The sequence below is a fragment of the Schistocerca nitens genome, chromosome 9 (genome assembly GCF_023898315.1).
Source record: "Schistocerca nitens isolate TAMUIC-IGC-003100 chromosome 9, iqSchNite1.1, whole genome shotgun sequence".
Lineage (NCBI taxonomy): Eukaryota > Metazoa > Arthropoda > Insecta > Orthoptera > Acrididae > Schistocerca > Schistocerca nitens.
Window position 1 is genome coordinate 537,141,288 of NC_064622.1, and position 72,089 is coordinate 537,213,376.

Sequence of the window (72,089 nt, forward strand, 5' to 3'; positions counted from 1 at the left end):
TGTGAGAGTGCGAGGGATACAGTAAAGAAGAAATAGTGCATCGGGAACGAGATACTCGTCCCCAAAAGAAAATCCTGTCATTGCCGTAGAAACGTTCCCAGATTGGGAAAGAGAAGACATGGAACCCATGTATTACAATGCGACGCAATTTCTGTGTTAATTCATCAATGTGAGGGTGCGAGGGATACAGTAAAGAAGTAATAGTGCATCAAGAATGAGATACTCATTCCCAAAAGAATATCCTGTTGTTACCATAGAACCGTTCCCAGATTGGGAAAGAGAAGGCATGGAACACAATGTATTTCATTGCGACGCAATTTCTGTGTTAATTCCTCAATGTGAGAGTGCGAGGTATAGAGTAAAGAAGAAATAGTGCATCGGGAACGTGATACTCGTCCATAAAAGAAAATGTTGTCGTTGCCGTGGAAACGTTCCCAGATTGGGAAAGAGAAGGCATGAAACACAATGTATTTCATTGTGACCAAATTTCTGTGTTAATTCCTCAATGTCAGGGTGCGAGGGATACAGTAAAGAAGAAATAATGCATCGGAAAAGAGATCCTTGACCCCAAAACAAAATCCTGTCGTTGCCGTAGAACCGTTCCTAGATTGGGAAAGAGAAGGCATGGAACACAACGTATATCATTGCAATGCGATTTATGTGCTAAATCGACAATGTGAGAGTGTGAGGGATACAGTAAAGAAGAAATAGTTAATCGGGAATGAGATACTCGTCCCCAAAAGAAATTCCTGTCGTTACCGTAGAAACGTTCAGAGATTGGGAAAGAGAAGGCATGGGAAACAATGTATTTCATTGCGACGCCATTTCTGTGTTCATTCGTCATTGTGAGAGTGCGAGGGATACAGCAAAGAAGAAATAGTGCATGGGGAACGAGATACTAGTCCCCAAAAGAAAATCCTGTCGTTGCCGTAGAAACGTTCCCAGATTTGGAAAGAGAAGGCATGGAACACAATGTATTTCAATGCGACTCAATTTCTGTGATAATTCCTCAATGTGAGGGTGCGAGGGATACAATAAAGAAGAAATAGTGCATAGGGAACGAGATACTCGTCCCCAAAACAAAATAATGTCTTTGCTGTATAAACGTTCCCTGGTTGGGAAAGAGAAGGCATGGAACAGAATGAATTTTATTGTGACGACATTTCTGTGTTAATTCGTCAATATGAAAGTGAGAGGGATACAGTAAATAAAAATGGTGCATCGGGAACGAGATACTCGTCCCCAAAGGAAAATACTGTCGTTGCCGTAGAAACGTTCCTAGATTGGGAAAGAGAAGGCATGGAACACAACGTATTTCTGTGCGACGCAATTCCGGTGTTAATTCGTCAATGTGAGAGTGCGAGGGATACAGTAAAGAAGAAATAGTGCATGAGGAAAGAGATACTAGTCCCCAAAAGAAAATCCTGTCGTTGCCGTAGAAACGTTCCCAGATTTGGAAAGAGAAGGCATGGAACACAATGTATGTCATTGCAACGCAATTTCTGTGTTGATGCCTCAATGTGAGAGTGCAAGGGATACAGTAAAGAAGAAATAGTGCATCGGGTACGAGATACTCGTCCCCAAAGGAAAATGCTGTCGTTGCCATAGATCTGTTCCCAGATTGGGAAAGGGAAGGCATGGAACACAATGTATATCATCGCGACGCAATTTCTGTGATAATTCCTCAATGTGAGTGTGCGAGGTATAGAGTAAAGAAGAAATTGTGCACCGGGAACGAGATACTCGTCCATAAAAGAAAATCCTGTCGTTGCCGTAGAAACGTTCCCAAATTTGGAAAGAGAAGGCGTGGAACACAATGCCTTTCATTTTGACGCGATTTCTGTGACAATTCCTCAACGTGAGGAAGCGAGGAATACAGTAAAGAAGAAATAAGCATGAGAAAAGAGTTCCTCTACCCGAAAACAAAATCCTGTCGTTGCCGTAGTAACTGTCCTAGGTTGGAAAAGGGACGGCATGGAATACAATGTATTTCATTGCGACGCAATTTCTGTGTTCATTCGACAATGTGAGAGTGCGAGGGATACAGTAAAGAAGAAATAGTTAATCGGGAACGAGATACTTGTCCCCAAAAGAAATTCCTGTCGTTGCCGCAGAAACGTTCCCAGATTGGGAAAGCGAATGCGTGGAACACAATGTATTTCATTGCGACGCAATTTCTGTGTTAATTCGTCAATGTGAGAGTGCGAGGGCTACAATAAAGAAGAAATAGTGCATCGGGAACAAGATACTCGCCCCCAAAACAAATTCCTGTCTTTGCCGTAGAAACGTTCCCTGATTGGGAAAGAGAAGGCATGGAACAAAATGAATTTTATTGCGACGAAATTTCTGTGTTAATTCGTTAATATGAGAGGGAGAGGCATACAGTAAAGAAAAAATGGTGCATCGGCAACGAGGTACTCGTCCCCAAAGGAAAATCCTGTCGTTGCCGTAGAAACGTTCCTAGATTGGGAAAGAGAAGGCATGGCACACAATGTATTTCTTTGCGACGCGATTCCTGTGTTAATTCGTCAATATGAGAGTGCGAGGGATACAGTAAACAAGAAATAGTGCATCGGGAAAGAGATACTAGTCCCCAAAAGAAAATCCTGTCGTTGCCGTAGAAAAGTTCCCAGATTTGGAAAGAGAAGGCATGGAACACAATGTATTTCATTGCGACGCAATTTCTGTGATAATTCCTCAATGTGAGGGAGCGAGGGATACAGTAAAGAAGAAATAGTGCATCGGAAAGAAGATACTCGATTCCAAAACAAAATCCTATCGTTGCCGTAGAAACGGTCCTAGAATGGGAAAGAGAAGACATGGAACACAATGTATTTCAATGCGACGCACTTTCTTTGCTAATCCCTCAATGTGAGGGTGCGAGGGATACCATAAAGAAGGAATAGTGCATCGATAAGGAGATCATCGACCCCAAAAGAAAATCCTCTCGTTGCCGTAGAAACGTTCTTAGATTGGGAAAGAGAAGGCTTGGAACCTAATGTATTTCATTGCGACGCAATTTCTGTGTTCATTCGACAATGTGACAGTGCGAGGGATACAGTAAGGAAGAAATAGTCAATCGGGAACGAGGTACTCGTCACCAAAAGAAAATCTTTTCGTTCCCGTAGATACGTTCCCAGATTGGAAAGAGAAGGCATGGAACACAAAGTATTTCATTGCGACGCAATTTCTGTGTTAATTCGTCAATGTGAGGGTGCGAGGGATACAGTAAAAAAGAAATAGTGCGTCGGAAAGGTGATGCTCGACACCAAAACAAAATCCTGACGTTGGCATAGAAACGTTCCCAGATTGGAAAAGAGAAGGCATGGAACACAATGTATTTCATTGCGACGCAATTTCTGTGTTAATTTCTCAATGTGAGGGTGCGATGGATACAGTAAAGTAGAAATAGTGCATCGGGAACGAGATATTCGACCCCAAAGGAAAATGCTGCAATTGCTGTAGAAACGTTCCCAGATTGGGAAAGAGAAGGCATGGAACACAATGTATATAATGTCGGCGAAATTTCTGTTTTAATTCGTCAATACGAGAGTGCGAGGGATACAGTAAAGTGCATCAAGAACGATATACTCATTCCCAAAAGAATTTCATGTCGTTGCCATAGAACCGTTCCCAGATTGGGAAAGAGAAGGCATGGAACACAATTTATTTCATTGCGACCCAATTTCTGTGTTCATTCGTCAATGTGAGAGTGCGAGGGATACAATAAAGAAGAAATAGTGCATCGGGACCGAGATACTCGTCCCCAAAACAAAATCCTGTCTTTGCCGTAGAAAAGTTCCCTGATTGGGAAAGAGAAGGCATGGAACAGAATGAATTTTATTGCGACGCAAATTCTGTGTTAATTCGTCAATATGAGAGTGAGAGGGATACAGTAAAGAAGAAATGGTGCATCGGGAACGAGATACTCGTCCCCAAAGGAAAATCCTGACGTTGCCGTAGAAACGTTCCTAGATTGGGAAAGAGAAGGCATGGAACCCATGTATTACAATGCGAAGCAATTTCTGTGTTAATTCCTCAATGTGAGGGTGCGCGGGATTCAGTAAAGATGTAATACTGCATCAAGAACGAGACACTCATTCCGAAAAGAATATCCTGTCGTTGCCATAGAACCGTTCCCAGATTGGGAAAGAGAAGTCATGGAACACAATGTATTTCAATGCGACGCACTTTCTGTGTTAATCCCTCAATGTGAGGGTGCGAGGGATACCATAAAGTAGAAATAGTGCATCGGTAAGGAGATCATCGACCATAAATGAAATTCCTGAAGTTGCCGTAGAAACGTTCCTAGATTGGGAAAGAGAAGGCATGGAACACAATGTATTTCATTGCGCCGCTATTTCTGTGTTAATTCGTCAATGAGAGAGTGCGAGGGATACAGTAATGAGGAAATAGTGCATCGGGAACATTATGATCGTCCCCAAAAAAAATCCTTTCGCTGCCATAGAAACGTTCCCAGATTGGGCAAGAGAAGGCATGGAACACAATGTATGTCATTGCAACGCAATTTCTGTGTTGATTCCTCAATGTGAGAGTGCAAGAGATACAATAAAGAAGAAATAGTGCATGGGAAAGGAGATCCTCGACCCCAAAACAAAATCCTGACATTGCCGCAGAAACGTACCTAGATTGGGAAGGAGAAGGCATGGAACACAATGTATTTTATTGCGACGCAATTTCTGTGTTAAATCCTCAATGTGAGAGTGCGAGGGATACAGTAAAGAAGAAATACTGCATCGGGAACGAGATACTCGTCGCCAAAGGAAAATCCTGTCATTGCCATAGATTTGTTCCCAGATTTTGAAAGAGAATGCATGGAACACAATGTATATCATTGCGACGCAATTTCTGTGTTAATTCCTCAATGTGAGAGTGCGAGGTATAGAGTAAAGAAGAAATTGTGCACCGGGAACGAGATACTTGTCCACAAAAGAAAATCCTGTCGTTGCCGTAGAAACATTCCCAAATTGGGAAAGAGAAGGCGTGGAACACAATGTCTTTAATTGCGACGCGATTTCTGTGCCAATTCCTCAATGTGAGGATGCGAGGAATACAGTAAAGAAGAAATAAGAATTGGAGAAGAGATCTTCGACCCGAAAACAGAATCCTGTCGTTGCCGTAGAAACGTTCCTATGTTGGAAAGGGAAGGCATGGAATACAATGTAATTCATTGCGACGCAATTTCTGTGATCATTCGACAATGTGAGAGTGCGAGGGATACAGTAAAGAAGAAATAGTTAATCGGGAACGAGAAACTCGTCCCCAAAAGAAAATCCTGTCTTTGCCGTAGATACGTTCCCAGATTGGGAAAGAGAAGGCATGGAACACAACGTATTTCATTGCGACACAATTTCTGTGTTAATTCGTCAATGTGAGGGTGCGAGGGATACAGTAAAAAAGAAATAGTGCTTCGGAAAGGTGATGGTCGACACCAAAACAAAATCATGTCGTTGCCGTAGAAACGTTCCTAGATTCGGAAAGAGAAGGCATGGAACAGAATGAATTTTATTGCGACGCAATTTCTGTGTTAATTCGTCAATATGAGAGTGAGAGGGATACAGTAAAAAAAAATGGTGCATCGGGAACGAGATACTCGTCCCCAAAAGAAAATCCTTTCGTTGCCGTAGAAACGTTCCTAGATTGTGAAAGAGAAGGCATGGAACACAATTTATTTCTTTGCGACGAAATTCCTCTGTTCATTCGTCAATGTGAGAGTGCGAGGGATACAGTAAAGATGAAATAGTGCATCGGGAACGAGAAGCTCGTCCCCAAAAGAAAATCCTGTCGTTGCCATAGAAACGTTCCCAAATTGGGAAAGAGAAGGCATGGAACACAATGTATTACATTGCGACGCAATTTCTGTGATAATACGTCAATGTGAGGGTGCGAAGGATACATTAAAGATGAAATAGTGCATCGGAAAGGAGATCCTCGATTCCAAAACAAAATCCTGTCGTTGTAGTAGAAACGGTCCTAGAATGGGAAAGAGAAGACATGGAACCCATGTATTACAATGCGACGCAATTTCTGTATTAATCCCTCAATGTGATGCTGCGAGGGATACCATAAAGAACAAATAGTACATCGGATAGGAGATCCTCAACCCCAAAAACAAAATCCTGACGTTGCCGTTGAAACGCTCCTATATTGGGAAAGAAAAGGCATGGAACACAATGTATTTCATTGCGACGCAATTTCTGTGCTAATTGGTCAATGAGGGAGTGCGAGGGATACACTTATGAAGAAATAGTGCATCGGGAACGAGATACTCGACCCCAAAAGAAAATCCTTTCGTTGCCGTAGAAACGTTCCCAGATTGGGCAAGAGAAGGCATGGAACACAATCTATGTCATTGCAACGCAATATCTGTGTTAATTCCTCAATGTAAGGGTGCAAGGGATACAGTAAAGAAGAAATAGTGCGTGGAAAAGGAGATCCTCGACCCCAAAACAAAATCCTGACGTTGCCGTAGAAACGTACCTTGATTGGGAAGGAATGGGCATGAAACACAATGTATTTTATTGCGACGCAATTTCTGTGTTAATTTCTCAATGTGAGGGTGCGTGGGATACAGTAAAGTAGAAATAGTGCATCGGGAACGAGATATTTGTCCCCAAAAGAAAATACTGTTATTGCTGTAGTATCGTTCCCAGATTCGGAAAGAGAAGGCATGGAATACAATGTATTTCATTGCGACGCAATTTCTGTGATCATTCGACAATGTGAGAGTGCGAGGGATACAGTAAAGAAGAAATAGTTAATCGGGAACGAGAAACTCGTCCCCAAAAGAAAATCCTGTCGTTGCCGTAGATACGTTCCCAGATTGGGAAAGAGAAGGCATGGAACACAACGTATTTCATTGCGACACAATTTCTGTGTTAATTCGTCAATGTGAGGGTGCGAGGGATACAGTAAAAAAGAAATAGTGCTTCGGAAAGGTGATGGTCGACACCAAAACAAAATCATGTCGTTGCCGTAGAAACGTTCCTAGATTCGGAAAGAGAAGGCATGGAACAGAATGAATTTTATTGCGACGCTATTTCTGTGTTAATTCGTCAATATGAGAGTGAGAGGGATACAGTAAAAAAAAATGGTGCATCGGGAACGAGAAACTCGTCCCCAAAAGAAAATCCTGACGTTGCCGTTGAAACGCTCCTAGATTGGGAAAGAAAAGGCATGGAACACAATTTTTGCGACGAAATTCCTCTGTTCATTCGACAATGTGAGAGAACGAGGGATACAGTAACGAAGAAATAGGGCATCGGGAACGAGATAGTCGTCCCCAAAAGAAAATCCTGTTGTTGCCGTAGAAACGACCCCAGATTCGGAAAGAGAAGGCATGGAACACAATCTATTTCATTGCAAAGCTATTTCTGTGTTAATTCCTCAATGTGAGAGTGCGAGGGATACAGTAAAGAAGAAATAGTGCATCGGGAACGAGATACTCGTCCCCAAAAGAAAATCCAGTCGATGCTGTAGAAACGTTCCAAGATTGGGAAAGAGAAAGCATGGAAGACAATGTATTTGATTGCGACGCAAATACAGTGTTCATTCGTCAATGTGAGGGTGCGAGGGATACAGTAATGAAGAAATAGTGCATCGGAAAGGAGGTCCTCGACCCCAAAACAAAATCCCGTCGTTGCCCTAGAAACGTTCCTGGATTGGGAAAGAGAAAGCATGAAGACAATCTATTATATGGCGACGCAATTTCTGTTTTAATTCGTCAATATGAGAGTGCAAGGGATACAGTAATGAAGAAGTAGTGCATCGGAAAGGAGGTCCTCGACCCCAAAACAAAATCCCGTCGTTGCCGTAGAGACGTTCCTGGTTTGGGAAAGAGAAAACATGGAAGACAATCTATTTTATGGCGACGCAATTTCTGTTTTAATTCGTCAATATGATAGTGCGAGGGATACAGTAAGGATGAATTAGTTCATCGGGATCGAGATACTCGTCCCCAAATGAATATCCAGTCGTCGCCTTAGAAGCGTTCCCAGTTTGGGAAAGAGAAGGCAAGGAACACAATGTATTTCATTTCGAAGCAATTTCTGTGTTTATACGTCGATTTGAGATTGCGAGGGATACAGTAAATAGGAAATAGTGCATCGGGAACGAGATACACGTCCCGAAAACTATATCCCGTTGTTGCCATAGAAACGTTCCTAGATTGGGAAAGAGAAGGCATGGAACACAATGTATTTAATGGCGGCGGAATTTCTGTTTTAATTCGACAATGTGAGAGTGCAAGGGATACAGTAATGATTATATAGTTCATCGGGAACGAGAGACTCGTCCCCAAATGAAAATGGTTTCGCTGCCGTAGAAACGTACCCAGATTGGGAAAGAGAAAGCAAGGAACACAATGTATTTCATTGCGACGCAATTTCTGTGTTAATTCGTCAATGTGAGAGTGCGAGGGATACAATAAAGAAGAACTAGTGCATCGGGAACGAGATACTCGTCCCCAAAACGGAATCTTGTCTTTGCCATAGAAATGCTTCCTGATTGGGAATGATAAGGCATCGAACACAATGTATTTCATTGCGACGCAATTTCTGTGTTAATACGTCGATGTGAGTGTGCGAGGGATACAGTAAAGAAGAAATAGTGCATCGGGAACGAGATACTCGTCCCCAAAAGAAAATCCTGTCGTTGCTGTAGAAACGTTCTCAGATCGGGAAAGAGAAGTCATGGAACTCAATGTATTTCATTGGGATGCAATTTCTGTTTCAATTCGTCAATGTGAGAGTGCGAGTGATACAGTAAAGAAGAAATAGTGCATCGGGAACGAGATACAAGTCCCCAATATAAAATTTTTCGTTGCTGTAGAAACGTTCCCAGATTGGGAAAGAGAAGTCATGGAATACAATGTATTTCATTTCGACGCAAATTCTGTGTTAATTCGTCAATGTGATAGTGCAAGGCCTACAGTAAAGAAGAAATAGTGCATCGGGAACGAGATACTCGTCCCCAAAAGAAAATCCTTTCGTTGCCGTACAAACGTTCCCAGATTGGAAAAGAGAAGGCATGGAAGACAATGTATTTTATAGCGAAGCAATTTCTGTTTTAATTCGACAATATGAGAGTGTGAGGGATACAGTAAGGAAGAAATAGTTCATCGGGATCGAGATACTCGTCCCCAAAGGAAAATCCTGTCGTTGCCGTAGAAACGTTCCCAGATTAGAAAAGAGAAGGTATGGAACACAATGTATTTCATGGCGCCGCAATTTCTGTGTTAAATCGTCAATGTGAGAGTGCGAGTGATACAGTAAAGAAGATAGAGTGCATCGGGAACGAGATACTCGTCCCAAAAACAAAATCCTGTCGTTGATATATTAACATTCCCAGATTGGGGAAAAGACGTCATGGAACACAATGTATTTCATTGCGACGCAATTTCTGTCTTAATTCGTCAATGTGAGATTGCGAGATATACAGTAAGGAAGAAATAGTGCATCGGGATCGAGATACTCGTCCCCAAAAGAAGATCGTTTCGTTGCCGCACAAACGTTCCCAGATTGGGAAAGAGGAGGCAGGGAAACCAATGTATTTCATTGCGAAGCAATTTCTGTGTTAATTTGTCAATTTGAGCGTGCGAGGGATACAGTAAAGAGGAAATAGTGCATCGGGAACGACATACTCGTCCCCATAAGAAAATCATGTCGTTGATATAGAAAGGTTCCCAGATTAGGAAAGAGAGGGCATGGAACACAATGTATTTCATTGCGACGCAATTTCTTCGTTAATTCGTCAATGTTGGAGTGCGAGGGATACAGTAAAGAAGATATGGTGCATCGGGAACGAGACACTCGTCCCGAAAACTAAATCCCGTTGTTGCCGTATAAACGTTCCTAGATTGGGAAAGAGAAGCCATGGAACACAATGTATTTAATGGCGGCGCAATTTCTGTTTTAATTCATCAATGTGAGAGTGCAAGGGATACAGTACAGAGGATATAGTTCATTGGGAACGAGATACTCGTCCCCAAAACAGAATTTTGTCTCTGCCAAATAAACGTTCCCTGATTGGGAATGATAAGGCATCGAACACAATGTATTTCATTGCGACGCAATTTCTGTGTTAATTCCTCAATGTGAGAGTGCTAGGGATACAGTAAAGAACAAATAGTGCATCGGGAACGAGATACTCGTCCCCAAAAGAAAATCCAGTCGATGCTGTAGAAACGTTCCAAGATTGGGAAAGAGGAAGCATTGAAGACAATGTATTTGATTGCGACGCAAATACAGTGTTCATTCGTCAATGTGAGGGTGCGAGGGATACAGTAATGAAGAAATAGTGCATCGGAAAGGAGGTCCTCGACCCCAAAACAAAATCCCGTCGTTGCCGTAGAAACGTACCTGGATTGGGAAAGAGAAAGCATGGAAGACAATCTATTTTATGGCGACGCAATTTCTGTTTTAATTCGTCAATATGAGAGTGCGAGGGATACAGTAATGAAGAAATAGTGCATCGGAAAGGAGGTTCTCGACCCCAAAACAAAATCCCGTCGTTGCCGTAGAAACGTTCCTGGATTGGGAAAGAGAAAGCATGGAAGACAATCTATTTTATGGCGACGCAATTTCTGTTTTAATTTGACAATGTGAGAGTGCGAGGGATACAATCAAGAAGAACTAGTGCATCGGGAACGAGATACTCGTCCCCCAAACAGAATCTTGTCTTTGCCATAGAAATGCTCCCTGATTGGGAATGATAAGTCATCGAACACAATGTATTTCATTGCGACGCAATTTCTGTGTTAATACGTCGATGTGAGAGTGCGAGGGATACAGTAAAGAAGAAATAGTGCATCGGGAACGAGATACTCGTCCCCAAATGAATATCCAGTCGTCGCCTTAGAAGCGTTCCTAGTTTGGGAAAGAGAAGGCATGGAACACAATGTATTTCATTTCGACGCAATTTCTGTGTTTATACATCGATGTGAGATTGCGAGGGATACAGTAAATAGGAAATACTGCATCGGGAAGGAGATACTCGTCCCGAAAACTAAATCCCGTTGTTGCCATAGAAACGTTCCTAGATTGGGAAAGAGAAGGCATGGAACACAATGTATTTAATGGCTGCGGAATTTCTGTTTTAATTCGACAATGTGAGAGTGCAAGGGATACAGTAATGATTATATAGTTCATCGGGAACGAGAGACTCGTCCCCAAATGAAAATGGTTTCGCTGCCTTAGAAACGTACCCAGATTGGGAAAGAGAAAGCAAGGAACACAATGTATTTCATTGCGACGCAATTTCTGTGTTAATTCGTCAATGTGAGAGTGCGAGGGATACAATAAAGAAAAACTAGTGCATCGGGAACGAGATACTCGTCCCCAAAACAGAATCTTGTCTTTGCCATAGAAATGCTCCCTGATTGGGAATGATAAGGCATCGAACACAATGTATTTCATTGCGACGCAATTTCCGTGTTAATACGTCGATGTGAGAGTGCGAGGGATACAGTAAAGAAGAAATGGTGCATCGGGAACGAGATACTCGTCCCCAAAAGAAAATCCTGTCGTTGCTGTAGAAACGTTCTCAGATCGGGAAAGAGAAGGCATGGAACTTAATGTATTTCATTGGGATGCAATTTCTGTTTCAATTCGTCAATGTGAGAGTGCGAGTGATACAGTAAAGAAGAAATAGTGCATCGGGAACGAGAGACAAGTCCCCAATATAAAATTTTTCGTTGCTGTAGAAACGTTCCCAGATTGGGAAAGAGAAGTCAAGGAATACAATGTATTTCATTTCGACGCAAATTCTGTGTTAATTCGTCAATGTGATAGTGCAAGGGATACAGTAAAGAAGAAATAGTTCATCGGGATCGAGATACTCGTCCCCAAAGGAAAATCCTGTCGTTGCCGTAGAAACTTTCCCAGATTAGAAAAGAGAAGGTATGGAACATAATGTATCTCATGGCGACGAATTTCTGTGTTAATTCGTCAATGTGAGAGTGCGAGGGATACAGTAAAGAAGATAGAGTGCATCGGGAACGAGATACTCGTCCCAAAAACAAAATCCTGTCGTTGATATATTAACATTCCCAGATTGGGGAAGAGACGTCATGGAACACAATGTATTTCATTGCGACGCAATTTCTGTCTTAATTCGTCAATGTGAGATTGCGGGATATACAGTAAGGAAGAAATAGTGCATCGGGATCCAGATACTCGTCCCCAAAAGAAGATCGTTTCGTTGCCGCACAAACGTTCCCAGATTGGGAAAGAGGAGGCAGGGAAACCAATGTATTTCATTGCGAAGCAATTTCTGTGTTAATTTGTCAATTTGAGGGTGCGAGGGATACAGTAAAGAGGAAATAGTGCATCGGGAACGACATACTCGTCCCCATAAGAAAATCATGTCGTTGATATTGAAAGGTTCCCAGATTAGGAAAGAGAGGGCATGGAACACAATGTCTTTCATTGCGACGCAATTTCTTCGTTAATTCGTCAATGTGAGAGTGCGAGGGATACAGTAAAGAAGAAATAGTGCATCGGGAACGAGATACTCGTCCCGAAAACTAAATCCCGTTGTTGCCGTATAAACGTTCCTAGATTGGGAAAGAGAAGCCATGGAACACAATGTATTTAATGGCGGCGCAATTTCTGTTTTAATTCGTCAATATGAGAGTGCAAGGGATACAGTACAGAGGATTTAGTTCATCGGGAACGAGATACTCGTCCCCAAAACAGAATTTTGTCTCTGCCAAATAAACGTTCCCTGATTGGGAATGATAAGGCATCGAACACAATGTATTTCATTGCGACGTAATTTCTGTGTTAATACGTCGATGTGAGAGTGCGAGGGATACAGTAAAGAAGAAATAGTGCATCGGAAACGAGATACTCGTCCCCAAATGAATATCCAGTCGTCGCCTTAGAAGCGTTCCTAGTTTGGGAAAGAGAAGGCAAGGAACACAATGTATTTCATTTCGACGCAATTTCTGTGTTTATACGTCGATGTGAGATTGCGAGGGATACAGTAAATAGGAAATAGTGCATCGGGAACGAGATACTCGTCCCGAAAACTAAATCCCGTTGTTGCCATAGAAACGTTCCTAGATTGGGAAAAAGAAGGCATGGAACACAATGTATTTAATGGCGGCGGAATTTCTGTTTTAATTCGACAATGTGAGAGTGCAAGGGATACAGTAATGATTATATAGTTCATTGGGAACGAGAGACTCGTCCCCAAATGAAAATGGTTTCGCTGCCTTAGAAACGTACCCAGATTGGGAAAGAGAAAGCAAGGAACACAATGTATTTCATTGCGACGCAATTTCTGTGTTAATTCGTCCATGTGAGAGTACGAGTTATACAATAAAGAAGAACTAGTGCATCGGGAACGAGATACTCGTCCCCAAAACAGAATCTTGTCTTTGCCATAGAAATGCTCCCTGATTGGGAATGATAAGGCATCGAACACAATGTATTTCATTGCGACGGAATTTCTGTGTTAATACGTCGATGTGAGAGTGCGAGGGATACAGTAAAGAAGAAATAGTGCATCGGGAACGAGATACTCGTCCCCAAAAAAAATCCTGTCGTTGCTGTAGAAACGTTCTCAGATCGGGAAAGAGAAGTCATGGAACTCAATGTATTTCATTGGGATGCAATTTCTGTTTCAATTCGTCAATGTGAGAGTGCGAGTGATACAGTAAAGAAGAAATAGTGCATCGGGAACGAGATACAAGTCCCCAGTATAAAATTTTTCGTTGCTGTAGAAACGTTCCCAGATTGGGAAAGAGAAGTCATGGAATACAATGTATTTCATTTCGACGCAAATTCTGTGTTAATTCGTCAAGGTGATAGTGCAAGGGATACAGTAAAGAAGAAATAGTGCATCGGGAACTAGATACTCGTCCCCAAAAGAAAATCCTTTTTTTGCAGTACAAACGTTCCCAGATTGGAAAAGGGAAGGCATGGAAGACAATGTATTTTATGGCGACGCAATTTCTGTTTTAATTCGACAATATGAGAGTGCGAGGGATACAGTAAGGAAGAAATAGTTCATCGGGTTCGAGATACTCGTCCCCAAAGGAAAATCCTGTCGTTGCCGTAGAAACGTTCCCAGATTAGAAAAGAGAAGGTATGGAACACAATGTATTTCATGGCGACGCAATTTCTGTGTTAATTCGTCAATGTGAGATTGCGAGGGATACAGTAAAGAAGAAATAGTTAATCGGGAACGAGATACTCATCCCCAAAAGAAAAATCTGTCGTTGCTGGAGAAACGTTCCCAGATTGGAAAAGAGACGGCAAGGAATACAATGTATTTCATTGTGACGCAATTTCTGTGTTAAATCGTCAATGTGAGAGTGCGAATGATACAGTAAAGAAGAAATAGTGCCTCGGAAAGTATATCATCGATCCGAAAACAAAATCCTGTCTTTACTGTGGAAACGTTCATAGATTGGGAAAGAGAAGGCATGGAACCGAATGTATTTCTTTGCGATGCAATTTTTGTGGTAATTCCTCAATGTGAGGGTGCGAGGGATACATTAAAGAAGAAATAGTGCATCGGAAAGGAGATACTCGTCCCAAAAAAAAAATCCTGTCGTTGCCGTAGAAACGTTCCCAGATTGGGAAAGAGAATGCATGGAACACAATGTATTTCATTGCGACGCAATTTCTGTGTTAATTCGTCAATGTGAGAGTGCGAGGGATACAGTAAAGAAGAAAAAGTGCATCCGGATGGAGATACTCGTCCCCAAAAGAAAATCCTGTCGTTGCCGTAGAAACGTTCCCAGATCGGGAAAGAGAAGGCATGGAACACAATGTATTTCATTGCGACGCAATTCCTGTGTTAATTCGTCAATGTGAGAGTGCGAGGGATACAGTAAAGAAGAAATAGTTTATCGGGAACGAGATACTAGTCCCCAAAGGAAAATCCTGTCGTAGCTACAGAAACGTTCCCAGATTGGGAAAGAGAAGGCATGGAACACAATGTATATTATTGGGATGCAATTTCTGTTTCAATTCGTCAATGTGAGAGTGCGAGGGATACAGTAATGAAGAAATAGTTCATCGGAAAGGGGATCATGGACCCCAAAACCAATCTCCTTTCCGCAGCACCACTTCTTCGTTACTGTATCCCTCGCTCCCTCACATTGACGAATTGAAACAGAAATTGCGTCGCAATGAAGTAGATTGTGTTCCATGCGAACTCTTTCCCGATCTGGAAACGTTTCTACGGCAACGAAAGGATCTTCTTTTGGTGACGAGTATCTTGATCCCGATGCAATATTTCATCCTTACCGTGTCTCTCGCACTCTCCCATTGACGAATAAAAACAGAAATTGCGTCGCTATGAAATACATTGTGTTCCATGACTTCTCTTTCCGAATTTTTGGAATGTTTCTACGGCAACGACAGGTTTTTTTTTTTTGGGGCGAGGATCTCGTTCCCGATGAACTATTTGTTCTTTATGTATCCCTCGCACTCTCACATTGACGAATTAACACAGAAATTGCGCCGCAATGAAATACATTGTGTTCCATGCCTTCTTTTTTCCAATCTGCGAACGTTTCTACAGCAATGACCAGATTTTGTTTTGGCGACGAGTATCTCGTTCCCGATGAACTATTTCTTCTTTACTGTATCCTCGCACTGTCACATTGACGAATTAAAACAGAAATTGCGTCGCCATAAAATACATTGTGTTCCAAGCCTTCTCTTTCCCAATCTGGGAACGTTTCCACGGCAACGATGGGATTTGGTTTTGGGGTCCATGATCTCCTTTCCGATGTACTATTTTTTCATTACTGTATCACTCGGACCCTCACATTGAGAAATTAACACAGAAATCGCGTCGCAATGAAATACATTATGTTCCATGCGTCCTCTTTCCCAGTCTGGGAATGTTTCTAAGGCAACGACAGCATTTAGATTTCTGGTCGAGCATCTCCTTTCCGATGCACCATTTCTTCGTTACTGTATCCCTCGCACATTCACATTGACGAATTAACACAGAAATCGCGTCGCAATGAAATACATTGTGTTCGATGCCTTCTCTTTCCCAATCTGGGAACGTTTCTACGGCATCGACAGGATTTTCTTTTGGGGACGAGTATCTCGTTCCGGATGAACTATTTCTTTTTTACTGTAACCCTCGCACTCTCACATTGACAAATTAACACAGAAATTGCGTCGCAATGAAATACATTGTGTTCGATGCCTTCTCTTTCCCAATCTGGGAACGCTTCTACGACAACGAAAAGATTTTTTTTTGGGGACGAGTATCTCGTTCCCGATGCACTATTTCTTTTTATTCCTGTATCTCTCGCACTGTCACATTGACGAATTGAAACAGAAAATGCGTCCCAATGAAATACATTATGTTCCATGCCTTCTCTTTCCCAATCTGGGAACGTTTCTGCGGCAACGAAAGGATATTCTTTTGGGGACGAGTATCTCGATCCCGATGCACTATTTCTTCCTTACTGTATTTCTCGCACTCTCACATTGACGAATAGAAACAGAAATAGCGTCCCAATGAAATACATTGTGTTCCATGCCTTCTCTTTCCCAATCTGAGAACGTTTCTACTGCAACGACAGGATTTAGATTTTGGGTCGAGCATCTCCTTTCCGATGCACCATTTCTTCGTTACTGTATCCCTCGCACCCTCACATTGACGAATTGAAACAGAAATTGCATCGCAATGAAATACATTGTGTTCCATGCCTTCTCTTTCCCGATCTGGAAACGTTTCGACGGCAACGAAAGGATCTTCTTTTGGTGACGAGTATCTTGATCCCGATGCAATATTTCTTCCTTACTGTATCTCTCGCACTCTCACATTGATGAATAAAAACAGAAATTGCGTCGCAATGAAATACATTGTGTTCCATGCCTTCTCTTTCCCAACCTGGGAATGTTTCTACGGCAACGACAGTATTTTCTTTTTGGGTCAAGTGTCTCGTTCCCGATGAATCATTCCTTTTTTCACTGTATCCCTCGCACTTCCACATTGACGAATGAACACAGAATTTGCGTCGCAATGAAATACATTGTGTTCCATGACTTCTCTTTCCCAAATTTTGGAACGTTTCTTCGGCAACGACAGGATTTTTTTTTTTTGGGGACGAGTATCTCGTTCCCGATGAACTAATTCTTCTTTATGTATCCCTCGCACTCTCACATTGACGAATTAACACAGAAATTGCGCCGCAATGAAATACATTGTGTTCCATGCCTTCTTTTTTCCAATCTGCGAACGTTTCTACAGCAATGACCAGATTTTGTTTTGGCGACGAGTATCTCGTTCCCGATGAACTATTTCTTCTTTACTATATCCCTCGCGCCCTCACATTGACGAATTAACACAGAAATTGCGTCGCAATGAAATACATTGTGTTCCATGCGTCCTCTTTCCCAGTCTGGGAACGTTTCTACGGCAACGACAGCATTTAGTTTTCGGGTCGAGCATCTCTTTCCCAATCTGGGAACGTTTCTATAGCAACGACAGGATTTTCCTTTGGGGACGAGTATCTGATTCCCGATTCACTATTTTTTCTTTACGGAATCCCTCGCACTCTCACATTGACGAATTAACACAGGAATTGCGTCGCAATGAAATACATTGTGTTCCATACCTTCTCTTTCCCAATCTAAGAACTTTGCAACGGCAACGTCGGAATTTTGTTTTCGGGTCGAGGATCTCCTTTCCGATGCACTATTTCTTCTTTGCTGTAACCCTCGAAACCTCACATTGAGGAATTATCACAGAAATTTGGTCGCAATGGAATACATTTTGTTCCATGCCTTCTCTTTCCCAATCTGGGAACGTTTCTACGGCAACGACTGGATTTTCTTTTGGGGACGAGTATCTCGTTCCCGATGAACTATTTCCTCTTTAGTGTATCCCTCGCACTCTCACATTGACGAATTAACACAGAAATTGCGTCGTACTGAAATACATTGTGCTCCATGACTTCTCCTCCCCAATCTGGGAAAATTTCTACGGGAACGACAGGATTTTCTTTTGGGGACGAGGATCTCGTTCCCGATTAACTATTTCTTGTTTACTGTATCCCTCGCACTCTCACATTGACGAATTAACGCAGGAATTGCGTCGCAATAAAATACATTGTGTTCCATGCCTTCTCTTTCCCGATCTGGGAACGTTTCTACGGCAACGACAGTATTTTCTTTTGGGGACGAGTATCTCGTTCCCGATGAACTATCCCTTTTTTTACTGTATGCGTCGCACTTTCACATTGACGAATGGAAACAGTAATTGCGACGCAATGAAATACATTGTGTTCCGTGCCTTTTCTTTCCGAATGTGGGAACGTTTCTACAGCAATGACCGGATTTTCTCTTTTTGACGAGTATCTCGTTCCCGATGAACTGTTTCTTCTTTACTGTATCCTCGCACTCTCACATTGACTAATTAAAACAGAAATTGCGTCGCCATAAAATACACAGTGTTCCAAGCCATCTCCTTCCCAATCTGTGAACGGTTCCACGGCAACGACGGGATTGGTTTTGGGGTCCATGATCCCCTTTCTGATGAACTATTTTTCGTTACTGTATTCGTAGCACCCTCACATTGAGGAATTAACACAGAAATCGCGACGCATATGAAATACATTGTGTTCGACGCCTTCTCTTTCCCAATCTGGGAACGTTTCTACGGCATCGACAGGATTTTCTTTGGGGACGAGTATCTCGTTCCTGATGAACTATTTCTTTTTTACTGTATCCCTCGCACTCTCACATTGACGAATTAACACTGAAATTACGTCGCAAAGAAATACATTGTGTTCCTTGCCTTCTCTTTCCCAATCTGGGAACGTTTCTACGGGAACGACAGGATTTTTTTTTGGGGACGGGTATCTCGTTCCCGATGAACTATTTCTTCTTTACTGTATCGATCGCACTCTCACAATGACGAATTAACAGAGAAAACGCGTGGCAATGAAATACATGGTGTTCCATGCCTTCTCTTACCGAATCTGCGAACGTTTCTATGGCAACTACAGGATTTTTTTTGGGAACGAGTATCTCTTTCCCGATGCACTATTTCTTCTTTACTGAATCCCTTGCACTACCACATTGACGTATTAACACAGAATTTGCGTCGAAATGATATACATGGTATTCCATACGTTCTCTTTCCCAATCTGGGAACGCTTGTACGACAACGAAAAGATTTTTTTTTGGGGACGAGTATTTCGTTCCCGATGCACTATTTCTTTTTTATTCCTGTATCTCTCGCACTGTCACATTGACGAATTGAAACAGAAAATGCGTCCCAATGAAATACATTGTGTTCCATGCCTTCTCTTTCCCAATCTGGGATCGTTTCTGCGGCAACGAAAGGATATTCTTTTGGGGACGAATATCTCGATCGCGATGCACTGTTACTTCCTTACTGTATCTCTCGCACTCTCGCATTGACGAATAGAAACAGAAATAGCGTCCGAATGAAATACATTGTGTTCCATGCCTTCTCTTTCCCAATCTGAGAACGTTTCTACAGCAACGACAGGATTTAGATTTTGCGTCGAGCATCTCCTTTCCGATGCACCATTTCTTCGTTACTGTATCCCTCGCACCCTCACATTGACGAATTGAAACAGAAATTGCGTCGCAATGAAACACATTGTGTTCCATGCCTTCTCTTTCCCGATCTGGAAACGTTTCTACGGCAACGAAAGGATCTTCTTTTGGTGACGAGTATCTTGATCCCGATGCAATATTTCTTCCGTACTGTATCTCTCGCACTCTCACATTGACGAAAAAAACAGAAATTGCGTCGCAATGAAATACATTGTGTTCCATGCCTTCTCTTTCCCAACCTGGGAATGTTTCTACGGCAACGACAGGATTTTCTTTTTGGGTCAAGTATCTCGTTCCCGATGAATCATTCCTTTTTTTACTGTATCCCTCGCACTTCCACATTAACGAATGAACACAGCATTTGCGTCGCAATGAAATACATTGTGTTCCATGACTTCTCTTTCCGAATTTTTGGAACGTTTCTACGGCAACGACAGGATTTTTTTTTTGGGGACGAGTATCTCGTTCCCGATGAACTTTTTCTTCTTTATGTATCCCTCGCACTCTCATATTGACGAATTAAGACAGAAATTGCGCCGCAATGAAATACATTGTGTTCCATGCCTTCTTTTCTCCAATCTGCGAACGTTTCTAGAGCAATGACCAGATTTTGTTTTGGTGACGAGTATCTCGTTCCCGATGAACTATTTCTTCTTTACTATATCCTCGCACTCTCACATTGACGAATTAAAACAGAAATTGCGTCGCCATAAAATACATTGTGTTCCAAGCCTTCTCTTTCCCAATCTGGGAACGTTTCCACGGCAACGATGGGATTTGGTTTTGGGGTCATGATCTCCATTCCGATGTACTATTTTTTCATTACTGTATCACTGGCACCCTCACATTGAGAAATTAACATAGAAATCGCGTCGCAATGAAATACATTGTGTTCCATCCCTTCTCTTTCCCAATCGGGGTACGTTTCTATGGCAACGACAGGATTTTCTTTTGGGGACGAGTATCTCGTTCCGGATGAACTATTTCTTTTTTACTGTATCCCTCGCACTCTCACATTGACGAATTAACACAGAAATTGCGTCGCAATGAAATACATTGTGTTCATTGCTTTCTCTTTCCCAATCTGGGAACGTTTCTACGGGAACGACAGGATTTTATTTTGGGAACGGGTATCTCGTTCCCGATGAACTATTTCTTTTTTACTGTATCCCTCGCACTTCCACATTGACGAATGAACACAGCGTTTGCGTCGCAATGAAATACATTGTGTTCCATGACTTCTCTTTCCGAATTTTTGGAACGTTTCTACGGCAACGACAGGAATTTTTTTTTGGGGACGAGTATCTCGTTCCCGATGAACTATTTCTTCTTTATGTATCCCTCGCACTCTCACATTGACGAATTAACACAGAAATTGCGTCGCCATGAAATACATTGTGTTCCATACCTTCTCTTTTCTAATCTGGGAACGTTTCTACGGCAACGACAGGATTTTCCTTTGGGGACGAGTATCTCGATCCCGATGAACTATTTCTTCCTTACTGTATTCCTCACACTCTCATATTGTCGAATTAAAACAGAAATTGCGTCGCCATAAAATACATTGTCTTCCATGCCTTCTCTTTTCCAATCTGGGAACGTTCGTACGGCAACGAAAGGATTTTCTTTTGGGGACGAGTATCTCGTTCCCGATGCACTGTTTCTTCTTTACTGTATGCCTTGCACTATCACATTGACGAATTAACACAGAATTTGCGTCGAAATGAAATACATTGAGTTCCATTCCTTCTCTTTCCCGATCTGAGAACGTTTCTACAGCAACGACAGGATTTTCTTTTGGGGACGAGTATCTCGTTCCCGATGCACTATTTCTTCTTTACTGTATCCCTCGCACTCTCACATCGACGTATTAACACAGAAATTGCGTCGCAATTAAATACATTGTGTTCGATGCCTTATCATTCCCAATCAGGGAGCGTTTCTATGGCAAAGCAAGATTCTGTTTTGGGGACGAGTATCTCGTTCCCGATGCACTAGTTCTTCTTTATTGTATCCCTCGCAGTCTCACATTGACTAATTAACACAGAAATTGCGTCGCAATGATATACATTGTGTTCTTTGCTTTCTCTTTCCCAATCTGGGTACGTTTCTACGGCAGCGAAACCATTTTCATTTGGGGACAAGTCTCTCGTTCCCGATGAACTATATAATCATTACTGTATCCCTTGCACTCTCACATTGTCGAATTAAAACAGAAATTCCGCCGCCATTAAATACATTGTGTTCCATGCCTTCTCTTTCCCAATCTAGGAACGTTTCTATGGCAACAATGGGCTTTAGTTTTCGGGACGAGTATCTCGTTCCCGATGCACTATTTCCTATTTACTGTATCCCTCGCAATCTCACATCGACGTATAAACACAGAAATTGCGTCGAAATGAAATACATTGTGTTCCTTGCCTTCTCTTTCCCAAACTGGGAACGCTTCTAAGGCGACGACTGGATATTCATTTGGGGACGAGTATCTCGATCCCGATTAACTATTTCATCCTTACTGTATCCCTCACACTCTCATATTGTCGAATTAAAACAGAAATTGCGTCGCCATAAAATACATTGTCTTCCATGCCTTCTCTTTTCCAATCTGGGAACGTTCGTACGGCAACGAAAGGATTTTCTTTTGGGGACGAGTATCTCGTTCCCGATGCACTATTTCTTCTTTACTGTATGCCTTGCATTATCACATTGACGAATTAACACAGAATTTGCGTCGAAATGAAATACATTGAGTTCCATTCCTTCTCTTTCCCGATCTGAGAACGTTTCTACAGCAACGACAGGATTTTCTTTTGGGGACGAGTATCTCGTTCCCGATGCACTATTTCTTCTTTACTGTATGCCTTGCATTATCACATTGACGAATTAACACAGAATTTGCGTCGAAATGAAATACATTGAGTTCCATTCCTTCTCTTTCCCGATCTGAGAACGTTTCTACAGCAACGACAGAATTTTCTTTTGGGGATGAGTATCTCGTTCCCGATTAACTATTTCTTCTTTACTGTATCCCTCGCAATCTCACATTGACGAATTAACACAGAAATTACGTCGCCATGAAATACATTGTGTTCCATACCTTCTCTTTTCTAATCTGGGAACGTTTCTATGGCAACAATGGGCTTTAGTTTTCGGGACGAGTATCTCGTTCCCGATGCACTATTTCCTATTTACTGTATCCCTCGCAATCTCACATCGACGTATAAACACAGAAATTGCGTCGAAATGAAATACATTGTATTCCTTGCCTTCTCTTTCCCAAACTGGGAACGCTTCGAAGGCGACGACTGGATATTCATTTGGGGACGAGTATCTCGATCCCGATTAACTATTTCATCCTTACTGTATCCCTCACACTCTCATATTGTCGAATTAAAACAGAAATTGCGTCGCCATAAAATACATTGTCTTCCATGCCTTCTCTTTTCCAATCTGGGAACGTTCGTACGGCAACGAAAGGATTTTCTTTTGGGGACGAGTATCTCGTTCCCGATGCACTATTTCTTCTTTACTGTATGCCTTGCATTATCACATTGACGAATTAACACAGAATTTGCGTCGAAATGAAATACATTGAGTTCCATTCCTTCTCTTTCCCGATCTGAGAACGTTTCTACAGCAACGACAGGATTTTCTTTTGGGGACGAGTATCTCGTTCCCGATGCACTATTTCTTCTTTACTGTATCCCTCGCACTCTCACATCGACGTATTAACACAGAAATTGCGTCGCAATTAAATACATTGTGTTCGATGCCTTATCATTCCCAATCAGGGAGCGTTTCTATGGCAAAGCAAGATTCTGTTTTGGGGACGAGTATCTCGTTCCCGATGCACTAGTTCTTCTTTATTGTATCCCTCGCAGTCTCACATTGACGAATTAACACAGAAATTGCGTCGCAATGATATACATTGTGTTCTTTGCTTTCTCTTTCCCAATCTGGGTACGTTTCTACGGCAGCAAAACCATTTTCATTTGGGGACGAGTCTCTCGTTCCCGATGAACTAAATAATCATTACTGTATCCCTTGCACTCTCACATTGTCGAATTAAAACAGAAATTCCGCGGCCATTAAATACATTGTGTTCCATGCCTTCTCTTTCCCAATCTAGGAACGTTTCTATGGCAACAACGGAATTTAGTTTTCGGGACGAGTATCTCGTTCCCGATGCACTATTTCCTATTTACTGTATCCCTCGCAATCTCACATCGACGTATAAACACAGAAATTGCGTCGAAATGAAATACATTGTGTTCCTTGCCTTCTCTTTCCCAAACTGGGAACGCTTCTAAGGCGACGACTGGATATTCATTTGGGGACGAGTATCTCGATCCCGATCAACTATTTCATCCTTACTGTATCCCTCGCACTCTCATATTGACGAATTAAAACAGAAATTGCGTCGCCATAAAATAGATTGTCTTCCATGCTTTCTCTTTCCCAATCCAGGAACGTATCTACGGCAACGACGGGATTTTATTTTGGGGTCAAGGACCTCCTTTCCGATGCACTATTTCTTCATTACTGTATCCCTCGCACTCTCATATTGACGAATTAAAACAGAAATTGCGTCGCCATAAAATAGATTGGCTTCCATGCTTTCTCTTTCCCAATCCAGGAACGTTTCTACGGCAACGACGGGATTTTGTTTTGGGGTCGAGGACCTCCTTTCCGATGCACTATTTCTTCATTACTGTATCCCTCGCACCCTCACATTGACGAATGAACACTGTATTTGCGTCGCAATCAAATACATTGTCTTCCATGCTTTCTCTTTCCCAATCTTGGAACGTTTCTACAGCATCGACTGGATTTTCTTTTGGGGACGAGTATCTCGTTCCCGATGCACTATTTCTTCTTTACTGTATCCCTCGCACTCTCACATTGAGGAATTAACACAGAAATTGCGTCGCAATGAAATACATTGTGTTCGATGCCTTATAATTCCCAGTCAGGGAACGTTTATTTGGCAGAGACAAAATTCTGTTTTGGGGACAAGTATCTCGTTCCCGATGAACTATATCCTCTGTACTGTATCCCTTGCACTTTCACATTGACGAATTAAAACAGAAATTGCGCTGCCATTAAATACATTGTGTTCCATGGCTTCTCTGTCCCAATCTAGGAACGTTTATACGATAACAACGGGATTTAGTTTTCGGGACGAGTATCTCGTTCCCGATGCACTATTTCTTCTTTACTGTATCCCTCGCACTCTCACATTGACGAATTAACGAAGAAATTGCGTCGCAATGAAATACATTGTGTTCCATGCCCTCTCTTTCCTAATCTGGGAACCTTTCTATATCAATGACATGATTTTCTTATGGGGACGAGTATGTCGTTCCCGATGCACTATTTCCTCTTTACTGTATCCCTCGCACCCTCAAATTGTCAAATTAACACAGAAACTGCTTTGCAATGAAATACATTGGTTTCCCTGCCTCCTCTTTCCCAATCTGGGAACGTTTGTGCGGCAACGAAACGATCTTCTTTTGGGGACGAGTATCTCGATCCCGATGCAATATTTCTTCCTTACTGTATATCTCGCAATCTCACATTGACGAGTTAAGACAGAAATTGCGTCGCAATGAAATACATTGTGTTCCATGACGTCTCTTTCCCAATCTGGGAATGTTAATATGGCAACGACAGGATTTTGTTTTTGGGACGAGTATCTCTTTCCCGATGCACTCTATCTTCTTTACTGTATCCCTCGCACTCTCACATTGACGAATTAAAACAGAAATTGCGTCGCAATGAAATACATTGTGTTCCATGCATTCTCTTTCCCAATCTGGGAACGTTTCTACGGCAACGACAGGAATTTTTTTTTTTTTTTTGGGACGAGTATCTCCTTTCCGATGCACTATTTCTTCTTTACTGTATCCCTCGCACCCTCACATTGAGGAATTACCACAAAAATTGCGTCGCAAAGAAATATATTGGGTTCCATGCCTTCTCTTTCCCAATCTATGAACGTTTCCACAGTAAAGACAGGATTTTGTTTTCGGGTCGATGATGTACTTTCCGAGGCACTATTTCTTCTTTACTGTATCCCTCGCACTCTCACATTGACGATTTAACACAGAAATTGCGTCACAATGAAATACATTGTATTCCATGCCGTCTCTTTCCCAATCTGGGAACGTTTCTCCAGCAACGACAGAATTTTCTTTTGGGGATGAGTATCTCGTTCCCGATTAACTATTTCTTCTTTACTGTATCCCTCGCAATCTCACATTGACGAATTAACACAGAAATTACGTCGCCATGAAATACATTGTGTTCCATACCTTCTCTTTTCTAATCTGGGAACGTTTCTACGGCAACGACAGGATTTTCCTTTCGGGACGAGTATCTCGATCCCGATGAACTATTTCTTCCTTACTGTATCCCTCGCACTCTCATATTGTCGAATTAAAACAGAAATTGGGTCGCCATAAAATACATTGTCTTCCATGCCTTCTCTTTTCCAATCTGGGAACGTTCGTACGGCAACGAAAGGATTTTCTTTTGGGGACGAGTATCTCGTTCCCGATGCACTATTTCTTCTTTACTGTATGCCTTGCACTAGCACATTGACGAATTAACACAGAATTTGCGTCGAAATGAAATACATTGTATTCCATGACTTCTCTTTCCCAATCTGAGAACGTTTCTACAGGAACGAAAAATTTTATATTGGGGCCTTGTATCTCGTTCTCGATGCACTATTTCTTCTTTACTGTATCACTCGCACTCTCACATTGACGAATTGAAACAGAAATTGCATCCCAATGAAATACATTGAGTTCCATTCCTTCTCTTTCCCGATCTGAGAACGTTTCTACAGCAACGACAGGATTTTCTTTTGGGGACGAGTATCTCGTTCCCGATGCACTATTTCTTCTTTACTGTATCCCTCGCACTCTCACATCGACGTATTAACACAGAAATTGCGTCGCAATGAAATACATTGTGTTCGATGCCTTATCATTCCCAATGAGGGAGCATTTCTATGGCAAAGACAAGATTCTGTTTTGGGGACGAGTATCTCGTTCCCGATGCACTAGTTCTTCTTTATTGTATCCCTCGCACTCTCACATTGACGAATTAACACAGAAATTGCGTCGCAATGAAATACATTGTGTTCCTTGCTTTCTCTTTCCCAATCTGGGTACGTTTCTACGGCAGCGAAACCATCTTCATTTGGGGACGAGTCTCTCGTTCCCGATGAACTAAATAATCATTACTGTATCCCTTGCACTCTCACATTGTCGAATTAAAACAGAAATTCCGCCGCCATTAAATACATTGTGTTCCATGCCTTCTCTTTCCCAATCTAGGAACGTTTCTATGGCAACAACGGGATTTAGTTTTCGGGACGAGTATCTCGTTCCCGATGCACTATTTCCTATTTACTGTATCCCTCGCAATCTCACTACGACGTATAAACACAGAAATTGCGTCGAAATGAAATACATTGTGTTCCTTGCATTCTCTTTCCCAAACTGGGAACGCTTCTAAGGCGACGACTGGATATTCATTTGGGGACGAGTATCTCGATCCCGATCAACTATTTCATCCTTACTGTATCCCTCGCACTCTCATATTGACGAATTAAAACAGAAATTGCTTCGCCATAAAATAGATTGTCTTCCATGCTTTCTCTTTCCCAATCCAGGAACGTATCTACGGCAACGACGGGATTTTATTTTGGGGTCGAGGACCTCCTTTCCGATGCACTATTTCTTCATTACTGTATCCCTCGCACTCTCATATTGACGAATTAAAACAGAAATTGCGTCGCCATAAAATAGATTGTCTTCCATGCTTTCTCTTTCCCAATCCAGGAACGTTTCTACGGCAACGACGGGATTTTGTTTTGGGGTCGAGGACCTCCTTTCCGATGCACTATTTCTTCATTACTGTATCCCTCGCACCCTCACATTGACGAATGAACACTGTATTTGCGTCGCAATCAAATACATTGTCTTTCATGCTTTCTCTTTCCCAATCTTGGAACGTTTCTACAGCATCGACTGGATTTTCTTTTGGGGACGAGTATCTCGTTCCCGATGCACTATTTCTTCTTTACTGTATCCCTCGCACTCTCACATTGAGGAATTAACACAGAAATTGCGTCGCAATGAAATACATTGTGTTCGATGCCTTATCATTCCCAATCAGGGAACGTTTATTTGGCAGAGACAAAATTCTGTTTTGGGGGCGAGTATCTCGTTCCCGATGAACTATATCCTCTGTACTGTATCCCTTGCACTCTCACATTGACGAATTAAAACAGAAATTGCGCCGCCATTAAATACATTGTGTTCCATGGGTTCTCTTTCCCAATCTAGGAACGTTTATACGGCAACAACGGGATTTAGTTTTCGGGACGAGTATCTCGTTCCCGAAGCACTATTTCTTCTTTACTGTATCCCTCGCACTCTCACATTGACGAATTAATGAAGAAATTGCGTCGCAATGAAATACATTGTGTTCCATGCCCTCTCTTTCCTAATCTGGGAATCTTTCTATATCAACGACATGATTTTCTTATGGGGACGAGTATGTCGTTCCCGATGCACTATTTCCTCTTTACTGTATCCCTCGCACCCTCAAATTGACAAATTAACACAGAAATTGCTTTGCAATGAAATACATTGGTTTCCCTGCCTCCTCTTTCCCAATCTGGGAACGTTTGTGCGGCAACGAAACGATCTTCTTTTGGGGCGAGTATCTCGATCCCGATGCACTATTTCTTCTTTACTGTATATCTCGCAATCTCACATTGACGAATTAAGACAGAAATTGCGTCGCAATGAAATACATTGTGTTCCATGACGTCTCTTTCCCAGTCTGGGAATGTTAATATGGCAACAACAGGATTTTATTTTTGGGACGAGTATCTCTTTCCCGATGCACTCTATCTTCTTTACTGTATCCCTCGCACTCTCACATTGACGAATTAACACAGAAATTGCGTCGCAATGAAATACATTGTGTTCCATGCATTCTCTTTCCCAATCTGGGAACGTTTCTACGGCAACGACAGGAATTTTTTTTTTTTTTTGGGACGAGTATCTCCTTTCCGATGCACTATTTCTTCTTTACTGTATCCCTCGCACCCTCACATTGAGGAATTACCACAAAAATTGCATCGCAAAGAAATACATTGGGTTCCATGCCTTCTCTTTCCCAATCTATGAACGTTTCCACAGTAAAGACAGGATTTTGTTTTCGGGTCGATGATGTACTTTCCGAGGCACTATTTCTTCTTTACTGTATCCCTCGCACTCTCACATTGACGAATTAACACAGAAATTGCGTCGCCATGAAATACATTGTGTTCCATACCTTCTCTTTTCTAATCTGGGAACGTTTCTACGGCAACGACAGGATTTTCCTTTCGGGACGAGTATCTCGATCCCGATGAACTATTTCTTCCTTACTGTATCCCTCGCACTCTCATATTATCGAATTAAAACAGAAATTGCGTCGCCATAAAATACATTGTCTTCCATGCCTTCTCTTTTCCAATCTGGGAACGTTCGTACGGCAACGAAAGGATTTTCTTTTGGGGACGAGTATCTCGTTCCCGATGCACTATTTCTTCTTTACTGTATGCCTTGCACTAGCACATTGACGAATTAACACAGAATTTGCGTCGAAATGAAATACATTGTATTCCATGACTTCTCTTTCCCAATCTGGGAACGTTTCTACAGGAACGAAAAATTTTATATTGGGGCCTTGTATCTCGTTCTCGATGCACTATTTCTTCTTTACTGTATCACTCGCACTCTCACATTGACGAATTGAAACAGAAATTGCATCCCAATGAAATACATTGAGTTCCATTCCTTCTCTTTCCCGATCTGAGAACGTTTCTACAGCAACGACAGGATTTTCTTTTGGGGACGAGTATCTCGTTCCCGATGCACTATTTCATCTTTACTGTATCCCTCGCACTCTCACATCGACGTATTAACACAGAACTTGCGTCGCAATGAAATACATTGTGTTCGATGCCTTATCATTCCCAATCAGGGAGCATTTCTATGGCAAAGACAAGATTCTGTTTTGGGGACGAGTAACTCGTTCCCGATGCACTAGTTCTTCTTTATTGTATCCCTCGCACTCTCACATTGACGAATTAACACAGAAATTGCGTCGCAATGAAATACATTGTGTTCCTTGCTTTCTCTTTCCTAATCTGGCTACGTTTCTACGGCAGCGAAACCATTTTCATTTGGGGACGAGTCTCTCGTTCCCGATGAGCCAAATAATCATTACTGTATCCCTTGCACTCTCACATTGTCGAATTAAAACAGAAATTCCGCCGCCATTAAATACATTGTGTTCCATGCCTTTTCTTTCCCAATCTAGGAACGTTTCTATGGCAACAACGGGATTTAGTTTTCGGGACGAGTATCTCGTTCCCGATGCACTATTTCCTATTTACTGTATCCCTCGCAATCTCACATCGACGTATAAACACAGAAATTGCGTCGAAATGAAATACATTGTGTTCCTTGCCTTCTCTTTCCCAAACTGGGAACGCTTCTAAGGCGACGACTGGATATTCATTTGGGGACGAGTATCTCGATCCCGATGAACTATTTCATCCTTACTGTATCCCTCGCACTCTCATATTGACGAATTAAAACAGAAATTGCGTCGCCATAAAAAAGATTGTCTTCCATGCTTTCTCTTTCCCAATCCAGGAACGTTTCTACGGCAACGACGGGATTTTGTTTTGGGGTCGAGGACCTCCTTTCCGATGCACTATTTCTTCATTACTGTATCCCTCGCACTCTCATATTGACGAATTAAAGCAGAAATTGCGTCGCCATAAAATAGTTTGTCTTCCATGCTTTCTCTTTCCCAATCCAGGAACGTTTCTACGGCAACGACGGGATTTTGTTTTGGGGTCGAGGACCTCCTTTCCGATGCACTATTTCTTCATTACTGTATCCCTCGCACCCTCACATTGACGAATGAACACTGTATTTGCGTCGCAATCAAATACATTGTCTTCCATGCTTTCTCTTTCCCAATCTTGGAACTTTTCTACAGCATCGACTGGATTTTCTTTTGGCGACGAGTATCTCGTTCCCGATGCACTATTTCATCTTTACTGTATCCCTCGCACTCTCACATTGAGGAATTAACACAGAAATTGCGTCGCAATGAAATACATTGTGTTCGATGCCTTATGATTCCCAATCAGGGAACGTTTAGTTGGCAGAGACAAAATTCTGTTTTGGGGACGAGTATCTCGTTCCCGATGAACTATATCCTCTGTACTGTATCCCTTGCACTCTCACATTGACGAATTAAAACAGAAAATGCGCCGCCATTAAATACATTGTGTTCCATGGCTTCTCTATCCCAATCTAGGAACGTTTATACGGCAACAATGGGATTTAGTTTTCGGGACGAGTATCTCGTTCCCGATGCACTATTTCTTCTTTACTGTATCCCTCGCAATCTCACATTGACGATTTAACACAGAAATTGCGTCACAATGAAATACATTGTATTCCATGCCGTCTCCTTCCCAGTCTGGGAACGTTTCTCCAGCAACGACAGAATTTTCTTTTGGGGATGGGTATCTCGTTCCCGATTAACTATTTCTTCTTTACTGTATCCCTCGCAATCTCACATTGACGAATTAACACAGAAATTGCGTCGCCATGAAATACATTGTGTTCCATACCTTCTCTTTTCTAATCTGGGAACGTTTCTACGGCAACGACAGGATTTTCCTTTGGGGACGAGTATCTCGATCCCGATGAACTATTTCTTCCTTACTGTATTCCTCACACTCTCATATTGTCGAATTAAAACAGAAATTGCGTCGCCATAAAATACATTGTCTTCCATGCCTTCTCTTTTCCAATCTGGGAACGTTCGTACGGCAACGAAAGGATTTTCTTTTGGGGACGAGTATCTCGTTCCCGATGCACTATTTCTTCTTTACTGTATGCCTTGCACTATCACATTGACGAATTAACACAGAATTTGCGTCGAAATGAAATACATTGAGTTCCATTCCTTCTCTTTCCCGATCTGAGAACGTTTCTACAGCAACGACAGGATTTTCTTTTGGGGACGAGTATCTCGTTCCCGATGCACTATTTCTTCTTTACTGTATCCCTCGCACTCTCACATCGACGTATTAACACAGAAATTGCGTCGCAATTAAATACATTGTGTTCGATGCCTTATCATTCCCAATCAGGGAGCGTTTCTATGGCAAAGCAAGATTCTGTTTTGGGGACGAGTATCTCGTTCCCGATGCACTAGTTCTTCTTTATTGTATCCCTCGCAGTCTCACATTGACGAATTAACACAGAAATTGCGTCGCAATGATATACATTGTGTTCTTTGCTTTCTCTTTCCCAATCTGGGTACGTTTCTACGGCAGCGAAACCATTTTCATTTGGGGACAAGTCTCTCGTTCCCGATGAACTATATAATCATTACTGTATCCCTTGCACTCTCACATTGTCGAATTAAAACAGAAATTCCGCCGCCATTAAATACATTGTGTTCCATGCCTTCTCTTTCCCAATCTAGGAACGTTTCTATGGCAACAATGGGCTTTAGTTTTCGGGACGAGTATCTCGTTCCCGATGCACTATTTCCTATTTACTGTATCCCTCGCAATCTCACATCGACGTATAAACACAGAAATTGCGTCGAAATGAAATACATTGTGTTCCTTGCCTTCTCTTTCCCAAACTGGGAACGCTTCTAAGGCGACGACTGGATATTCATTTGGGGACGAGTATCTCGATCCCGATTAACTATTTCATCCTTACTGTATCCCTCACACTCTCATATTGTCGAATTAAAACAGAAATTGCGTCGCCATAAAATACATTGTCTTCCATGCCTTCTCTTTTCCAATCTGGGAACGTTCGTACGGCAACGAAAGGATTTTCTTTTGGGGACGAGTATCTCGTTCCCGATGCACTATTTCTTCTTTACTGTATGCCTTGCATTATCACATTGACGAATTAACACAGAATTTGCGTCGAAATGAAATACATTGAGTTCCATTCCTTCTCTTTCCCGATCTGAGAACGTTTCTACAGCAACGACAGGATTTTCTTTTGGGGACGAGTATCTCGTTCCCGATGCACTATTTCTTCTTTACTGTATCCCTCGCACTCTCACATCGACGTATTAACACAGAAATTGCGTCGCAATTAAATACATTTTGTTCGATGCCTTATCATTCCCAATCAGGGAGCGTTTCTATGGCAAAGCAAGATTCTGTTTTGGGGACGAGTATCTCGTTCCCGATGCACTAGTTCTTCTTTATTGTATCCCTCGCAGTCTCACATTGACGAATTAACACACAAATTGCGTCGCAATGATATACATTGTGTTCTTTGCTTTCTCTTTCCCAATCTGGGTACGTTTCTACGGCAGCAAAACCATTTTCATTTGGGGACGAGTCTCTCGTTCCCGATGAACTATATAATCATTACTGTATCCCTTGCACTCTCACATTGTCGAATTAAAACAGAAATTCCGCGGCCATTAAATACATTGTGTTCCATGCCTTCTCTTTCCCAATCTAGGAACGTTTCTATGGCAACAACGGAATTTAGTTTTCGGGACGAGTATCTCGTTCCCGATGCACTATTTCCTATTTACTGTATTCCTCGCAATCTCACATCGACGTATAAACACAGAAATTGCGTCGAAATGAAATACATTGTGTTCCTTGCCTTCTCTTTCCCAAACTGGGAACGCTTCTAAGGCGACGACTGGATATTCATTTGGGGACGAGTATCTCGATCCCGATCAACTATTTCATCCTTACTGTATCCCTCGCACTCTCATATTGACGAATTAAAACAGAAATTGCGTCGCCATAAAATAGATTGTCTTCCATGCTTTCTCTTTCCCAATCCAGGAACGTATCTACGGCAACGACGGGATTTTATTTTGGGGTCAAGGACCTCCTTTCCGATGCACTATTTCTTCATTACTGTATCCCTCGCACTCTCATATTGACGAATTAAAACAGAAATTGCGTCTCCATAAAATAGATTGGCTTCCATGCTTTCTCTTTCCCAATCCAGGAACGTTTCTACGGCAACGACGGGATTTTGTTTTGGGGTTGAGGACCTCCTTTCCGATGCACTATTTCTTCATTACTGTATCCCTCGCACCCTCACATTGACGAATGAACACTGTATTTGCGTCGCAATCAAATACATTGTCTTCCATGCTTTCTCTTTCCCAATCTTGGAACGTTTCTACAGCATCGACTGGATTTTCTTTTGGGGACGAGTATCTCGTTCCCGATGCACTATTTCTTCTTTACTGTATCCCTCGCACTCTCACATTGAGGAATTAACACAGAAATTGCGTCGCAATGAAATACATTGTGTTCGATGCCTTATCATTCCCAGTCAGGGAACGTTTATTTGGCAGAGACAAAATTCTGTTTTGGGGACAAGTATCTCGTTCCCGATGAACTATATCCTCTGTACTGTATCCCTTGCACTTTCACATTGACGAATTAAAACAGAAATTGCGCTGCCATTAAATACATTGTGTTCCATGGCTTCTCTGTCCCAATCTAGGAACGTTTATACGATAACAACGGGATTTAGTTTTCGGGACGAGTATCTCGTTCCCGATGCACTATTTCTTCTTTACTGTATCCCTCGCACTCTCACATTGACGAATTAACGAAGAAATTGCGTCGCAATGAAATACATTGTGTTCCATGCCCTCTCTTTCCTAATCTGGGAACCTTTCTATATCAATGACATAATATTCTTATGGGGACGAGTATGTCGTTCCCGATGCACTATTTCCTCTTTACTGTATCCCTCGCACCCTCAAATTGTCAAATTAACACAGAAACTGCTTTGCAATGAAATACATTGGTTTCCCTGCCTCCTCTTTCCCAATCTGGGAACGTTTGTGCGGCAACGAAACGATCTTCTTTTGGGGACGAGTATCTCGATCCCGATGCAATATTTCTTCCTTACTGTATATCTCGCAATCTCACATTGACGAGTTAAGACAGAAATTGCGTCGCAATGAAATACATTGTGTTCCATGACGTCTCTTTCCCAATCTGGGAATGTTAATATGGCAACGACAGGATTTTGTTTTTGGGACGAGTATCTCTTTCCCGATGCACTCTATCTTCTTTACTGTATCCCTCGCACTCTCACATTGACGAATTAACACAGAAATTGCGTCGCAATGAAATACATTGTGTTCCATGCATTCTCTTTCCCAATCTGGGAACGTTTCTACGGCAACGACAGGAATTTTTTTTTTTTTTTTGGGACGAGTATCTCCTTTCCGATGCACTATTTCTTCTTTACTGTATCCCTCGCACCCTCACATTGAGGAATTACCACAAAAATTGCATCGCAAAGAAATATATTGGGTTCCATGCCTTCTCTTTCCCAATCTATGAACGTTTCCACAGTAAAGACAGGATTTTGTTTTCGGGTCGATGATGTACTTTCCGAGCCACTATTTCTTCTTTACTGTATCCCTCGCACTCTCACATTGACGATTTAACACAGAAATTGCGTCACAATGAAATACATTGTATTCCATGCCGTCTCTTTCCCAATCTGGGAACGTTTCTCCAGCAACGACAGAATTTTCTTTTGGGGATGAGTATCTCGTTCCCGATTAACTATTTCTTCTTTACTGTATCCCTCGCAATCTCACATTGACGAATCAACACAGAAATTACGTCGCCATGAAATACATTGTGTTCCATACCTTCTCTTTTCTAATCTGGGAACGTTTCTACGGCAACGACAGGATTTTCCTTTCGGGACGAGTATCTCGATCCCGATGAACTATTTCTTCCTTACTGTATCCCTCGCACTCTCATATTGTCGAACTAAAACAGAAATTGGGTCGCCATAAAATACATTGTCTTCCATGCCTTCTCTTTTCCAATCTGGGAACGTTCGTACGGCAACGAAAGGATTTTCTTTTGGGGGCGAGTATCTCGTTCCCGATGCACTATTTCTTCTTTACTGTATGCCTTGCACTAGCACATTGACGAATTAACACAGAATTTGCGTCGAAATGAAATACATTGTATTCCATGACTTCTCTTTCCCAATCTGGGAACGTTTCTACAGGAACGAAAAATTTTATATTGGGGCCTTGTATCTCGTTCTCGATGCACTATTTCTTCTTTACTGTATCACTCGCACTCTCACATTGACGAATTGAAACAGAAATTGCATCCCAATGAAATACATTGAGTTCCATTCCTTCTCTTTCCCGATCTGAGAACGTTTCTACAGCAACGACAGGATTTTCTTTTGGGGACGAGTATCTCGTTCCCGATGCACTATTTCTTCTTTACTGTATCCCTCGCACTCTCACATCGACGTATTAACACAGAAATTGCGTCGCAATGAAATACATTGTGTTCGATGCCTTATCATTCCCAATGAGGGAGCATTTCTATGGCAAAGACAAGATTCTGTTTTGGGGACGAGTATCTCGTTCCCGATGCACTAGTTCTTGTTTATTGTATCCCTCGCACTCTCACATTGACGAATTAACACAGAAATTGCGTCGCAATGAAATACATTGTGTTCCTTGCTTTCTCTTTCCCAATCTGGGTACGTTTCTACGGCAGCGAAACCATCTTCATTTGGGGACGAGTCTCTCGTTCCCGATGAACTAAATAATCATTACTGTATCCCTTGCACTCTCACATTGTCGAATTAAAACAGAAATTCCGCCGCCATTAAATACATTGTGTTCCATGCCTTCTCTTTCCCAATCTAGGAACGTTTCTATGGCAACAACGGGATTTAGTTTTCGGGACGAGTATCTCGTTCCCGATGCACTATTTCCTATTTACTGTATCCCTCGCAATCTCACATCGACGTATAAACACAGAAATTGCGTCGAAATGAAATACATTGTGTTCCTTGCATTCTCTTTCCCAAACTGGGAACGGTTCTAAGGCGACGACTGGATATTCATTTGGGGACGAGTATCTCGATCCCGATGAACTATTTCATCCTTACTGTATCCCTCGCACTCTCATATTGACGAATTAAAACAGAAATTGCTTCGCCATAAAATAGATTGTCTTCCATGCTTTCTCTTTCCCAATCCAGGAACGTATCTCCGGCAACGACGGGATTTTATTTTGGGGTCGAGGACCTCCTTTCCGATGCACTATTTCTTCATTACTGTATCCCTCGCACTCTCATATTGACGAATTAAAACAGAAATTGCGTCGCCATAAAATAGATTGTCTTCTATGCTTTCTCTTTCCCAATCCAGGAACGTTTCTACGGCAACGACGGGATTTTGTTTTGGGGTCGAGGACCTCCTTTCCGATGCACTATTTCTTCATTACTGTATCCCTCGCACCCTCACATTGACGAATGAAAACTGTATTTGCGTCGCAATCAAATACATTGTCTTTCATGCTTTCTCTTTCCCAATCTTGGAACGTTTCTACAGCATCGACTGGATTTTCTTTTGGGGACGAGTATCTCGTTCCCGATGCACTATTTCTTCTTTACTGTATCCCTCGCACTCTCACATTGAGGAATTAACACAGAAATTGCGTCGCAATGAAATACATTGTGTTCGATGCCTTATGATTCCCAATCAGGGAACGTTTAGTTGGCAGAGACAAAATTCTGTTTTGGGGACGAGTATCTCGTTCTCGATGAACTATATCCTCTGTACTGTATCCCTTGCACTCTCACATTGACGAATTAAAACAGAAATTGCTTCGCCATAAAATAGATTGTCTTCCATGCTTTCTCTTTCCCAATCCAGGAACGTATCTACGGCAACGACGGGATTTTATTTTGGGGTCGAGGACCTCCTTTCCGATGCACTATTTCTTCATTACTGTATCCCTCGCACTCTCATATTGACGAATTAAAACAGAAATTGCGTCGCCATAAAATAGATTGTCTTCCATGCTTTCTCTTTCCCAATCCAGGAACGTTTCTACGGCAACGACGGGATTTTGTTTTGGGGTCGAGGACCTCCTTTCCGATGCACTATTTCTTCATTACTGTATCCCTCGCACCCTCACATTGACGAATGAAAACTGTATTTGCGTCGCAATCAAATACATTGTCTTTCATGCTTTCTCTTTCCCAATCTTGGAACGTTTCTACAGCATCGACTGGATTTTCTTTTGGGGACGAGTATCTCGTTCCCGATGCACTATTTCTTCTTTACTGTATCCCTCGCACTCTCACATTGAGGAATTAACACAGAAATTGCGTCGCAATGAAATACATTGTGTTCGATGCCTTATGATTCCCAATCAGGGAACGTTTAGTTGGCAGAGACAAAATTCTGTTTTGGGGACGAGTATCTCGTTCTCGATGAACTATATCCTCTGTACTGTATCCCTTGCACTCTCACATTGACGAATTAAAACAGAAATTGCGCCGCCATTAAATACATTGTGTTCCATGGGTTCTCTTTCCCAATCTAGGAACGTTTATACGGCAACAACGGGATTTAGTTTTCGGGACGAGTATCTCGTTCCCGAAGCACTATTTCTTCTTTACTGTATCCCTCGCACTCTCACATTGACGAATTAACGAAGAAATTGCGTCGCAATGAAATACATTGTGTTCCATGCCCTCTCTTTCCTAATCTGGGAATCTTTCTATATCAACGACATGATTTTCTTATGGGGACGAGTATGTCGTTCCCGATGCACTATTTCCTCTTTACTGTATCCCTCGCACCCTCAAATTGACAAATTAACACAGAAATTGCTTTGCAATGAAATACATTGGTTTCCCTGCCTCCTCTTTCCCAATCTGGGAACGTTTGTGCGGCAACGAAACGATCTTCTTTTGGGGCGAGTATCTCGATCCCGATGCACTATTTCTTCTTTACTGTATCCCTCGCACTCTCACATTGACGAATTAACACAGAAATTGCGTCGCAATGAAATACATTGTGTTCCATGCATTCTCTTTCCCAATCTGGGAACGTTTCTACGGCAACGACAGGAATTTTTTTTTTTTTTGGGACGAGTATCTCCTTTCCGATGCACTATTTCTTCTTTACTGTATCCCTCGCACCCTCACATTGAGGAATTACCACAAAAATTGCATCGCAAAGAAATACATTGGGTTCCATGCCTTCTCTTTCCCAATCTATGAACGTTTCCACAGTAAAGACAGGATTTTGTTTTCGGGTCGATGATGTACTTTCCGAGGAACTATTTCTTCTTTACTGTATCCCTCGCACTCTCACATTGACGAATTAACACAGAAATTGCGTCGCCATGAAATACATTGTGTTCCATACCTTCTCTTTTCCAATCTGGGAACGTTCGTACGGCAACGAAAGGATTTTCTTTTGGGGACGAGTATCTCGTTCCCGATGCACTATTTCTTCTTTACTGTATGCCTTGCACTAGCACATTGACGAATTAACACAGAATTTGCGTCGAAATGAAATACATTGTATTCCATGACTTCTCTTTCCCAATCTGGGAACGTTTCTACAGGAACGAAAAATTTTATATTGGGGCCTTGTATCTCGTTCTCGATGCACTATTTCTTCTTTACTGTATCACTCGCACTCTCACATTGACGAATTGAAACAGAAATTGCATCCCAATGAAATACATTGAGTTCCATTCCTTCTCTTTCCCGATCTGAGAACGTTTCTACAGCAACGACAGGATTTTCTTTTGGGGACGAGTATCTCGTTCCCGATGCACTATTTCATCTTTACTGTATCCCTCGCACTCTCACATCGACGTATTAACACAGAACTTGCGTCGCAATGAAATACATTGTGTTCGATGCCTTATCATTCCCAATCAGGGAGCATTTCTATGGCAAAGACAAGATTCTGTTTTGGGGACGAGTATCTCGTTCCCGATGCACTAGTTCTTCTTTATTGTATCCCTCGCACTCTCACATTGACGAATTAACACAGAAATTGCGTCGCAATGAAATACATTGTGTTCCTTGCTTTCTCTTTCCTAATCTGGCTACGTTTCTACGGCAGCGAAACCATTTTCATTTGGGGACGAGTCTCTCGTTCCCGATGAACCAAATAATCATTACTGTATCCCTTGCACTCTCACGTTGTCGAATTAAAACAGAAATTACGCCGCCATTAAATACATTGTGTTCCATGCCTTTTCTTTCCCAATCTAGGAACGTTTCTATGGCAACAACGGGATTTAGTTTTCGGGACGAGTATCTCGTTCCCGATGCACTATTTCCTATTTACTGTATCCCTCGCAATCTCACATCGACGTATAAACACAGAAATTGCGTCGAAATGAAATACATTGTGTTCCTTGCCTTCTCTTTCCCAAACTGGGAACGCTTCTAAGGCGACGACTGGATATTCATTTGGGGACGAGTATCTCGATCCCGATGAACTATTTCATCCTTACTGTATCCCTCGCACTCTCATATTGACGAATTAAAACAGAAATTGCGTCGCCATAAAAAAGATTGTCTTCCATGCTTTCTCTTTCCCAATCCAGGAACGTTTCTACGGCAACGACGGGATTTTGTTTTGGGGTCGAGGACCTCCTTTCCGATGCACTATTTCTTCATTACTGTATCCCTCGCACTCTCATATTGACGAATTAAAGCAGAAATTGCGTCGCCATAAAATAGTTTGTCTTCCATGCTTTCTCTTTCCCAATCCAGGAACGTTTCTACGGCAACGACGGGATTTTGTTTTTGGGGTCGAGGACCTCCTTTCCGATGCACTATTTCTTCATTACTGTATCCCTCGCACCCTCACATTGACGAATGAACACTGTATTTGCGTCGCAATCAAATACATTGTCTTCCATGCTTTCTCTTTCCCAATCTTGGAACTTTTCTACAGCATCGACTGGATTTTCTTTTGGCGACGAGTATCTCGTTCCCGATGCACTATTTCATCTTTACTGTATCCCTCGCACTCTCACATTGAGGAATTAACACAGAAATTGCGTCGCAATGAAATACATTGTGTTCGATGCCTTATGATTCCCAATCAGGGAACGTTTAGTTGGCAGAGACAAAATTCTGTTTTGGGGACGAGTATCTCGTTCCCGATGAACTATATCCTCTGTACTGTATCCCTTGCACTCTCACATTGACGAATTAAAACAGAAAATGCGCCGCCATTAAATACATTGTGTTCCATGGCTTCTCTATCCCAATCTAGGAACGTTTATACGGCAACAATGGGATTTAGTTTTCGGGACGAGTATCTCGTTCCCGATGCACTATTTCTTCTTTACTGTATCCCTCGCAATCTCACATTGACGATTTAACACAGAAATTGCGTCACAATGAAATACATTGTATTCCATGCCGTCTCCTTCCCAGTCTGGGAACGTTTCTCCAGCAACGACAGAATTTTCTTTTGGGGATGGGTATCTCGTTCCCGATTAACTATTTCTTCTTTACTGTATCCCTCGCAATCTCACATTGACGAATTAACACAGAAATTGCGTCGCCATGAAATACATTGTGTTCCATACCTTCTCTTTTCTAATCTGGGAACGTTTCTACGGCAACAACAGGATTTTCCTTTGGGGACGAGTATCTCGATCCCGATGAACTATTTCTTCCTTACTGTATCCCTCGCACTCTCATATTGTCGAATTAAAACAGAAATTGCGTCGCCACAAAATACATTGTCTTCCATGCCTTCTCTTTTCCAATCTGGGAACGTTTGTACGGCAACGAAAGGATTTTCTTTTGGGGACGAGTATCTCGTCCCGATGCACTATTTCTTCTTTACTGTATTCCTTGCACTATCACATTGACGAATTAACACAGAATTTGCGTCGAAATGAAATACATTGTATTCCATGACTTCTCTTTCCCAATCTGGGAACGTTTCTACAGCAACGAAAAATTTTATATTGGGGACTTGTATCTCGTTCCCGATGAACTATTTCTTCTTTACTGTATCACTCGCACTCTCACATTGACGAATTGAAACAGAAATTGCATCCCAATGAAATACATTGAGTTCCATGCCTTCTCTTTTCCGATCTGACAACGTTTCTACAGCAACGACAGGATTTTCTTTTGGGGACGAGTATCTCGTTCCCGATGCACTATTTCTTCTTTACTGTATCCCTCGCACTCTCACATCGACGTATTAACACAGAAATTGCGTCGCAATGAAATACATTGTGTTCGATGCCTTATCATTCCCAATCAGGGAGCGTTTCTATGGCAAAGACAAGATTCTGTTTTGGGGACGAGTATCTCGTTCCCGATGCACTAGTTCTTCTTTATTGTATCCCTCGTAGTCTCACACTGACGAATTAACACAGAAATTGCGTCGCAATGAAATACATTGTGTTCCTTGCTTTCTCTTTCCCACTCTGGGTACGTTCCTACGGCAGCGACACCATTTTCATTTGGGGACGAGTCTCTCGTTCCCGATGAACTATATAATCATTACTGTATCCCTTGCACTCTCACATTGTCGAATTAAAACAGAAATTCCGCCGCCATTAAATACATTGTGTTCCTTGCCTTCTCTTTCCCAATCTAGGAACGTTTCTATGGCAACAACGGGATTTAGTTTTCGGGACGAGTATCTCGTTTCCGATGCACTATTTCCTATTTGCTGTATCCCTCGCAATCTCACATCGACGTATAAACACAGAAATTGCGTCGAAATAAAATACAATGTGTTCCTTGCCTTCTCTTTCCCAAACTGGGAACGCTTCTAAGGCGAAGACTGGATATTCATTTCGGGACGAGTATCTCGATCCCGATGAACTATTTCATCCTTACTGTATCCTTCGCACTCTCAAATTGACGAATTAAAACAGAAATTGCGTCGCCATAAAATAGATTGTCTTCCATGCTTTCTCTTTCCCAAACCTGGAACGTTTCTACGGCAACGACGGGATTTTGTTTTGGGGTCGAGGACGTCCTTTCCGATGCACTATTTCTTCATTACTGTATCCCTCACACTCTAATATTGACGAATTAAAACAGAAATTGCATCGCCATAAAAAAGATTGTCTTCCATGCTTTCTCATTCCCAATCCAGGAACGTTTCTACGGCAACGACGGGATTTTGTTTTGGGGTCGAGGACCTCCTTTCCGATGCACTATTTCTTCATTACTGTATCCCTCGCACCCTCACATTGACGAATGAACACTGTATTTGCGTCGCAATCAAATACATTGTCTTCCATGCTTTCTCTTTCCCAATCTTGGAACGTTTCTACAGCATCGACTGGATTTTCTTTTGGGGACGAGTATCTCGTTCCAGATGTACTATTTCTTCTTTACTGTATCCCTCGCACTCTCACATTGGGGATTTAACACAGAAATTGCGTCGCAATAAAATACATTGTGTTCCATGCCCATTCCTTCCCAATCAAGGTACGTTTCTACGGCAACGTCAGGATTTTGTTTTGGGGTCGAGGATCTCCTTTTCCATGCACTATTTCTTCTTTACTGTATCCCTTGCACCCCTACATTCAGGAATTAACACAGATATTGCGTTGCAATGACATAGATTGTGTTCCATGCCTTCTCTTGCCCAATCTGGGAACGTTTCTACAGCAACCAAAGGATTTTCTTTTGGGGTCGAGTATCTCGTTCCCGATTAACTATTTCTTCTTTACTGTATCTCTCGCACTCTCACATTGTCGAATGAACACAGAAATTGCGTCGCAATGAAATACATAGTATTCCATGCCATCCCTTTCCAACCTAGGAACGTTTCTACGGCAACGACAGGATTCTGTTTTCGGGTCGAAGATCTCTTTTCCAATGCTTATTTCATCTTTACTGTATTCCTCGCATCCTCACATTGAGGACTTGTCACAGAAATCGCGTCGCAATGAAAGACATTGTGTTCCACGCCTTCTCTTTCCCAATTTGGGAATGTTTCTACGGCAACGACTGGATTTTCTTTTGTGGACGAGTATCTCGTTCCCGGTGCACAATTTCTTCTTTACTCTATACCTCGCACTCTCACATTGAGGATTTAACACAGAAATTGCGTCGCAATAAAATACATTGTGTTCCATGAATTCTCCTTCCCAATCTAGGTACGTTTCTACGGCTACTTCAGGATTTTCTTTTGTGGTCGATGATCTCCTTACCGATGCACTATTTCTTCCTTATGGTATCCCTCGCACCCTCACATTGAGGGATTAACACAGAAAGTGCGTCGCATTGAAATACATTGTGTTCCATGTCTTCTCTTAGCCAATCTGGGAACGGTTCTATGGCAACGACAGGATATTCTTTTCGGAATGAGTGTCTCGTTCTTGATGCACTATTACATCTTTACTGAATCCCTCTCACCCTCACATTGAGGAATTAACACAGAAATTGCGTCGCATTGTAATACATGGGTTCCATGCCTTCTCTGTCCCAATCTAGGAGCGTTTCTACGGCAACGACAGGATTTTCCTTTGGGGACGAGTATCTCGTTCCCGATGCACCATTTGTTCTTTACTGTATCCCTCTCACTCTCATATTGACGAATTAACACAGAATTTGCGTCACCATAAAATTCATTCAGTTCCATGCCTTCTCTTTCCCAATCAGGGAACGTTTCTACGGCAAAGACAGGATTTTGTTTTGGGGACGAGTATCTCGGTCCCGATGCACTATTTCTTCTTTATTGTGTCCCTCGCACTCTCACATTGACGAATTAACACAGAAATTGCGTCGCAATGAAATACATTGTGTTCCATGCATTCTCTTTCCCAATCTGGGAACGTTTCTACAGCAACGACAGGATTTTCTTTTGGGGACGAGTATCTCGTTCCCGATGCAGTATTTCTTCTTTACTGTATCCCTTGCACTCTCACATCGACGTATTAACACAGAAATTGAGTCGCAATACATTGGGTTCCTTGCCTTCGGTTTTTCCAACTGGGAACGTTTCTAAGGCGACGACAGGATTTTCTTTTGGGGACGAGTATCTCGATCCCGATGAACTATGTCTTCCTTAGTGTATCCCTCGCACTCTCATATTGACGAATTAAAACAGAAATTGCGCCGACATTATATACATTGTGTTCCATGCCTTCTCTTTCCCAATCTAGGAACGTTTCTACGACAACAGCGGGATTTAGTTTTCGGGACGAGTCTCTCGTTCCCAATGCACTATTTCTTCTTTACTGTATCCCTCGCACTCTCACATTGACGAATTAAGGAAGAAATAGCGTATTAATGAAATACATTGTGTTCCATGCCTTCTCTTTTCGAATCAGGGGTCGTTTCTACGGCAACAACAGGATTATCTTTTGGGGCCGTGTATCTCGTTCCCGATGCACTATTTCTTCTATACTGTATTTCTCGCACTCTCACATAGTCGAATGAACACAGAAATTGCGTCCCAGTGAAATACATTGTATTCCATGCTTTCGCTTTCCGAATCTGGGAACGTTTCTACAACAATTGCAGCATTTTCTTTTGGGGTCGAATATCTCGTTCCCGATGCACTTTTTCTACTTTACTGTATCCATCGCACTCTCACATTGACGAATTAACACAGGAGTTGCGTCGCAAAGAAATACATTGTGTGCCATGCCTTCTCTTTCCCAATCTGGGAACGTTTCTACGGCAACGACAGGATTTCCTTTTGGGGACGACTATCTCGTCCCGATGTACTATTTCTTCTTTAGTATATCCCTCGCTCTCTCACAATAACATTTTAAGACAGAAAATGCGTCGCAATGAAATACATTGTGTTCCATGCCTTCTCGTTCCCAATCTGGGAACGTTTCTATGGCAACGAGAGAATTTTTTTTTGGGGTCGAGTATCTAGTTCCCGATGCACTATTTTTTCTGCACTGTATCACTCGCACTCTCACATTGAGGAATTAACACATAAATCGTGTCGCAATGAAATACATTGTGTTCCATGCCTTCTCTTTCCAAATCTGGGCACGTTTCTACGGCAACGACAGGAGTTTCTTTTGGGGACAAGTATCTCGTTCCCGATTAACTATTTCTTCTTTACTGTATCCCTCGCACTCTCACATTGTCGAATGAACACAGAAATTGCGTCGCAATGAAATACATTGTATTCCATGCCTTCCCTTTCCCAACCTAGGAACGTTTCTACAGCAACGACAGAATTTTGTTTTCGGGTAGAGGATCTCTTTTCTGATGCTTATTTCTTCTTTACTGTATTCCTCGCTTCCTCACATTGAGGAATTGTCACAGAAATCGCGTCGCAATGAAAGGCATTGTGTTCCACGCCTTCTCTTTCCCAATTTGGGAACGTTTCTACGGCAACGACAGGATTTTCTTTTATGGACGAGTATCTCGTTCCTGGTGCCCAATTTCTTCTTTACTCTATACCTCGCACTCTCACATTGAGGAATTATGACAGAAATTGCGTCGCAATGATATACATTGTGTTCCATGCCTTCCCTTTCCCAATCTGGGAACAGATCTATGGCAACGACAGCATTTTCCTTTGGGGACGAGTATCTCGTTCCCGATGCACCATTTTTCTTTACTGTATCCCTCTCACTCTCATATTGACGAATTAACACAGATATTTCGTCGCAATAAAATTCATTCTGTTCCATGCCTTCTCTTTCCCAACCAGGGAACGTTTATACAGCAAAGACAGGATTTTGATTTGGGGACGAGTATCTCGTTCCCTATGCACTATTTCTTCTTTATTGTATCCCTCGCACCCTCACATTGAGGAATTATCACAGAAATTGAGTCGCAATGAAATACATTGTGTTCCATGCCTTCTCTTTCCAAATCTGGGAACGTTTCTACGGCAACGACAGGATTTTCTTTTGGGGACTAGTATCTCTTTCCCCATGCACTATTTCTTCTTTACTGTATCCCTCGCACTCTCACAATGACGAATGAACACAGAAATGGTGTCGCAATAAAATACATTGTTTCCCATGACTTCTCTTTCCCAATCTCGGAACGTTTCTACGGTAACGACAGGAATTTCCTTTGGGGACGAGTATCTCGTTCCCGATTAACTATTTCTTCTTTACTGTATCCCTCGCACTCTCACATTGTCCATTTAACATATAAATCGCGTCGCAATGATATACTTTGTGTTCCATGCCTTCTCTTTCCCGATCTGGGAACGTTTCTACGGCAATGACAGGAAGTTGTTGTTGTGCCGAGAATCTCCTTTCCGATGCACTATATCTTCTTTGCTGTATCCCTCGCACATTCACATTGAGGAATTAACACAGAAATTGCGTCGCATTGAAAGACATTGTGTTCCATGCCTTCTCTTTCCCAATCTAGGAACGGTTCTACGGCAACGACAGGATTTTGTTTTGGGGTCAAGGATCTCTTTTCCGATGCATTATTTTTTCTTTACTGTATCCCTCGCACCCTGACATTGAGGAATTAACACAGAAATTTGGTCACAATGAAATACATTGTGTTTCATGCCTTCTCTTTCCCAATCTGGGAACGTTTCCACGGCAATGACAACATTTTCTTTTATGGACGAGTATCACCTTCCCGATGCACTATTTCTTCTTTACCCTATACCTCGCACTCTCACATTGAGGAATTAACACAGAAATTGCGTCGCAATGAAATACATTGTGTTCCATGCCTTCTCTTTCCCAATCTGGGAACGGTTCTATGGTAACAACAGGATATTCCTTTGGGAATGAGGTTCTCATTCTTGATGCACTATTACTTCTTTACTGTATCCCTCGCACCCTCACATTGAGGAATTAACACAGAAATTGCGTCGCATTGTAATACATGGGTTCCATGTCTTCTCTTTCCCAATCTGGGAACGTTTCTACGGCAATGACAGGATTTTCTTTTGGGGACGAGTATCTCGTTCCCGATGCACTATTTCTTCTTTACTGTATCCCTCGCACTCTCACATTGACGAATTAACACAGGAATTGCGTTGCAAAGAAATACATTGTGTTCCAAGCCTTCTCTTTCCCAATCTAGGAACGTTTCTACGGCAAATACAGGATATTCTTTTCGGGACTAGTATCTCGTTACCGATGCACCATTTTTTCTTTACTGTATCCCTCTCCCTCTCATATTGAAGAATTAACACAGAAATTGCGTCGCAATAAAATTCATTCTGTTCCATGCCTTCTCTTTCCGAATCTAGGAACGTTTCTAGGGCAACGACAGGACTTTGTTTTTGGGGTCGAGCATCACCATTCCCAAGCACTATTTCTTTTTTACTGTATCCCTCGCACCCTCACATTGAGGAAGTAACACAGAAATTGCGTCGCAATGAAATACATTGGGTTCCATGCGTTCTCTTTCCCAATCTGGGAACGTTTCTACGGCAACGACAGGATTTTGTTTTGGGGACGAGTATCTCGTTCCCGATGCAGTATTTCTTCTTTACTGTATCCCTTGCACTCTCACATCGACGTATTAACACAGAAATTGAGTCGCAATACATTGGGTTCCTTGCCTTCGGTTTTTCCAACTGGGAACGTTTCTAAGGCGACGACAGGATTTTCTTTTGGGGACGAGTATCTCGATCCCGATGAACTATGTCTTCCTTAGTGTATCCCTCGCACTCTCATATTGACGAATTAAAACAGAAATTGCGCCGACATTATATACATTGTGTTCCATGCCTTCTCTTTCCCAATCTAGGAACGTTTCTACGACAACAGCGGGATTTAGTTTTCGGGACGAGTCTCTCGTTCCCAATGCACTATTTCTTCTTTACTGTATCCCTCGCACTCTCACATTGACGAATTAAGGAAGAAATAGCGTATTAATGAAATACATTGTGTTCCATGCCTTCTCTTTTCGAATCAGGGGTCGTTTCTACGGCAACAACAGGATTATCTTTTGGGGCCGTGTATCTCGTTCCCGATGCACTATTTCTTCTATACTGTATTTCTCGCACTCTCACATAGTCGAATGAACACAGAAATTGCGTCCCAGTGAAATACATTGTATTCCATGCTTTCGCTTTCCGAATCTGGGAACGTTTCTACAACAATTGCAGCATTTTCTTTTGGGGTCGAATATCTCGTTCCCGATGCACTTTTTCTACTTTACTGTATCCATCGCACTCTCACATTGACGAATTAACACAGGAGTTGCGTCGCAAAGAAATACATTGTGTGCCATGCCTTCTCTTTCCCAATCTGGGAACGTTTCTACGGCAACGACAGGATTTCCTTTTGGGGACGACTATCTCGTCCCGATGTACTATTTCTTCTTTAGTATATCCCTCGCTCTCTCACAATAACATTTTAAGACAGAAAATGCGTCGCAATGAAATACATTGTGTTCCATGCCTTCTCGTTCCCAATCTGGGAACGTTTCTATGGCAACGAGAGAATTTTTTTTTGGGGTCGAGTATCTAGTTCCCGATGCACTATTTTTTCTGCACTGTATCACTCGCACTCTCACATTGAGGAATTAACACATAAATCGTGTCGCAATGAAATACATTGTGTTCCATGCCTTCTCTTTCCAAATCTGGGCACGTTTCTACGGCAACGACAGGAGTTTCTTTTGGGGACAAGTATCTCGTTCCCGATTAACTATTTCTTCTTTACTGTATCCCTCGCACTCTCACATTGTCGAATGAACACAGAAATTGCGTCGCAATGAAATACATTGTATTCCATGCCTTCCCTTTCCCAACCTAGGAACGTTTCTACGGCAACGACAGAATTTTGTTTTCGGGTAGAGGATCTCTTTTCTGATGCTTATTTCTTCTTTACTGTATTCCTCGCTTCCTCACATTGAGGAATTGTCACAGAAATCGCGTCGCAATGAAAGGCATTGTGTTCCACGCCTTCTCTTTCCCAATTTGGGAACGTTTCTACGGCAACGACAGGATTTTCTTTTATGGACGAGTATCTCGTTCCTGGTGCCCAATTTCTTCTTTACTCTATACCTCGCACTCTCACATTGAGGAATTATGACAGAAATTGCGTCGCAATGATATACATTGTGTTCCATGCCTTCCCTTTCCCAATCTGGGAACAGATCTATGGCAACGACAGCATTTTCCTTTGGGGACGAGTATCTCGTTCCCGATGCACCATTTTTCTTTACTGTATCCCTCTCACTCTCATATTGACGAATTAACACAGATATTTCGTCGCAATAAAATTCATTCTGTTCCATGCCTTCTCTTTCCCAACCAGGGAACGTTTATACAGCAAAGACAGGATTTTGATTTGGGGACGAGTATCTCGTTCCCTATGCACTATTTCTTCTTTATTGTATCCCTCGCACCCTCACATTGAGGAATTATCACAGAAATTGAGTCGCAATGAAATACATTGTGTTCCATGCCTTCTCTTTCCAAATCTGGGAACGTTTCTACGGCAACGACAGGATTTTCTTTTGGGGACTAGTATCTCTTTCCCCATGCACTATTTCTTCTTTACTGTATCCCTCGCACTCTCACAATGACGAATGAACACAGAAATGGTGTCGCAATAAAATACATTGTTTCCCATGACTTCTCTTTCCCAATCTCGGAACGTTTCTACGGTAACGACAGGAATTTCCTTTGGGGACGAGTATCTCGTTCCCGATTAACTATTTCTTCTTTACTGTATCCCTCGCACTCTCACATTGTCCATTTAACATATAAATCGCGTCGCAATGATATACTTTGTGTTCCATGCCTTCTCTTTCCCGATCTGGGAACGTTTCTACGGCAATGACAGGAAGTTGTTGTTGTGCCGAGAATCTCCTTTCCGATGCACTATATCTTCTTTGCTGTATCCCTCGCACATTCACATTGAGGAATTAACACAGAAATTGCGTCGCATTGAAAGACATTGTGTTCCATGCCTTCTCTTTCCCAATCTAGGAACGGTTCTACGGCAACGACAGGATTTTGTTTTGGGGTCAAGGATCTCTTTTCCGATGCATTATTTTTTCTTTACTGTATCCCTCGCACCCTGACATTGAGGAATTAACACAGAAATTTGGTCACAATGAAATACATTGTGTTTCATGCCTTCTCTTTCCCAATCTGGGAACGTTTCCACGGCAATGACAACATTTTCTTTTATGGACGAGTATCACCTTCCCGATGCACTATTTCTTCTTTACCCTATACCTCGCACTCTCTCATTGAGGAATTAACACAGAAATTGCGTCGCAATGAAATACATTGTGTTCCATGCCTTCTCTTTCCCAATCTGGGAACGGTTCTATGGTAACAACAGGATATTCCTTTGGGAATGAGGTTCTCATTCTTGATGCACTATTACTTCTTTACTGTATCCCTCGCACCCTCACATTGAGGAATTAACACAGAAATTGCGTCGCATTGTAATACATGGGTTCCATGTCTTCTCTTTCCCAATCTGGGAACGTTTCTACGGCAATGACAGGATTTTCTTTTGGGGACGAGTATCTCGTTCCCGATGCACTATTTCTTCTTTACTGTATCCCTCGCACTCTCACATTGACGAATTAACACAGGAATTGCGTTGCAAAGAAATACATTGTGTTCCAAGCCTTCTCTTTCCCAATCTAGGAACGTTTCTACGGCAAATACAGGATATTCTTTTCGGGACTAGTATCTCGTTACCGATGCACCATTTTTTCTTTACTGTATCCCTCTCCCTCTCATATTGAAGAATTAACACAGAAATTGCGTCGCAATAAAATTCATTCTGTTCCATGCCTTCTCTTTCCGAATCTAGGAACGTTTCTAGGGCAACGACAGGACTTTGTTTTTGGGGTCGAGCATCACCATTCCCAAGCACTATTTCTTTTTTACTGTATCCCTCGCACCCTCACATTGAGGAAGTAACACAGAAATTGCGTCGCAATGAAATACATTGGGTTCCATGCGTTCTCTTTCCCAATCTGGGAACGTTTCTACGGCAACGACTGGATTTTGTTTTTGGGTAGAGGATCTCTTTTCCGATGCACTATTTCTTCTTTACTGTATTCCTTGCATCCTCACGTTGAGTAATTGTCACAGAAATTGCGTCGCAATGACATACATTGTGTTCCACGCATTCTCTTTCCGAATCTGGGAATGTTTGTACGGCAACGACAGGATTTTCTTTTGGGGACGAGTTTCTCGTTCCCGATGCACTATTTCTTCATTATTGTATCCCTCGCACTCTCACATTGCGGAATTAACACAGAAATTGCGTCGCAATAAAGTGCATTGTGTTTCATGCCTTGTCCTTCGCAAACTAGGAACGTTTCCACGGCAACGGCTGGATTTCGTTTTGGTGTCGAGGATCTCTGTTCCGAAGCACTATTTCTTCTTTACTATATCCCTCGCACCCTCACATTGAGCAATTAACCCAGTAATTGCGTCGCAATGAAATACATTGTGTTCCACGCCTTCTCTCTCCGAATCTGGGATATTTTCTACGGCAACGACAGGATTTTGTTTTGGGGTCGAGGATCTCCATTCCGAAGCGCTATTTCTTCTTTACTGTATCCCTCGCACTCTCACATTGAGGAATTAACACAGAAATTGCGTCGCATAAGATACATTGTGTTCCATGACTTCTCCTTCGCAATCTAGGATCAGTTCTCTGGCAACAAAAGGATTTTTTTTGGGGACGAGTATCTCGTTCCCGATGCACTATTTCTTCTTTACTGTATCCCTCACACCCTCACATTGACGAATTAACACAGAAATTGCGTCGCAATGAATTACATTGTGTTCCATGCCTTCTCTTTCCGAATCTAGGATCGTTTCTACGGCAACGACAGGATCTTCTTTTGGGGACGAATATCACGTTCCCGATGCACTATTTTTTCTTTACTGTATTCCTCGCACCCTCACATTGAGGAATTAACACAGAAACTGCGTCGCAATGAAATACATTGGATTCCATGCCTTCTCTATCCCAATCCGGGAACGTTTCTATGGCAAGGACTGGATTTTGTTTTCGGGTTGAGGACCTCTTTTCCGATGCACTATTTCTTCTTTACTGTATTCCTCCCATCCTCACATAGAGTAATTGTCACAGAAATTGCGTCGCAATGAAATACATTATGTTGCACGTCTTCTCTTTCCCAATCTGGGAACGTCTCCACCGCAACGACAGGATTTTCTTTTTAGGACGAGTATGTCGATCCCGATGCACTATTTCTTCATTATTGTATCCCTCGCACTCTCACATTGATGAATTGACACAGAAATTGCGTCGCAAGAAAATACATTGTGTTTCATTCCTTCTCCTTCGCAATCTAGGAACGTTACCACGGCAAAGACAGGATTTTTTTTGGGGTCGAGGATCTCCTTTCCGATTCACTATATCTTCTTCACTGTATCCCTCGCACCCTCACATTGACGAATTAACACAGATATTCCGTCGCAATGAAATACATTGTGTTCCACTCCTTCTCTTTCCCAATCTGGTAACGTATCTACAGCAACGACAGGATTTTCTTTTGGGGACGAGTATCTCGTTCCCGAGGCACTAATTCTTCTTTACTGTATCCCTCGCACTCTCACATTGAAAAATTAACAGAGAAATTGCGCCGCAATGATATACATTGTGTTTCATGCCTTCTCTTTCCCAATCTGGGAACATTTCTACGGCAACGAAAGGATCTTCTTTTGGGGACGAGTATCTCGATCCCGATGCACTATTTCTTCTTTACTGTATCCCTCGCACCCTCACATTGACGAATTAACACAGAAATTGCGTCGCAATGAAATACATTGTGTTCCATGCCTTCTCCTTCCGAATCTGGGATCGTTTCTACGGCAACGACAGGATCTTCTTTTGGGGACGAATATCACGTTCCCGTTGCACTATTTCTTCTTCACTGTATCACTCGCCTCTCACATTGAGGAATTAACACAGAAATTGCGTCGCAATGAAATACATTGGGTTCCATGCCTTCTCTATCCCAATCCGGGAACGTTTCTATGGCAACGACTGGATATTGTTTTCGGGTCGAGGACCTCTTTTCCGATGCACTATTTCTTCTTTACTGTATTCCTCCCATCCTCACATTGAGTAATTGTCACAGAAATTGCGTCGCAATGAAATACATTATGTTGCACGCCTTCTCTTTCCCAATCTGGGAATGTATCTACGGCAACGACAGGATTTTCTTTTGGGGACGAGTTTCTCGTTCCCGATGCACTATTTCTTCATTACTGTATCCCTCGCATTCTCACATTGAGGAATTAACACAGAAATTGCGTCGCAATTAAATACATTGTGTTTCATGCCTTCTCCTTCGCAATCTAGGAACGTTTCCACTTCAATGACAGGATTTTTTTTTTGGGTCGAGGATATCCTTTCCGATGCACTATTTCTTCTTTACTGTATCCCTTGCACCCTCACATTGACGAATTAACACAGAAATGGCGTCGCAATGAAATACATTGTGTTCCATGCCATCTCTTTCCCAATCTGGGAACGGTTCTATGGCAACGACAGGATTTTCTTTTGGGAACGAATATCTCGTTCTTGGTGCACTATTTCTTCTTTACTGTATCCCTCACAACCTCACATTGAGGAATTACACAGAAATTGCGTCGAAATGTAATACATTGGGTTTCATGCCTCCTCTTTCGCAATCTCGAGACGTTTCTATGGCAATGGAACGATTTTCCTTTGGCGACGAGTATCTCGTTTCCGACGACCAGTTTCTTCTTTACTGTATCCCCCGCACCCTCACATTGAGGAATTGTCACAGAAATTCCGTCGCAATTATATACGTTTTGTTCCATGCCTTCTCTTTCCCAACCTAGGAACGTATCTACCGCAATGACAGTATTTTGTTTTTGGGTCGAGGATCTCCTTTCCGATGCACTATTTCTTCTTTACTGCATCCCTCGCACCCTCACATTGAGGAATTAACACAGAAATCGCGTCGCAATGAAATACATTGTGTTCTATGCCTTCTCTTTCCCAAACTGGGAATGTTTGTAGGGCAACGACCGGATTTTCTTTTGGGTACGAGTATTTCGTTCCCGATGCCCTATTTCTTCTTTACTGTATCCCTCGCACTTTCACATTGACGAATGAACACAGAAATTGCGTCGCAATGAAATACATTGTGTTCCATGCCTTCTCTTTCCCAATCTGGGAACGTTTCTACGGCAACGATAGGATTTTCTCTTGGGGACGAGTAACTCGTTCCCGATGAACTATTTCTACTTTACTGTATCCCTCGCTCTCTCACATTGACAAATGAACACAGAAATTGCGTAGCAATGAAATACATTGTGCTCCATGCCTTCTCTTACCCAATTTGGGAACGTTTCTACGGGAACGACAGGATTTTCTTTGGGGGACGAGTATCACGTTCCCGATGCACTATTTCTTCTTTACCGTATCCGTCGCACTCTCACATTGACGAATTAAGACAGAAATTGCGTGTCATTGAAATACAATGTGTTCCGTGACTCCTCTTTCCCAATCTGGGAACGTTTTTACGGCAACGATAGGATTATCTCTTGGGGACGAGTATCTCGTTCCCGATGAAATATTTCTACTTTACTGTATCCCTCGCTCTCTCACATTGACGAATGAACACAGAAATTGCGTAGCAATGAAATACATTGTGCTCCATGCCTTCTCTTTCCCAATCTGGGAACGATGTTACGGCAACGACAGGTTTTTCTTTTGGGGACGGGTATCTCCTTTCCGTTGCACTATTTCTTCTTTACTGTATACTTCGAACCCTCTCATTGAGGAATTAACACAGAAATTGCGTCGCAATGAAATACATTAGGTTCCATGCCTTCTCTTTCCCAATCTAGGTACGTTTCTACGGCAATGACAGGATTTTGTTTTCGTGGCGAGTATATCCTTTCCGATGCACTACTTCTTCTATCCTGTATCCCTCGCACCCCTACATTGAGGAATTATAACAGAAATTGCGTCGAAATGAAATACATTGTGTTCCATGCCTTCTCTTTCCCAATCTGGGAATGTTTCTACGGGAACGACAGGATTTTCTTTGGTGGACGAGTATCGCGTCCTCGATGCTCTATTTTTTCTTTACTGTATCCCTTGCACTCTCACATTGACGAATTAACAGAGAAATTGCGTCGCAATGAGATACATTGTGTTCCATGCCGTCTCTTTCCCATTCTGGGAACGTTTCTACGGCATCGACCGGATTTTCTTTTGGGGAGGAGTATCTCGTTCCCGATGAACTATTTCTACTTGACTGTATCCCTCGCACTCTCACATTGATGGATGAACACAGAAATTGCGTCGCAATGAAATACATTGTGTTCCATGCCTTCTCTTTCCCAATCTGGGAACGTTTCTACGGGAACGACAGGATTTTCTTTTGGGACGAGTATCTCGTTCCCGATGCACTAATTCTTCTTTACTGTATCCCTCGCACCCTCACATTGACGAATTAACACAGAAATTGCGTCGCAATGAAATACATTGTGTTCCATGCCTTCTCTTTCCGAATCTGGGATCGTTTCTACGGCAACGACAGGATCTTCTTTTGGGGACGAATATCCCGTTCCCGATGCACTATTTCTTCTTTACTGTATCACTCGCCCCTCACATTGAGGAATTAACACAGATATTGCGTCGCAATGAAATACATTGGGTTCCATGCCTTCTCTATCCCAATCCGGGAACGTTTCTATGGCAACGACTGGATTTTGTTTTCGGGTCGACGACCTCTTTTCCGATGCACTATTTCTTCTTTACTGTATTCCTCGCATCCTCACATTGAGTAATTGTCACAGAAATTGCGTCGCAATAAAATACATTGTGTTTCATGCCTTCTCCTTCGCAATCTAGGAACGTTTCCACGGCAACGACAGGATTTTCCTTTGGCGACGAGTATCTCGTTCCCGATGAACTGTTTCTTCTTTACTGTATCCCCCGCACCCTCACATTGGGGAATTCTCACAGAAATTGCGTCGCAATAAAATACATTGTGTTTCATGCCTTCTCCTTCGTAATCTAGGAACGTTTCCACGGCAACGACAGGATTTTCCTTTGGCGACGAGTATCTCGTTCCCGATGAACTGTTTCTTCTTTACTGTATCCCCCGCACCCTCACATTGAGGAATTCTCACAGAAATTCCGACGCAATGATATACGTTTTGTTCCATGCCTTCTCTTTCCCAATCTAGGAACGTTTCTACCACAATGACAGTATTTTGTTTTTGTGTCGAGGATTTCCTTTCCGATGCACTATTTCTTCTTTGCTGCATCCCTCGCCCCCTCACATTGAGGAATTAACACAGAAATTGCGTTTCAATGACATAAATTGTGTTCCATACCTTCTCTTTACCAATCTGGGAACGTTTCTGCGGCAACAAAAGGATATCTTTTGGGTACGAGTATCTCGTTCCCGATGCACTATTTCTTCTTTACTGTATCCCTCGCACTCTCACATTGACGAATTAACACAGAAATAGCGTCACAATTAAATTCATTGTGTTCCATGTCTTGTCTTTCCCAATCTAGGAACGTTTCTACAGCAACGACATGATTTTCTTTTGGGGACGAGTATCTCGTTCCTGATGCACTATTTCTGCCTTACTGTATTCCTCGCAATCTCACATTGACGAATTAACAAAGAAATTGCGTCGCAATGAAATACATTGTGTTCCATGCCCTCTCCTTCCCAATCTGGGAACTTTTCTATGGCAACGACGGGATTTTGCTTTGGGGACGAGTATCTCGTTCTCGATGCACTATTTCTACTTTACTGTATCCCTCGCACCCTCACATTGACGCATTAACACAGAAATTGCGTCGCAATGAAATACATTGTGTTCCATGCCTTCTCTTTCCGAATCTGGGATCGTTTCTACGGCAACGACAGGATCTTCTTTTGGGGACGAATATCAAGTTCCCGATGCACTACTTCTTCTTTACTGTATCACTCGCACCCTCACATTGAGGAATTAACACAGAAATTGCGTCGCAATGAAATAAATTGGGTTCCATGCCTTCTCTATCCCAATCCGGAACGTTTCTATGGCAACGTTTGGAATTTGTTTTCGTGTCGATGACCTGTTTTCCGATGCACTATTTCTTCTTTACTGTATTCCTCGCATCCTCACATTGAGTAATTGACACAGAAATTGCGTCGCAATGATATACATTATGTTGCACGCCATCTCTTTCCCAATTTGGGAACGTTTCTACGGCAACGACAGGAATTTTTTTTGGGGACGAGTATCTCTATCCTGATGAACTATTTCTTCTTTACTGTATCCCTCGCACTCTCACATTGTCTAATTAACACATAAATAGCGTCGCAATGATATACGTTTTGTTCCATGCCTTCTCTTTCCCAATCAAGGAGCGTTTCTACAGCAACGACCGGATTTTGTTTTGGGGACGAGTATCTGGTTCCCGATGAACAATTTCGTCTTTACTCTATCCCTCGAACTCTAACATTCTGGAATTAACACAGAAATTGCGTCGCAATGAAATACATTGTGTTCCATGCCTTCTCTTTCCCAATCTGGGAACGGTTCTATGGCAACGACAGGATTTTCTTTTGGGAATGAATATCTCGTTCTTGATGCACTATTTCTTCTTTACTGTATCCCTCACAACCTCACATTGAGGAATTAACACAGAAATTGCGTCGAGATGTAATACATTGGGTTCCATGCCTCCTCTTTCCCAATCTCGAGACGTTTCTACGGCAACGAGAGGATTTTCCTTTGGCGACGAGTATCTCCTTCCCGATGAACTGTTTCTTCGTTACTGTATCCCTCGCACCCTCACATTGAGGAATTGTCACAGAAATTCCGTCGCAATGATATACGTTTTGTTCCATGCATTCTCTTTCCCAATATAGGAATGTTTCTACAGCAATGACAGTATTTTGTTTATGGGTCGAGGATCTCCTTTCCGATGCACTATTTCCTCTTTACTGCATCCCTCGCAACCTCACATTGAGGAATTGTCACAGAAATTCCGTCGCAATGTAATACATTGTGTTCCACTCATTCTCTTTCCCAATCTGGAAACGTATCTACAGCAACGACAGGATTTTCTTTTGGGAACGAGTATCTCGTGCACTAATTCTTCTTTACTGTATCCCTCGCACCCTCACATTGACGAATTAACACAGAAATTGCGTCGCAATGAAATACATTGTGTTCCATGCCTTCTCTTTCCGAATCTGGGATCGTTTCTACGGCAACGACAGGATCTTCTTTTGGGGACGAATATCACGTTCCCGATGCACTATTTCTTCTTTACTGTATCACTCGCCCCTCACATTGAGGAATTAACACAGATATTGCGTCGCAATGAAATACATTGGGTTCCATGCCTTCTCTATCCCAATCCGGGAACGTTTCTATGGCAACGACTGGATTTTGTTTTCGGGTCGACGACCTCTTTTCCGATGCCCTATTTCTTCTTTACTGTATTCCTCGCATACTCACATTGAGTAATTGTCACAGAAATTGCGTCGCAAGGAAATAGATTATGTTGCACGCCTTCTCTTTCCCAATCTGGGAAGGTTTCTACGGCAACGACAGGATTATCTTTTGGGGACGAGTATCTCGTTCCCGATGCACTATTTCTTCATTACTGTATGCCTCGCACTCTCACATTGAGGAATTAACACAGAAATTGCGTCGCAATAAAATACATTGTGTTTCATGCCTTCTCCTTCGTAATCTAGGAACGTTTCCACGGCAACGACAGGATTTTCCTTTGGCGACGAGTATCTCGTTCCCGATGAACTGTTTCTTCTTTACTGTATCCCCCGCACCCTCACATTGAGGAATTCTCACAGAAATTCCGTCGCAATGATATACGTTTTGTTCCATGCCTTCTCTTTCCCAATCTAGGAACGTTTCTACCACAATGACAGTATTTTGTTTTTGTGTCGAGGATTTCCTTTCCGATGCACTATTTCTTCTTTGCTGCATCCCTCGCCCCCTCACATTGAGGAATTAACACAGAAATTGCGTTTCAATGACATAAATTGTGTTCCATACCTTCTCTTTACCAATGTGGGAACGTTTCTACGGCAACAAAAGGATATCTTTTGGGTACGAGTATCTCGTTCCCGATGCACTATTTCTTCTTTACTGTATCCCTCGCACTCTCACATTGACGAATTAACACAGAAATAGCGTCACAATTAAATTCATTGTGTTCCATGTCTTGTCTTTCCCAATCTAGGAACGTTTCTACAGCAACGACATGATTTTCTTTTGGGGACGAGTATCTCGTTCCTGATGCACTATTTCTGCCTTACTGTATTCCTCGCAATCTCACATTGACGAATTAACAAAGAAATTGCGTCGCAATGAAATACATTGTGTTCCATGCCTTCTCCTTCCCAATCTGGGAACTTTTCTATGGCAACGACGGGATTTTCCTTTGGGGACGAGTATCTCGTTCTCGATGCACTATTTCTTCTTTACTGTATCCCTCGCACCCTCACATTGACGCATTAACACAGAAATTGCGTCGCAATGAAATACATTGTGTTCCATGCCTTCTCTTTCCGAATCTGGGATCGTTTCTACGGCAACGACAGGATCTTCTTTTGGGGACGAATATCAAGTTCCCGATGCACTATTTCTGCTTTACTGTATCACTCGCACCCTCACATTGAGGAATTAACACAGAAATTGCGTCGCAATGAAATAAATTGGGTTCCATGCCTTCTCTATCCCAATCCGGAACGTTTCTATGGCAACGTTTGGAATTTGTTTTCGTGTCGATGACCTGTTTTCCGATGCACTATTTCTTCTTTACTGTATTCCTCGCATCCTCACATTGAGTAATTGACACAGAAATTGCGTCGCAATGATATACATTATGTTGCACGCCATCTCTTTCCCAATTTGGGAACGTTTCTACGGCAACGACAGGAATTTTTTTTGGGGACGAGTATCTCTATCCTGATGAACTATTTCTTCTTTACTGTATCCCTCGCACTCTCACATTGTCTAATTAACACATAAATAGCGTCGCAATGATATACGTTTTGTTCCATGCCTTCTCTTTCCCAATCAAGGAGCGTTTCTACAGCAACGACCGGATTTTGTTTTGGGGACGAGTATCTGGTTCCCGATGAACAATTTCGTCTTTACTCTATCCCTCGAACTCTAACATTCTGGAATTAACACAGAAATTGCGTCGCAATGAAATACACTGTGTTCCATGCCTTCTCTTTCCCAATCTGGGAACGGTTCTATGGCAACGACAGGATTTTCTTTTGGGAATGAATATCTCGTTCTTGATGCACTATTTCTTCTTTACTGTATCCCTCACAACCTCACATTGAGGAATTAACACAGAAATTGCGTCGAGATGTAATACATTGGGTTCCATGCTTCCTCTTTTCCAATCTCGAGACGTTTCTACGGCAACGAGAGGATTTTCCTTTGGCGACGAGTATCTCCTTCCCGATGAACTGTTTCTTCGTTACTGTATCCCTCGCACCCTCACATTGAGGAATTGTCACAGAAATTCCGTCGCAATGATATACGTTTTGTTCCATGCATTCTCTTTCCCAATATAGGAATGTTTCTACAGCAATGACAGTATTTTGTTTATGGGTCGAGGATCTCCTTTCCGATGCACTATTTCCTCTTTACTGCATCCCTCGCACCCTCACATTGAGGAATTGTCACAGAAATTCCGTCGCAATGAAATACATTTGTTCCACTCATTCTCTTTCCCAATCTGGAAACGTATCTACAGCAACGACAGGATTTTCTTTTGGGAACGAGTATCTCGTTCCCGATGCACTAATTCTTCTTTACTGTATCCCTCGCACTCTCACATTGAAAAATTAACACAGAAATTGCGCCGCAATGAAATACATTGTGTTCCATGCCTTCTCTTTCCCAACCTGGGAACATTTCTACGGCAACGAAAGGATCTTCTTTTGGGGCCGAGTATCTCGATCCCGATGCACTATTTCTTCTTTACTGTATCCCTCGCACCCTCACATTGACGAATTAACACAGAAATTGCGTCGCAATGAAATACATTGTGTTCCATGCCTTCTCTTTCCGAATCTGGGATCGTTTCTACGGCAAAGACAGGATCTTCTTTTGGGGACGAATATCACGTTCCCGATGCACTATTTCTTCTTTACTGTATCACTCGCACCCTCACATTGAGGAATTAACACAGATATTGCGTCGCAATGAAATACATTGGGTTCCATGCCTTCTCTATCCCAATCAGGGAACGTTTCTATGGCAACGACTGGATTTTGTTTTCGGGTCGACGACCTCTTTTCCGATGCACTATTTCTTCTTTACTGTATTCCTCGCATCCTCACATTGAGTAATTGTCACAGAAATTGCGTCGCAATGAAATAGATTATGTTGCACGCCTTCTCTTTCCCAATCTGGGAAGGTTTCTACGGCAACGACAGGATTATCTTTTGGGGACGAGTATCTCGTTCCCGATGCACTATTTCTTCATTACTGTATGCCTCGCACTCTCACATTGAGGAATTAACACAGAAATTGCGTCGCAATAAAATACATTGTGTTTCATGCCTTCTCCTTCGCAATCTAGGAACGTTTCCACGGCAACGACAGGATTTTCCTTTGGCGACGAGTATCTCGTTCCCGATGAACTGTTTCTTCTTTACTGTATCCCCCGCACCCTCACATTGAGGAATTCTCACAGAAATTCCGTCGCAATGATATACGTTTTGTTCCATGCCTTCTCTTTCCCAATCTAGGAACGTTTCTACCACAATGACAGTATTTTGTTTTTGTGTCGAGGATTTCCTTTCCGATGCACTATTTCTTCTTTGCTGCATCCCTCGCCCCCTCACATTGAGGAATTAACACAGAAATTGCGTTTCAATGACATAAATTGTGTTCCATACCTTCTCTTTACCAATCTGGGAACGTTTCTACGGCAACAAAAGGATATCTTTTGGGTACGAGTATCTCGTTCCCGATGCACTATTTCTTCTTTACTGTATCCCTCGCACTCTCACATTGACGAATTAACACAGAAATAGCGTCACAATTAAATTCATTGTGTTCCATGTCTTGTCTTTCCCAATCTAGGAACGTTTCTACAGCAACGACATGATTTTCTTTTGGGGACGAGTATCTCGTTCCTGATGCACTATTTCTGCCTTACTGTATTCCTCGCAATCTCACATTGACGAATTAACAAAGAAATTTCGTCGCAATGAAATACATTGTGTTCCATGCCTTCTCCTTCCCAATCTGGGAACTTTTCTATGGCAACGACGGGATTTTCCTTTGGGGACGAGTATCTCGTTCTCGATGCACTATTTCTTCTTTACTGTATCCCTCGCACCCTCACATTGACGCATTAACACAGAAATTGCGTCGCAATGAAATACATTGTGTTCCATGCCTTCTCTTTCCGAATATGGGATCGTTTCTACGGCAACGACAGGATCTTCTTTTGGGGACGAATATCAAGTTCCCGATGCACTATTTCTTCTTTACTGTATCACTCGCACCCTCACATTGAGGAATTAACACAGAAATTGCGTCGCAATGAAATAAATTGGGTTCCATGCCTTCTCTATCCCAATCCGGAACGTTTCTATGGCAACGTTTGGAATTTGTTTTCGTGTCGATGACCTGTTTTCCGATGCACTATTTCTTCTTTACTGTATCCCTCGCACTCTCACATTGTCTAATTAACACATAAATAGCGTCGCAATGATATACGTTTTGTTCCATGCCTTCTCTTTCCCAATCAAGGAGCGTTTCTACAGCAACGACCGGATTTTGTTTTGGGGACGAGTATCTGGTTCCCGATGAACAATTTCGTCTTTACTCTATCCCTCGAACTCTAACATTCTGGAATTAACACAGAAATTGCGTCGCAATGAAATACATTGTGTTCCATGCCTTCTCTTTCCCAATCTGGGAACGGTTCTATGGCAACGACAGGATTTTCTTTTGGGAATGAATATCTCGTTCTTGATGCACTATTTCTTCTTTACTGTATCCCTCACAACCTCACATTGAGGAATTAACACAGAAATTGCGTCGAGATGTAATACATTGGGTTCCATGCTTCCTCTTTTCCAATCTCGAGACGTTTCTACGGCAACGAGAGGATTTTCCTTTGGCGACGAGTATCTCCTTCCCGATGAACTGTTTCTTCGTTACTGTATCCCTCGCACCCTCACATTGAGGAATTGTCACAGAAATTCCGTCGCAATGATATACGTTTTGTTCCATGCATTCTCTTTCCCAATATAGGAATGTTTCTACAGCAATGACAGTATTTTGTTTATGGGTCGAGGATCTCCTTTCCGATGCACTATTTCCTCTTTACTGCATCCCTCGCACCCTCATATTGAGGAATTGTCACAGAAATTCCGTCGCAATGAAATACATTTGTTCCACTCATTCTCTTTCCCAATCTGGAAACGTATCTACAGCAACGACAGGATTTTCTTTTGGGAACGAGTATCTCGTTCCCGATGCACTAATTCTTCTTTACTGTATCCCTCGCACTCTCACATTGAAAAATTAACACAGAAATTGCGCCGCAATGAAATACATTGTGTTCCATGCCTTCTCTTTCCCAACCTGGGAACATTTCTACGGCAACGAAAGGATCTTCTTTTGGGGCCGAGTATCTCGATCCCGATGCACTATTTCTTCTTTACTGTATCCCTCGCACCCTCACATTGACGAATTAACACAGAAATTGCGTCGCAATGAAATACATTGTGTTCCATGCCTTCTCTTTCCGAATCTGGGATCGTTTCTACGGCAAAGACAGGATCTTCTTTTGGGGACGAATATCACGTTCCCGATGCACTATTTCTTCTTTACTGTATCACTCGCCCCTCACATTGAGGAATTAACACAGATATTGCGTCGCAATGAAATACATTGGGTTCCATGCCTTCTCTATCCCAATCAGGGAACGTTTCTATGGCAACGACTGGATTTTGTTTTCGGGTCGACGACCTCTTTTCCGATGCACTATTTCTTCTTTACTGTATTCCTCGCATCCTCACATTGAGTAATTGTCACAGAAATTGCGTCGCAATGAAATAGATTATGTTGCACGCCTTCTCTTTCCCAATCTGGGAAGGTTTCTACGGCAACGACAGGATTATCTTTTGGGGACGAGTATCTCGTTCCCGATGCACTTTTTTTTCATTACTGTATGCCTCGCACTCTCACATTGAGGAATTAACACAGAAATTGCGTCGCAATAAAATACATTGTGTTTCATGCCTTCTCCTTCGCAATCTAGGAACGTTTCCACGGCAACGACAGGATTTTCCTTTGGCGACGAGTATCTCGTTCCCGATGAACTGTTTCTTCTTTACTGTATCCCCCGCACCCTCACATTGAGGAATTCTCACAGAAATTCCGTCGCAATGATATACGTTTTGTTCCATGCCTTCTCTTTCCCAATCTAGGAACGTTTCTACCACAATGACAGTATTTTGTTTTTGGGTCGAGGATTTCCTTTCCGATGCACTATTTCTTTTTTACTGCATCCCTCGCCACCTCACATTGAGGAATTAACACAGAAATTGCGTTTCAATGACATAAATTGTGTTCCATACCTCCTCTTTACCAATCTGGGAACGTTTCTACGGCAACAAAAGGATATCTTTTGGGGACGAGTATCTCGTTCCCGATGCACTATTTCTTCTTTACTGTATCCCTTGCACTCTCACATTGACGAATTAACACAGAAATAGCGTCACAATTAAATTCATTGTGTTCCATGTCTTGTCTTTCCCAATCTAGGAACATTTCTACAGCAACGACATGATTTTCTTTTGGGGACTAGTATCTCGTTCCTGATGCACTATTTCTGCCTTACTGTATCCCTCGCAATCTCACATTGACGAATTAACAAAGAAATTGCGTCGCAATGAAATACATTGTGTTCCATGCCTTCTCCTTCCCAATCTGGGAACTTTTCTACGGCAACGACGGGATTTTCCTTTGGGGACGAGTATCTCGTTCTCGATGCACTATTTCTTCTTTACTGTATCCCTCGCACCCTCACAATGACGCATTAACACAGAAATTGCGTCGCAATGAAATACATTGTGTTCCATGCCTTCTCTTTCCGAATCTGGGATCGTTTCTACGGCAACGACAGGATCTTCTTTTGGGGACGAATATCAAGTTCCCGATGCACTATTTCTTCTTTACTGTATCACTCGCACCCTCACATTGAGGAATTAACACAGAAATTGCGTCGCAATGAAATAAATTGGGTTCCATGCCTTCTCTATCCCAATCCGGAACGTTTCTATGGCAACGTTTGGAATTTGTTTTCGTGTCGATGACCTGTTTTCCGATGCACTATTTCTTCTTTACTGTATTCCTCGCATCCTCACATTGAGTAATTGTCACAGAAATTGCGTCGCAATGATATACATTATGTTGCACGCCATCTCTTTCCCAATTTGGGAACGTTTCAACGGCAACGACAGGAATTTTTTTTGGGGACGAGTATCTCTATCCTGATGAACTATTTCTTCTTTACTGTATCCCTCGCACTCTCACATTGTCTAATTAACACATAAATAGCGTCGCAATGATATACGTTTTGTTCCATGCCTTCTCTTTCCCAATCAAGGAGCGTTTCTACAGCAACGACCGGATTTTGTTTTGGGGACGAGTATCTGGTTCCCGATGAACGATTTCTTCTTTACTCTATCCCTCGAACTCTAACATTCTGGAATTAACACAGAAATTGCGTCGCAATGAAATACATTGTGTTCCATGCCTTCTCTTTCCCAATCTGGGAACGGTTCTATGGCAACGACAGGATTTTCTTTTGGGAATGAATATCTCGTTCTTGATGCACTATTTCTTCTTTACTGTATTCCTCACAACCTCACATTGAGGAATTAACACAGAAATTGCGTCGAGATGTAATACATTGGGTTCCATGCCTCCTCTTTCCCAATCTCGAGACGTTTCTACGGCAACGAGAGGATTTTCCTTTGGCGACGAGTATCTCCTTCCCGATGAACTGTTTCTTCGTTACTGTATCCCTCGCACCCTCACATTGAGGAATTGTCACAGAAATTCCGTCGCAATGATATACGTTTTGTTCCATGCCTTCTCTTTCCCAATCTGGGAACATTTCTACGGCAACGATAGGATTTTCTCTTGGGGACGAGTATCTCGTTCCCGATGAACTATTTCTACTTTACTGTATCCCTCGCTCTCTCACATTGACGAATGAACACAGAAATTGCGTAGCAATGAAATACATTGTGCTCCATGCCTTCTCTTTCCCAATTTGGGAACGTTTCTACGGGAACGACGGGATTTTCTTTGGGGGACGAGTATCACGTTCCCGATGCACTATTTCTTCTTTACTGTATCCCTCGCACTCTCACATTGACGAATTAAGACAGAAATTGCGTGGCATTGAAATACAATGTGTTCCGTGACTCCTCTTTTCCAATCTGGGAACGTTTTTACGGCAACGATAGGATTTTCTCTTGGGGACAAGTATCTCGTTCCCGATGAAATATTTCTACTTTACTGTATCCCTCGCTCTCTCACATTGACGAATGAACACAGAAATTGCGTCGAAATGAAATACATTGTGTTCTATGCCTTCTCTTTCGCAATCTGGGAACGCTTCTACGGAATCGACAGAATATTCTTTTGGGGACGAGTATATCGTTCCCGATGCACTATTTCTTCTTTACTGTATCCCCCGCACTCTCACATTGACGAATTAACACAGAAATTGTGTCGCAATAAAATACATTGTGGTCCTTGCCTTCTCTTTCCCAATCTGGGAACGTCTCTATAGCAACGACAGGATTTTCTCTTGGGGACGAGTATCTCGTTCCCGATTATTTATTTCTTCTTTACGGTATCCCTCGCACTGTCACACTGACTAATTAACACAGAAATTGCATCGCAATGTAATACATCGTGTTTCATGCCTTCTCTTACACAGTCTGGGAACGTTTCTACGCCAACGATAGGATTTTCCTTGGGGACGAGTATCTCGTTCCCGATGACCTATTTTTACTTTACTGTATCCCTGGCTCTCTCACATTGACGAATGAACACGGAAATTGCGTCGCAATGAAATACATTGTGTTCCATGCCTTCTCTTTCCCAATCTGGGAATGTTTCTACGAGAACGACAGGATTTTCTTTGGTGGACGACTATCGCGTCCCCGATGCTCTATTTTTTCTTTACTGTATCCCTCGCACTTTCACATTGACGAATTAACAGAGAAATTGCGTCGCAATGAGATACATTGTGTTCCATGCCGTCTCTTTCCCATTCTGGGAACGTTTCTACGGCATCGACAGGATTTTCTTTTGGGGACGAGTATCTCGTTCCCGGTGCTCTATTTCTTCTTTACTGTATCCCTCGCACTCTCACATTGACGAATTAACAGAGAAATTGCGTCGCAATATAATACATTATGTTCTATGCCTTCTCTTTCCCAATCTAGGTACGTTTCTACAGCAACGAAAGGATTTAGATTTCGGGTCGAGCATCTCCTTTCCGATGCACTATTTCTTCTTTACTGTATCCCTCGCACTCTCACATTGTCGAATTAACACATAAATAGCGTCGCAATGATATACGTTTTCTTCCATGCATTCTCTTTCCCAATATATGAATGTTTCTACAGCAATGACAGTATTTTGTTTATGGGTCGAGGATCTCCTTTCCGATGCACTATTTCCTCTTTACTGCATCCCTCGCACCCTCACATTGAGGAATTGTCACAGAAATTCAGTCGCAGTGAAATACATTGTGTTCCACTCATTCTCTTTCCCAATCTGGAAACGTATCTACAGCAACGACAGGATTTTTTTTGGGAACGAGTATCTCGTTCCCGATGCACTAATTCTTCTTTACTGTATTCCTCGCACTCTCACATTGAAAAATTAACACAGAAATTGCGCCGCAATGAAATACATTGTGTTCCATGCCTTCTCTATCCTAATCTGGGATCGTTTCTACGGTACGACAGGATCTTCTTTTGGGGACGAATATCACGTTCCCGATGCACTATTTCTTCTTTACTGTATCACTCGCCCCTCACATTGAGGAATTAACACAGATATTGCGTCGCAATGAAATACATTGGGTTCCATGCCTTCTCTATCCCAATCCGGGAACGTTTCTATGGCAACGACTGGATTTTGTTTTCGGGTAGACGACCTCTTTTCCGATGCACTATTTCTTCTTTACTGTATTCCTCGCATCCTCACATTGAGTAATTGTGACAGAAATTGCGTCGCAATGAAATAGATTATGTTGCACGCCTTCTCTTTCCCAATCTGGGAAGGTTTCTACGGCAACGACAGGATTATCTTTTGGGGACGAGTATCTCGTTCCCGATGCACTATTTCTTCATTACTGTATGCCTCGCACTCTCACATTGAGGAATTAACACAGAAATTGCGTCGCAATAAAATACATTGTGTTTCATGCCTTCTCGTTCGCAATCTAGGAACGTTTCCACGGCAACGACGGGATTTTCCTTTGGGGACGAGTATCTCGTTCTCGATGCACTATTTCTTCTTTACTGTATCCCTCGCACCCTCACATTGACGCATTAACACAGAAATTGCGTCGCAACGAAATACATTGTGTTCCATGCCTTCTCTTTCCGAATCTGGGATCGTTTCTACGGCAACGACAGGATCTTCTTTTGGGGACGAATATCAAGTTCCCGATGCACTATTTCTTCTTTACTGTATCACTCGCACCCTCACATTGAGGAATTAACACAGAAATTGCGTCGCAATGAAATAAATTGGGTTCCATGCCTTCTCTATCCCAATCCGGAACGTTTCTATGGCAACGTTTGGAATTTGTTTTCGTGTCGATGACCTGTTTTCCGATGCACTATTTCTTCTTTACTGTATTCCTCGCATCCTCACATTGAGTAATTGTCACAGAAATTGCGTCGCAATGAGATACATTATGTTGCACGCCATCTCTTTCCCAATTTGGGAACGTTTCTACGGCAACGACAGGAATTTTTTTTGGGGACGAGTATCTCTATCCTGATGAACTATTTCTTCTGTACTGTATCCCTCGCACTCTCACATTGTCTAATTAACACATAAATAGCGTCGCAATGATATACGTTTTGTTCCATGCCTTCTCTTTCCCAATCAAGGAGCGTTTCTACAGCAACGACCGGATTTTGTTTTGGGGACGAGTATCTGGTTCCCGACGAACAATTTCTTCTTTACTCTATCCCTCGAACTCTAACATTCTGGAATTAACACAGAAATTGCGTCGCAATGAAATACATTGTGTTCCATGCCTTCTCTTTCCCAATCTGGGAACGGTTCTATGGCAACGACAGGATTTTCTTTTGGGAATGAATATCTCGTTCTTGATGCACTATTTCTTCTTTACTGTATCCCTCACAACCTCACATTGAGGAATTAACACGGAAATTGCGTCGTGATGTAATACATTGGGTTCCATGCCTCCTCTTTCCCAATCTCGAGACGTTTCTACGGCAACGAGAGGATTTTCCTTTGGCGACGAGTATCTCCTTCCCGATGAACTGTTTCTTCGTTACTGTATCCCTCGCACCCTCACATTGAGGAAATGTCACAGAAATTCCGTCGCAATGATATACGTTTTGTTCCATGCATTCTCTTTCGCAATATAGGAATGTTTCTACAGCAATGACAGTATTTTGTTTATGGGTCGAGGATCTCCTTTCCGATGCACTATTTCCTCTTTACTGCATCCCTCGCACCCTCACATTGAGGAATTGTCACAGAAATTCCGTCGCAATGAAATACATTGTGTTCCACTCATTCTCTTTCCCAATCTGGAAACGTATCTACAGCAAAGACAGGATTTTCTTTTGGGAACGAGTATCTCGTTCCCGATGCACTAATTCTTCTTTACTGTATCCCTCGCACTCTCACATTGAAAAATTAACACAGAAATTGCGCCGCAATGAAATACATTGTGTTCCATGCCTTCTCTTTCCCAACCTGGGAACATTTCTACGGCAACGAAAGGATCTTCTTTTGGGGCCGAGTATCTCGATCCCGATGCACTATTTCTTCTTTACTGTATCCGTCGCACCCTCACATTGACGAATTAACACGGAAATTGCGTCGCAATGAAATACATTGTGTTCCATGCCTTCTCTTTCCGAATCTGGGATCGTTTCTACGGCAACGACAGGATCTTCTTTTGGGGACGAATATCACGTTCCCGATGCACTATTTCTTCTTTACTGTATCACTCGCCCCTCACATTGAGGAATTAACACAGATATTGCGTCGCAATGAAATACATTGGGTTCCATGCCCTCTCTATCCCAATCCGGGAACGTTTCTATGGCAACGACTGGATTTAGTTTTCGGGTCGACGACCTCTTTTCCGATGCACTATTTCTTCTTTACTGTATTCCTCGCATCCTCACATTGAGTAATTGTGACAGAAATTGCGTCGCAATGAAATAGATTATGTTGCACGCCTTCTCTTTCCCAATCTGGGAAGGTTTCTACGGCAACGACAGGATTATCTTTTGGGGACGAGTATCTCGTTCCCGATGCACTATTTCTTCATTACTGTATGCCTCGCACTCTCACATTGAGGAATTAACACAGAAATTGCGTCGTAATAAAATACATTGTGTTTCATGCCTTCTCGTTCGCAATCTAGGAACGTTTCCACGGCAACGACAGGATTTTCCTTTGGCGACGAGTATCTCGTTCCCGATGAACTGTTTCTTCTTTACTGTATCCCCCGCACCCTCACATTGAGGAATTCTCACAGAAATTCCGTCGCAATGATATACGTTTTGTTCCATGCCTTCTCTTTCCCAATCTAGGAACGTTTCTACCACAATGATAGTATTTTGTTTTTGGGTCGAGGATTTCCTTTCCGATGCACTATTTCTTCTTTACTGCATCCCTCGCCACCTCACATTGAGGAATTAACACAGAAATTGCGTTTCAATGACATAAATTGTGTTCCATACCTTCTCTTTACCAATCTGGGAACGTTTCTACGGCAACAAAAGGATATCTTTTGGTGACGAGTATCTCGTTCCCGATGCACTATTTCTTCTTTACTGTATCCCTCGCACTCTCACATTGACGAATTAACACAGAAATAGCGTCACAATTAAGTTCATTGTGTTCCATGTCTTGTCTTTCCCAATCTAGGAACGTTTCTACAGCAACGACATGATTTTCTTTTGGGGACCAGTATCTCGTTCCTGATGTACTATTTCTGCCTTACTGTATCCCTCGCAATCTCACATTGACGAATTAACAAAGAAATTGCGGCGCAATGAAATACATTGTGTTCCATGCCTTCTCCTTCCCAATCTGGGAACTTTTCTACCGCAACGACGGGATTTTCCTTTGGGGACGAGTATCTCGTTCTCGATGCACTATTTCTTCTTTACTGTATCCCTCGCACCCTCACATTGACGCATTAACACAGAAATTGCGTCGCAATGAAATACATTGTGTTCCATGCCTTCTCTTTCCGAATCTGGGATCGTTTCTACGGCAACGACAGGATCTTCTTTTGGGGACGAATATCAAGTTCCCGATGCACTATTTCTT